The sequence below is a fragment of the Phragmites australis genome, chromosome 21 (assembly GCF_958298935.1).
Source record: "Phragmites australis chromosome 21, lpPhrAust1.1, whole genome shotgun sequence".
NCBI classification, from domain to species: domain Eukaryota; kingdom Viridiplantae; phylum Streptophyta; class Magnoliopsida; order Poales; family Poaceae; genus Phragmites; species Phragmites australis.
Genome location: NC_084941.1, coordinates 1,992,552 through 2,053,499, shown reverse-complemented (window position 1 = coordinate 2,053,499; position 60,948 = coordinate 1,992,552). Strand labels below are relative to the sequence as shown.

The window sequence follows — 60,948 nt, the reverse complement described above, 5'->3', positions numbered from 1 at the left end:
CACATAAAAATAAGCATACAATTATGGATATCAAAATAATACACAAAGAGTAAGGAAATACAGATACAAATGATTTATTACCGAAATTCGGATATCCACCGATATCCTACATCTCCGTTGAGTAAGCTCAAGCACACTTGAGCCGGGTCACTTTCAACTCTTGTTCTCCCGAGGTTGCACACATGCACTCCTCGCCTCCACTATGGCCAACTCTTTCTCCAGTCCAAAGATGGTAAGTTTCGCAACCACTTCCAGACCTCCTCGCAATCTTCACTTAGGAGATCATTGGTAATCCACCACCGAGCCGCCTAAGAGACGATGATCTCCAAGAGTAACAAACTCCCAATCTTGTGCACGATTAACACCAAGTGCTCAACACACGCATCTAATACGACAACCGTGGGCTATCAAAGCACCACACCCTTCACACCTCTCTCCCTCTATTCATAAGCCACAAAGGTTTGATTCTCATTTATTCTTGATAGAGAGCGAAGGAGAGCACTCAAAGGTGGAATACCAGGTTCAAACACCTCACACAAGCAAGACAAAGCTAGCCAAGCAACTAGCCACATGAAATAAGGCTAAAGGATCTAAATACCCCACTCTGAAAGCCTAGCCGTTAGACTCAAACTGAACATATCGGAACTTCCGATCCCACGATCGAAACTACCGATCCCATGAATCTCAACGGGCGAAACTAGCCGTTATAGCCTATTTCCAGCACACATTAGAACTTTCGATTAAAAGTTGACTCCAAACCTGAGAGCACCCGATTTCTAAAACATCAAAATTTCAAATTTACATATCGAAACTTCCGATTTCAGCATAGCTCGCACTCTAAAAATAACGATAACTTTTGATCCTAAAGTCCTATTTTGGTGATTTTGGACTCCACGAAAAGCTTAGTTAGAAGGCTACACATCCCTATTGAATTCATGATATTAAACACATTGGATCAAAGCTAGGAGAACTTTGAAGATAGATTCAGACATTTCCTCCAATTTTTCAAAGCTTAATCCTTCAAGATTAAAGTAGGAACCACATGGAACATGCCAAACACCACAAAGGCTTGGCCAAAACCACTTTTCGCCAATAAAATCGACAACACAAAGGGTTAGATTTAAAACACCTTTTAGATACCCTGGACTCCTAAAGTGAACTCTCAACACAACCGCATCCCGCACTAAGCACATGGTTTGAGCACTCGACACAATAATCGTGCAATGCTTTCGGAAGTCCCTATTGATAGTACGGCTATCGATCTTATAACCCGGTCTCTCACCAAATTTCTTTAGACTGGCAAAACTAGAAAATCTATTCTAGTTATACCTTTGCCTTGAGCAATCTCGTCGAACTTATCGTACACATCATCAAAGCCTCGATCCTTCTCATAGCTCTTCAAGGCTCGTCATCAACTTCTCTTCTCTTGATGACGATGATCATCCTTGCTTCCATTTTAATCTTTACTTGATCTTCTAAATGCTCGATGAAGTTCACTTGATTACTTCTCATGCATCAAGCATGGAAGACTTCTCATTTCATATCATCTTCATCTAGTTCTTACTTAGGCATGAACCACAAGCATCAAGTACACAAGTTGTCTACTAAACTTTTCTTGATCTTACTTCTTCCAACTTGATATATTGAATATCTCAATTTAACTCATGAGTTCTTATGGAACCTAACCCCAACTCATCTTCAAGCGCAAAGCACATGAGTTAGTACACAAAACTTAATTGACAATCACATACCTTTAGTTACTTGATTTTCATAAGTAACTTATCATTCATGCTTATTGTCAATTTTCTTGAGCTTCTCATTCATCTCATGAGCATCACTAAAAGCTCAATGATAATGATGTATTTATTTTGATCTCATGGCATTTTTCAATGAATCCATGCTTTATTTCTTATGCATCTCATATAGAATAATCATAATAATAATTCTCAATATAATTGTTAGTCCATAGATATTATCATCACTTACCCGATCATCACTTAGATCCCAGTCATCTTGATTCATATCTCTCCTCATGCATCACCTATAGAATAAACTACCAACAATTCTTGATAATATTGTTAGTTTATAAGTATTATCATTAATTGCCAAAATCACATTTAAGGGCTAGATGCACTTTCAGATTAGCATGACACAATTTAGCTACTCAAATGGTGCCATACCAACCCCCACCAGCGCCATATGGACGGTCAAATGATGCCATGCCAACCTCCACCAGCGCCATTTGAATAGCTAAATGATGTGCCAATCCCCACTGGCATCATTTGAATAGCTAAATGATGTCATGCCGACCCCCACCAGCGTCATTTAGCTGCCCAAATGGTACCATGGCAACTCTCATTAGTGCCATTTAGACGACTAAATGGTGCCATACCAATCCCCACTAGCACCATTTGAATAGCTTAATGATGTAATGTCAACCCCACCAACATCATTTGAATAGCTAAATGATCATACCAACCCTCATCAGTGCCATTTGAATAGCTAAATGGTGTCATGCCGATCCTCACCAACGTCATTTAGCTGCCTAAATGGTGCCATGACAACTCTCATTAGTGCCATTTAGACAGCTAAATAGTGCCATACTAGCCCCTACCATTGCTAAATTTTCACACTCAGGAATTTAACTTGCGCCAGATCGGTAACTTTTAAGAGAAGGAGTTCAAAAGCCACATAGGATCTATTAACTTGGCAAGTATTTATGATATTACGTAGTCAGCCACGCTAGCAAATAGTGCGAGCTAGCTGCAAGTATGATACGGGAGCTCATCCTATCAAATCTATTCACAGTAACAAAAGTGTAGTTTTGTGATAAAGTTATGCAAAGTAAGTAAGATTTTATGAAATAAGCGAAGAGAAGTGTAGTTTTGTGGTAGTTAAAAAAAATATAGTTTTGTGATAAAGTAACGTAAAATAAGTGTGTTTTCGAAATAGAAAGAGAAAGTGTAGTTTTTTTTATAGTTTTGACGGTAATAACGTATTTTTACCAAATTTACTGAAAAATCTCCCACTTCCACTCGGGTCCCACCTCATCCCCTTTCCCTCCTTCCGCTCCCGCCACCCAAATCCCCCACTTCCCGTCCGTCTCATGGTCCTCTCCCCTGCCCGGCCAATCCCGAATCCAACCCAAACCCTAGCCCCCGGCGGCTGGCCGGCGCGCGCGATGCCCACCACCGCCTTCTCCTTCGTCTCCGCGTCGCCCCCACCGTGGTGCCCGCGTCCGTCTCCTCGCCCCGCCCGCGTCCGCCTGCCCCCGCCGAGGAGCGGTGGTGGGGGCGGAGGGGACGAGCCCACGACCACCCCGTGGGTGAGCCCCGACTGGGTCACGTCGCTCTCGCGCGCGGCGGCCACGCGCCTCGGCCGGGGTGGCGACGATTCGGGGATCCCAGTCGCGTCCGCCAAGCTGGATGACGTGCGCGACCTCCTCGGCGGCGCGCTCTTCCTGCCGCTCTTCAAGTGGTTCCGCGAGGACGGGCCGGTGTATCGTCTCGCTGCGGGGCCGCGGGACTTCGTCGTTGTCAGCGACCCCGCCGTCGCCAAGCACGTCCTGCGTGGGTACGGGTCGCGCTACGAGAAGGGGCTCGTCGCCGAGGTCTCCGAGTTCCTCTTTGGGTCCGGGTTCGCCATCGCTGAGGGCGCGCTATGGACGGTGCGTGCTCTCTCTCTCTCAATTTGTAATTTGTCGCGAATGGAATGGTTCGTCGTAATTTTAGGCTTCTCTTTTATGTTTAATTATGATGTTGAATTTAGAGTTTTCTGAAGGGTCATGGGCACAAGAAAATTGTGTTGTAGGTCTTAGTTTGAAATTCCTCGGCGACGTTACTGTACGATTTTTGTGGTTTTGTTTTTTTTGGATGTGGTAAGCTGGTGGTGGTTTTTGTAGTGTATTTTTTTGGGTTTTGGAAACAGTTTAGTTACATCCCTATAAAATGGCTTCTTGATTTTGAAATGAGTAGAAATATAGATGTTAGTGCTCAGTTATAAACCTTAGTTAAGTTTACAATCATTTTCTATTTGTTAATTTGGTTGTTTGTTCTAAGCTTTTTGGAACTTTGGAGTAGCCATTAGTTTTTTTTTTTTGTGTGTGTGTGTGTGCGCGGTGAAGCAATTCCTCCGCTTTTTGAATTTGATAGGATTGCACAGCAGTGCCATCTTTTCAATAAGATCTGATCTAATCAAGTTATGGCAATACTTTAATATTTAGCAATGGAGTAGTCATCCTGTTGTATAGCAGCTTTAATCGGCTCTACATGATCAAGAACCCTAAAAGGTGGCATCTTTCATAAGTAGTATCAGTGTAGTACAGCAGTACCTCTTCTTTTTTCGCAGCTATTATAATTATTTATCTCACTTATTCTCTGCCTTGTTGTATTTGGCTAAATTCTATTAGACATTATAATGATTTAACTCACTTAAGTCTCTGCACTGTTGTATTTCTGAGCTAGATTCTACTGCTAGACATTATAATGATTTATCTCAATTAGCTTCTGCACTGTTGTATTTGTGGGGTAGAGTCTATTAGACAATAAATTAATTCTTCCTTCAACTTACTCTAAATTTGGAATCTATTTTAGGTGAGACGCAGAGCAGTTGTGCCATCTCTACACAAACGATTTCTGTCGATGATGGTTGAAAAAGTATTTTGTAAATGCGCCGAGAGATTAGTGGAGAAACTTGAGGCATATGCTTCGAGGGGTGAACCTGTCAATATGGAGGCGAGGTTTTCTCAGATGACTTTGGATGTGATTGGTTTGTCATTGTTCAACTACAATTTTGATTCCCTGACATCAGATAGTCCTGTCATTGACGCTGTTTATACTGCACTCAAAGAAGCAGAGCTTCGTTCTACAGATCTTCTGCCATACTGGAAGGTTAGTTCCTCCACCATTTTATTCTTCTAATTTTGGATTTCATTTATGTTTTCCTGGTTAAATGCCTGACTGATGTTTGATATGATCCTTGTTTATTTGACACAGATTGATTTGCTGTGCAAGATAATTCCTAGACAGATTAAAGCAGAAAATGCAGTTAACATCATAAGGAACACTGTTGAAGAACTGATTATGAAGTGTAAGGAAATTGTAGAAGCTGAAAATGAACAGATTGAGGGCGAGGAATATATAAATGAGGGAGATCCTAGCATCCTGCGTTTCCTACTTGCTAGCCGAGATGAGGTGCTTAACCTATTCCAAATTATGATGATATCTTGCTGCATGTACTTGTTCTTTTCTACCTGTACAAAGCTACTATCTCATTTCATGTAAATAGTTGACATAGTATTACGGCTGCTGATGTCTTCTCATACTCGCCTTACGATGACTTTTAGGTACATTTATATCCTTGCGCTAGTCCATAAAATTTGAAGGAACCAGACCCATGCATTTGACTGACCAGCTCATCAATGTTGCTGTCATCACTCATCAGTTTCACTGCCTGGCTCACAGGAGGGGGAAATGGATTTTGTTGTGCATGTGATCTGTGACATTCTGTCGTTCTTTGCTTTAGTCTTTAGCCCCTTAATTCAAGCGCTGTTAAATGTGCACTTAAAATCTATTTATGCTGTTTTTATTCTTGTATTCAAGTTAGGACAATAAGGTTTTACCTATTACAAGCGCCACATTATTCCTTTTGTGTAAATGTGAACGCTAGGATCATTTACTCCTTTTTTACTATTTATTTTGTGAAATGTTATGGCATAAAACTGAAAACTTATATGTGAAGTTACCCTTTTCTTCTTGTGGGTTATGCTTCATACTTAAAGTTTTAGCTGAACTTTGACAATAACAATTTACAAGAACTATTTATGCTTCCGCTGCTAAACTACTTCCACTTAACATGCATGCAATGTGTCATATAGGTACTCTAGCTCACCATTTTACATAACATGCATTTTGCTTATGGCTCGTTTGACTGCTTTACCTAACGTGCTTCCGTATGGTCCAGGTCTCCAGTGTACAGTTACGTGATGATCTCTTGTCAATGTTAGTTGCCGGTCATGAAACAACAGGTTCTGTACTGACATGGACTATTTATCTTCTCAGTAAGGTACTCCTATGTTGCTTGCAGTAATCAAATAGTGCATTACTTAAACTGTCTCTTTAGTATTTGTTGACTGCTCAGTATTACACTACTGAAGGATTCAGCAGCACTAAGGAGAGCTCAAGATGAGGTAGACCGTGTTCTTCAAGGTAGACTCCCCAGATATGAAGATGTTAAAGAGCTGAAGTACTTGATGCGCTGTATAAACGAGTCTATGCGGCTATATCCACACCCTCCTGTACATCCCTTATGCTGGACACAAGCAAATTCAGAATTCGCTTTGGTGACTCAAGGATTCCTTGGCAGGTGCTGTTAAGGCGTGCAATAGTTGATGATGTGCTTCCTGGAAACTATAAGATTAAGGCTGGTCAAGATGTTATGATTTCAGTGTACAATATACACAGGTCCCCTGAGGTACTTCACTACCTGAATATTAGATCATGTCATCATGCAACTCGTTGATTTGGTATTCCTTGAGCTCTTATAGCAACTATTTTGCATAGTGAAATATGGCATATCTATCTTCAGCATGGTGGACTATGTGGAGTTTTTATTCCAATAATATTGTAGGGTCACTTGGAGATTTACAAATAATCACTAGTTAAACTATTTTTTATGTGGGGCCTTGATGTAGCATACATTGATGTAAGAGTTTCCACAATAGAATGATAACATGATGCCAGGAGGCCCTAAAAACCTAAACCTTGAAGTATGCTAGTAGTAGTTTGCTGCCAATAGGCCCTAAAAACCTAAGCTTTGAAGTATTATATTACATTGTTGCCATCTTTGCTTAAATTTGAAATATGCTTTGCTATGCCTTGTGTCGTGGCTGCAGCGCCGTCCATATGATGTTGTTATCCTCTGGTAGCAATGCTAAACAAGCATTTAGCAATATTACATTGTTGTAATCAATTGTTTGTTCCTTCTACAATTACATTGTTGTAATCAATTGTTTGTTCCTTTTACAAGGTATGGGATAGGGCAGATGAATTTGTTCCAGAGAGATTTGATTTAGAGGGACCTGTTCCAAATGAGTCAAACACGGATTTCAGGTCACAATATAACCTTTCGATATATGATTTTTATCCTGTTATTTTGTATGGTTCATTTAACATCTGATTGATTTTATATCATCTTGCAAATATGATCAAACTGTTCCATGCTCCTGTCACTTCTATTTCCCAGGTTTATCCCATTCAGTGGAGGTCCTCGCAAATGTGTTGGAGATCAGTTTGCTCTTTTAGAAGCAATAGTGGCACTTGCAATCGTGTTGCAGAAAGTGGACATTCAGCTTGTGCCAGATCAAAAGATTAACATGACCACTGGGGCTACAATTCATACAACCAATGTAAGGAAACATGATTTTTTTTGTACTCCTGTTTTGTTCACGATCTAGTTAATATCATTTGGAGTTAAATATAGAACGATAACAAAAGGTTAAGAGGCAAGTGGACAGAAAGTGGTCAAATTCCCCATATTTTGCCTACCATCAACCAGATGTAGAAAAAAAAAATTAAACACATTTTTTAATAGATTTTTATGAAGGGCTTTAGTTATGAAAGCCAGAAAGCCTAGTCAAGTTATATTCCTGAGTTCCAATCACTTTTCCTAAACAATATAAAGGAATCAAATGATTTTACAAAAAATGAAGAAGGCTCTCATTTTATTTCTATTTGAAATCCAAGATTGTGCTTGAATGGTTTCTTAAGATGAGCTTCTCGCTGCAGGGACTGTATATGAATGTAGGACTGCGTAAAGTTCAGCCTGAACCTGATTTAGCACTGAGGTAAATTCATAATGCTGATTTGTTATTATTATATGATAACAGAGCCTCTAAAAAATCATTATGTATCATAAGATACAGAACTACAATTTACTGAGATTTTTTTTTCATATCCAGTTTTCTTTGGAAGCCTTTATAGTGTGACAGATAATTTATCATTCATCCATTGTTAATATTTGTGATAAGGGTGTAGCACTTTTGAAAGAGCAATCATCTGTTCCTTCTACATGACTATCTTCAGAAGCATATCCTGTTTTTCTTCCCCATTTTTACAACTAAGCTTATTGCAGTTACTGCCTACTTGAACTCTAAACTGCATCATAGCTACATCAATGGACGACATCACCATTTTGCATTCAGATTGTTTGGATTGATTACTCTTATTTTCAGTGAATCGAAATAGATGGAGAAGTGCAGCAGCGGCTACATGATTGCCAACATGTAAAATGCTTCTACAATTTTGACTTCCTTGTTTTCAAATCTTTCCTTCTTCGGGTATCTATATATGCTTTCCTTGAATGTTTGACAGGATTGTGGATGTCACAGCGTACAAATTCTGGGAACTTGAAAGAAGATACCATTCGCTTGCCGATTCTTTGGGCCATTGTAATCAGTGTTTTATATCTTTCTCATACGCTTAGATCCGGATGAACTCGAGCAATAACGTTTCAGGGAAAGCCCTCCATGCGTCATTCTAGGCTTAAGAGAGCAATACGGCCGAAACGGACACCTCTATGCGTCATGAACCCATCAACGATCTATAATATAAGGTCACGGACCTTTAGATGACAGGCGGCAAACAATCCTTTAAACCAACGAAGCATTTTTCGGCCCGCTACTGCCCGCTTAAGAATGCTTCGGCCCGTTACTGTCCAGAATGGGCCCATCACAAGCCAACTACAGCCCAAAGAAGCCCAGTTGATATTTCATGTCCTAGCTGTAGCCCCTAACAGCCCGTTTAATTATATGTCGGCACATCGGCCTGTTTGTTTTTTTTATCAGCAGCTCCTATTTTTAGAAAAACTGATAAGATGAAAGAAACTAAATTTATTGTTAGCTTCTGTTTTTTTAAGCTGTCTTTTAGTAAAATAAACTAAAAAGATAGTTTAGATCTGCTTTTCTGAAAAGTTAGCGTGCTGAAAGTCTAAAAATTAAGTTTATAATTTAATCGTTTTTCTTAGAAGTTACAAGTAATTTTTTATATAAGCAGTTTTTCTTAAAAAAATAAATTTCAGTTGTATTAAACAGGGGGCCATTAAGGGTCCAGAATAGGACCGCCACTAGCTACTTACGGCCTCTTAGGAGCCCACTTATAGTTTACGGCCCATTAGAGGCCTACAAACACAATTATTTCGGCCCATTGCAGATCCCTTAGGTAAAGTCCATTACAGGCCCATTAGATAATTCTTGCCCCTTTCGGGTTCATTTAGGACCCATGACGGCCCATTAGATTTGTCTTTTGCTGCAGCCCGTCGCAGGTCCAGTTAAACGTAACCCTATTTTCGTTGAAACAAGATAGTAATGGATAACTTTTCGTATAAGCCAGATATATTCAGACAGGATAAACTGAAACTGCATCAACATAGATAGGCCTATCGAGTAATTAATTACAGAATCTAATAATTTTATTTACTAATCCAATATCGGACAAAGTAGAGCCAGATTTAGTTTGGTGCGCACGGATTTGGCAGAACATTCACCGGGATCACAAGAAAGTTAATATTTGTGCACTTGTAAAATATGCAAGAACACCGTTCAAAAAAAAGCAAGAACAATCCAAGACTACAGAACAAAAACTCCAAACTTAAATAACAAGTCCAAGAACTCTCTCTTTCCTAACCTGTAGCCAGCTCCTCCAATCATCTCTCTCTTAACCTAAAGCCAACTCCTCTAATCATCATCTCTCTAGCCACTCCCAGTCCCCACTCTGTCTTCGGCATGATCAACGCTCCCTCTTCCATGACCCTGTCCCTAGATTCTACTTCCTCATAAGCTCCTACCCCATCTCTGCTGCTTTCAGTACCTACAAGGCCACAGCAATGATCAACAGCTGTTTATGGTTACCCAATGTCAAAATGAAATGCCCATGACCTTCATTTGATTGAAATTACAGTAACACGGCAAAGATCAACATAAATAACTTTCATCCACATATCAATACCCTACTCCCAGATTGCCAATATAGACTATAGAGCACATCAATGAATTCTAAGTAACAAGGTAAATCGTATCTCCCACCACCAAATTTAAGATGGCATCAGGCATCAAACTTTCAATCTTCTACTCTTCACCACCACTGTTCCCAAAATCATACTATGAATCCTCGTGAAAGTAAGCAAGAGTGAGTATTGAGTAGAGATGGTCAAATGGGCCATTCAGTCCCGCCCAACACGGGCCAGTCTAGGCACAGCTCGGCTACGGCTTGGTTCGAGCGGCCCAGGTACTGTTACGGATCATACCGTGCCGGTCCGCGTGCCGTCCCCTCGGTCCGCGGCACGGTCCGTCATCCACCGTGCCGTGCCGGGCCGGCACGGGCACGATTACGGCCCAACGGCATGGCTGGCCCAGCGGGCCCAGAGGCACGGTTGGGCACACCGGCCTGGCATCACTTCGAAAATAAGAAAAAAAATAAAAATAATAGTTACAAAATTATAAAAAATCAATAAATAAATAAAATAAGCTTTATTGATTGGTTGTCTCGTTAAAAAACTTTCTACTAGAAGAAAAAAAGATTACAACATTTATTGATCCATGAATGAAAAATTAAAAATATAGAAATAATAGAATTGATTTGTTGAAGTGGGCACGTGCAAGTTTGGATCAGTGGGAGTTTGGTATAGACAGATAATGGCTATTTATAGCTAAAGATGAGAGGTGGGTGATGGGTCCGAGGCCACTTTCGAAAAAATAAAAAAAAATCATAATTTTTTTAAAAAATAATAGGGAGACATAATTAATTTTAAAAATGAGCTTTATTGATATATTGCCTCATTAAAAACCTTTCTAGCAAAGGAAATAAGAGTACAACCTAGCTAAAAAATTAGAAATTACACGTTTTCAAGTGTCAACAACATCTAGATACAAATTTTTGAATGAATCTTCAAGCTCAGTGTTCTCTGCAGTGTGTTGCATTCGCGCTTCAGCTTGTTCCTAGTTTTTTACTATGGTGAATATTTCTACCATCTCACATGTGAGATTTGTTCTTCTCTCTTCGATTATCCTTCCAGTAAAAGTGAAGGCAGCATTAAAAGAAACTGTAGATACTTGAACCGTTAACAAATCTCGTGCTAACAGTGAAAGCATTGGATAATTCATCTTGTGCTCACGTCACCATTGCAGTATGTTGAAATTTTCTTGTTCATGGCTGATAACGTTATTGTCGATGAAGATAGTTAGCTCCTCTCCGGATATTGTAATTCCAGCACTCATAGTCATAGACGATCGTGACGAAGATTCTGAACTTCTTGATGAAGAACCTCTACCAAATATTTTTCCACACGTTATCATCTTCTTATTGGTTGTGGGTGCTAGTGGAGGTCGTTGCAAGCGCACTTCGGTATACTTTATTTTATATTTACTATAAACATGGAATAACTTAGAACGAATATTAGTATAATAAGTAGAATAATCATGATCAAGAGCATCACTTAGAATTGTGAGAACTCTAAAAAAACCTGTGATTTTAGCTCTAGGATCTAAAATAAAGGCAAATGTTTACAATAAAAGAATTTCTTTCTAATACTTTAAAATTTTAGATTTTATAGGAATTACACAATCTTTTAGAAGATTATCATTTTCATACATATTTAAATGAGTACAATTTCAACAATATTATGCACTACTAAATAAAATATTAGATAATAAACTTCTGATAAACTCACAATTGAATCATAAAAAATTCAATAAAATCTAGTATCCTTTCGACAACATACCAATGCGCTTCCGTAAGTAAAGTTTGACCTCCATGCTGATAATAGTGTGTATGAATAAACACACCAAATATGCTCTTATATGATACAATATTTTTGAGCATCATGAAAGTAGAGTTCCATCTTACTGACATATCCACAGCAAACTTACGTGGAGGCACACCCATTGCAACACAATATTACTTATATGTTGCAATTCGTTTGTTAGAGGAGTTTACAAAAGATATTGCAGTACGAAAATTATCTAGGTATTACGATAAACTCTTCAAACCGGATTTTATTATAAGATTGATAATATGACAAGCACATCGTTGATGTAACAAGAACGATTTAGCATATGTACTAAATAATGGAGTAAGAATATCCATAACTCTAGAGTTTGCATCGGCATTATCTAAAGTGATAGAAAATATTTTATTTCTAAGTCTAAAGTCTTCAACTACTTGAGGTATTTTTCAGCAATATTTTCACTGGTATGCGCGTTGTCAATCAACCCGAAACTTATTATTCTCTTTTTTAATTTTCAATCATTATTAACAAAATGAAAAACAACACTAAGATAATTCTTTCTAACCCTACCTACCCATATATCCGAAATCAAAGCAACTAAAAATATACATATTTATAATATTTTTTTTAAACTTACTACGATACGTATTATAGTATTTTACCATATCCGTTTAGGCTCAAGCCGGCAATGCTTGATCGTGTCTATAGTACTGTCCTTCGCACCAATACGATAGATATGACCTATTTAAATATCTTTAGTACTGAGGTTACTTATCACACGAAGCCGATGGGAATTACCAAGTCCAAGCTTGTGCGCGTGCGGCCGTGTAAAGTCGTTTTGTCTCGATCGTGAAGCTTTGGGATGGAAGCTGACAACTTTTTGAGAGTTGATGCTGACAATTTCATCAGCAGGTGGCGGAGTTCGGTTGCGGATGGGCCAGTCCGGGCCAAGGAGGCGCGGCACTCTGCAAAGCCGTACCTTTATGTATAAGTGGAATTGTAAAAAAACAAGCAGCATTGCGACTTAGACTTCTTTTACTTTTGCTAAATTCATTTTGCCACAGGAGAAAGCATCTTGATTGTGAATAATTTTTAATAAATCTTAAAGATCTGATAAGCAAAACAAGAATGCGATGTTAATTTTACATTACTAGTGGAGATGAATAGAGACTAACTTAAAAATAGTTGTATCCTCTATCATCTTAGCTCATGTAGATGAGAGAATTAGAACACCTAATGGAGAATAGTTTACCTCTGGTAGCACAACAGATGATATGTATATGTACATAAAGGAGAATTTTTGCTAGACAAATAAGTTGTGGTATGTACTGAATACTAAATCCAGTGGGAACCACTAATTTCAAGAAAAAGAAAGAAGAACACAGATGATAAACTTTGTTTCATATGCGACGAGGTTAGATATTAGGCTAAAATTGTTGACACCGTAAAAGAAAAAAGATTAATCAAGGACATAACTCAAAATATGTCAACTATCATTGATAACACCAGAGATGGAGCTATCAAATATGATAATTTACCTAATGTTCTTTTAGTGAATCAGTCTACTCTTTTTATCAGGTCACTCAGTATTATTCCGTCCTATTGAGGAATGTATTATATATTTCTGTTTATGATGTTGGTATGATAGATCTGAAGTTTATTTCGGAAAAGATCGTGCTGCTGATCAAAAAATAAGAATTTTGTTAGCGAAGGCTTGTTCCATGTTCTCTTTCCAATTTTTGCAATAAAGCCGTGAATTATATTTGTGACAATATTAATGGAGATGGGACCAGTATTTGACACTCACAATTATGTCATATAAATTTTAGTTATATGTCTCGGCTTTGAGATATGATGGGGTTATTAGAATACTTATGAGCTTGCGGAATACTTATTAATAATTATTCACAAACTAAAATGGGTCAAGCGAATGGAGGGTATGGTGTTTAGTTCCTACATTACTAGTAGAAGTAGATGGAGATAAACTTAAAATGAGTTGTGTCATCCATTCTCTTGGTACTTATAGACAAGAGGATTAAAAGAATATATATATGTGCTTACTTATCCCACCTTATCGAGCCAGTGGGTGCCGTCGATTCCTCACGATTTACTTTCTTTTTATCGTCACCTTCTTTATCGTCATCACATTTTTTTAACGAGTTATCTAAGAATTAAATTAAATTTAAAAGTATACTTTTATCCAACACATGTTTATAATATTTGCTTCACTCTATAATATCGGTTTTTTCCCTGCGAAACTAAGACCGGATGACATCATTCACCCCTTTGAACAGCACATTATTTATTTGTGTACCGGAAATACATCGTGCTTTTTTATGCAACAGTTTTTTCTTTGATTTGCAATTATACCATGAACAAAAACACCAGCACAGTGTGCCAGCATGAGCCAAATCTGCATTCATTTACCAACATGCCAGCCATAACTGGAGTAGTTCTCTTCCCAGTTCCCACGCTCGCATAGGCAGCCAGACGGTTGCAACGCGCCTCGCGCACGCAGAAGCCGGGGCATGGACACGGCGCGCGCGAGTAGGCGCCTGGCCGCCGGCGAAGGGCCGCGGGCCACGCCGGCTGTCGGCCCTCCGTCCGGACGGACGCCGTTCAACCTCTCGTCTGGCGCGGCCACCGCCGTGGTCTTCGTCTCCATCATGCTCTGCTTCATCCTGCTCTGCACCTACTGCCGCTGCGCCCGGCAGCGCGCCATCGCGGGCGCGCGCCGCCGCGTCATGCGCGAGCTCGTCCCGGGCGCCGCCCTCTTCCTGCGGCCCTCCGGCGCCGCGCTGCCGCCCGTGGTTCCCTACGGGAGCGCTAGCGCCAGCGCCGCCAAGAAGGGGCTGCCAGAGGACTGCCCCATCTGCCTCGAGCCCTTCGGCGACGACGACGGCGTCAGGGTCGTCCCCGCGTGCGGCCACCTCTTCCACGCGCCCTGCATCGACCGGTGGCTCGACGAGCGCAACTCCTGCCCCGTGTGTCGGTGCGCCGTTGTTTGCTACTGCGCCAACGACCGCGCGAGGGACGCGGCTGTGGCCGTTGGCGGCGACGGTGTCGCCGACGGCCAGGAGGCCGTCCTGGAGCGCGTGGTCGCCATGATCGAAGCGATAAGAGATGAACAGAGAGAAGAGGCGGCGGCGCGGCGCTCACCAGCGAGTGCCGGCGGAGACCGAGGGTGATGACGTCGTTATGATGCATACATGCGTGGAGCTTGCGGTGCAGGTTTTTAGACGAAGTAAGTATTACTTCCGGATCTCTGCACTAATTAAGGATGCATATAACCATTAAGTTCATAAACATTTAGATAGGTGCATATCAGGATTTGAATCCTATGAACAGAGTCATACACCTACGATTTTACCACCACCCTAATGGTGCTTTTGCTTTGCGGTGCAGGTGTAGGCGTGCAGCTAACTTAACCCGGTAAATTTGTTTGTAGTTTTGGTGTGACAATTGAGGGCTAGATGATGTGATTATTTACCACTTTCTGACAGCAAATTTGTCTTCAATTGTGTATGAATTAGAGTCAAAATTCCGGAATGGGGTTTTCTTTGGTTTCAAGAAATGATTAACATTTATCCCTTTGGTATCCTTATTCTTTAAAATCATCAAAAATATGTCTTGCTACATACTTACTTTTGTAGTTCATGTCACCATGGTAGATTCAGAAGATGCAAAATTGGATGCAAATAATTTAGTATTTGCTAATTGTGCAGTAGTTGATCATATTGGGGAATAACCAACAACCACCTTAGTTGGAGAAATCATAAGTCCAGCTAAGCTTTATTCCCAATTGTACCAAATCATACAAATTTCTCTATATAATCACAATATTCTGCAGTTAAGACAGCAGGCCAGAAATTGAGAAAGAAGTCTCCTCCCTGGTGGCAAAAGAGAGCTGGAGAATCATTGCCGCCTCCTCACCTGCCCCTCCAGATTAGAATAAAAAAAAAAAGCGTCGGGGGAGGCCAATGAGGCGACGTCCCGTACCAAGATTGTTAATGCAGGGGATTAGGTGGTTGCTTTGATTACATTTTCCATTTGACAAAAAAGCCAGTTATAGGATGTGCCAATTTGTCGCTTTCAACTTTCAAGGATGCAAGCTGATAGACACTGATAGGTGTAATAGAGTATCTTATTTGCATTTTCAAGTCTTGTAGACAAGCACCTAAAGTTCAGTTTTCTGACATTCCTGTGCCTATCAAACAAGAGCTCAGATCATGCTGTTTAAAGCCACCTCATGAAGTTACCGCAAATGAGCCTGGATTCTAGGTATCTGAAAAGATTGCAGGAACACGACGACATATCATATACTATGTATACGTGAAAGAACAGTCTCCTACATATATCATCTATCTAACTTTTTTCAGACAAAGTTCACAGAAGGAGCTATATTTATCAACAGTTACATTTGAGTTGCGAAAATGGCAGGTTGATCCGTATGTTCTTTTGCCACTCTATCCTGTAGAATTACATGCTAGTAACGGGGGCGGTAACGAGTTCTTTTTCACTTTTCAATATGTAGCCGGGGCCTCCAGTTGCTGGGAATTTTCTCTGTTCAATTTGTCTCTGAGACCTGACAGCCATGAGTATTTTGGTGCACACCATCCAGTTCTGCACTTTGCTCACATCATCCAGTTCTGCAATTCCTCGGTTTTCACGATGGTACTCTCGAAGATCAGGAAACCTCCGACGTTTTTGACATCGCACTTCCTGACAATCATAAGCATGTTGTTACATGGAGAAAATACTTCCTGACCAGGGTGTTGGTCCAGCCGCAGTTGTTTTTGTTTGAGTTTGTTTCCTGTGGCCAGTCCACTTCTAATTCTACAACAAAGCAGCTCTCCCGCTAATTTTCGAAGAAGAAAAAAGCAGAAAAGTTTGCAATGGTTCCCAGAGCAGAAAGAGGGTTTTCTGACGCAAAAATTTAATGATTTCATTCTGCTGGTTGACATCTAAAATGGTGGTCATGTATTTTGTAACAAAATGTCATGATCTCATGACCTCCCATTGAAGCCAAGAAACTAATAAAAATTGCTTCATAGAACCCAAGTTGTTTCTTCTTCTTCTTTTAAAAAAAGTAGCTTCTGTTGAAGTTGAACCCAAGTAGTTAAAGAATGGCGCTATATACTTATACATCAAGTAACCAAATGCTATTGGAATTCAAAGAAGCAGAGGAAGACATGGAGTAGGTACCTGTGCTGTGGCCTGTGGGCCTCATGACTATGGCACCCAGTAGCCTTTTAGCCCCGTCACTAATTGCTAGAACCATCGTCCCTTCTTTGCATTTACGTTCTTGAGCTCCATCACCAATTCCTCCCGCTGAGCCTCTACTTCCGCATACTGCATGGTTAGATCAAGTGTTTTCCTTCACGGTCTAAATTCCCGTCGTGAAGGGATTTTCGTTCCCTTTAACGCTCTAACAGTTTTCTTTTATGATTCCCGTCACAAAGGGATTCTCAAGATCATTCCCTTCAGGACGGGATTCTCTCTTCTTTTCTTTCGCGGTTCCCCTCAAAGTTAAACGGTTAGAGATGAGATAAAATAAAAGGAATAAGGATGGAGAAGTGAATGAAATGAAGGAAATATATTGAGTAACCGATTCTGCATATCTTTTAGCTCTGACTCCAGTTGTGCTATCTTGTCATCATTATTCTCCTTGCCATCCCTGCAGCCGCATTGCCCCTTTGGCATTGGACTGTACAGGGTAAAAAAGAAGAACATGATCCTCTGGAAGGTATGCTGCAGTCAGGTCATGAAGACATTTTTGTATGTTTTGTTCGAAAAAAAAAACATTTGTCATGTAGGTCCACAGAAATAACTATCTAACAGAGACTTGGATGATTTTGGATAATCAGCGGACAGAAATATAGCTACATCTTATCCTGTTTAATCACAGACCACATTGAGATTGTAAAATAGAAGTGTTGGCATATTGATTGGGCGCATACTTTGACTACACTAATGGGTTGATATGGGTTATAGATAAGAAGTGGTGGTTAGGTTGTTTTTGACTTGAAGTTTCTCTTTTAGTTACTGAATTTTCTAAAGCGGTCTCAGCTGAGGCATTGTTCTTGTAACCAAACATGATGTTGTGACCAACTCATCCTTAATGCAAAGACACACGTCACCTGCATGTTCTAGAAAAAAAAGGATCCGCGGATTAAATGTCAGTGTTTCAAAAGAATGATGCTTTAGTTTTTCATGGAACTGTTACTTTTCAGTAGTTGGCTATTCCTGTTTGACAATACGGTTTTGTTACATGGATGGATAACAGTGTTTGATGGTCTATACTGACTCAAGAAAAAAACTATTTGTTACACGCTAGAATTACACTTATGTTAATAATTATTATGACACCAGACTATTTAAGGAGAATGATGTTTAGCAGGGTGACCCAGATGGGGTGGTTTAACTCCCAGGACGTAGGAGCTATATCGAGACAATGATATACATACATAGAAAATTAAATATCCCGGGGAGTGTATTTTGCTGGTACAAAGTTGGGAGAGGGACAAGACATGTGATTAATTGTGTTACCTCTTCATCTGTGTCCTATACATTCTATTTTTATCCAGAGCCTCGGCAAGTCTACTTTCCAGTAATTGGATCTTTGTTTGCAGATCTGGGTTTTGGAGGAATTTGAGTCATATATTTTTTGGATCGGATAGTCTAAATTAATTAGAATACTACCTATTATTTAGAGGTAGTATGAGTAGTATATAAGAGGAGTATATATATAGTATAAATGTATTTTTGGGAAAAAGAAATAATATGGTAGTTATATCGTGCAAATTCATATGTTTAATGTTTAGACTGGACTGAATGCTGATTATTTGGTTGAACGATTATTTGGAGATTAGGTATAAAAAAGGATTGCAATGCACTTCAATGTTATGGTGGGTAAATATTAATATTACTGTCGCAATTGCAGAAATATCGAATCACGTAGACGATCGGATTAAATTTATACTACTTTCTACCTACAGATAGTATAAACTACCGTAAAAGAGCTTCCTCTAACTGGAGAACAACCTCCGTTGTCAGTAGCTAGATAATTGTTCCCCTAAAAAAAGTAAGGAAATAGTCAAGAGAAAGTAGTCGAGTTGGTTTTCACTTTTCACATTTAAATATAATTTACCATAACAAAAGTTCCATATGTTTCACTATGCACGCACACAAAAGTTCCATACTGAACAAAGTACCTGAAAGCATTAGAATTTATCACTGTTGAATAAGAATTTTAAATGGCTCACCTGTTTTACACTGTTCTCATCCTTTGCTTGCCTGGCTGTTTTACTTTGTTTCCCTTTATCGGTATCGTTCAACATATCATGAACACGTGAAGCTTTGTCCGTTAATGTGGCCTTTTGCTCCTTTAGTTCTTCACATTCTTCAGACAACAACCGAAGTAGCTCTTCTAATTTTCCCTTTTCAAACTTAGCCTCATCAAGGGAACGTTGCAGTTTCAAAAGTTCATCTTGGAGGCCAGCTATTTTCTGGACTTGAAAGGCCTGCTATTTTCTGGACTTGAATTTTTAGTCCGGAATTTTCTTCCATTATTTGCTGTTTCTCATAATCACTGCATTTAAACTTCAGTTCTAGTTCCCTTGAAGTTTTTCTCAAATATTCTTCGTTGCATTTAGCAGCTTCCATCAGCCTTCTCATATCCTCAACATCTGTTTTCAGCATTTCTTCATTCTGTTTTGATGCATTAAGTGAATCAACCAGGGATTTAATCTTATTTTTAGACTCCTTATGGATATCTTCCAACTGAGACTCGTAATGTCTCAACTGTTCATTGACGACATGAAGATTTGCCTCAAGTTTAGCCTTGTTTGCTCGTAGGATGGGGAGCTTACGATTTGGTTTGTCAAATTTTATATTGTTTGGACTTGGTTTGAGCATTTTTATTATAGATTAACTAGAGTTGGAGATGGAGAAATATGTTTACTTGTCTCATGGTGTGCAGGTGACGGATGTAACTTGGCGGTCGACGGTGGGTGATCGAGGCTAAGTGATTGTTTCGTGCCGAACGATCAAGGAGGTCAGACGGAGTCAAGGGTGACCTTAGTTGTACACGTGGAGCCCAAGCAAAATATGAAACGGAGGATGAAGACGGTGTATTGACAAAGTCAAGCGAAAGAGATACTGGTACAAGTGACAAGGTGGCCCGAGGGATCGGGAGCGGGAGAGACTTATCGGCAGTTAGGATTGCAAGACGGAGTACACATGCTGACATCAGAGCGCTTGCTTAAGGTGAAAGCAAGTGGCGAGTCACGCTTTGAGAAGCGTGCAAAGTATTTCACAGTTGTGCCTCAAAACCGTGGGAGGACTAGAGGAGTATGTGGCACCATCGCGAAGTTTGCGTCGAGACGAAGCTAAGTCGTGAAGGTGTCGCGGCCGTTCGATGGACAGAACAAGAAACGAACCAAAATTTTCTTAGTAGTAGGTAGGAGTGTATTACAAGAAAGGAGTATTTTGATAACAAACTAGAAAACTTAGGGGTCAAATTTCTTAGATCTATAAATAGAGGAGTAGGGCTTTGAGAGAGTTAAAATGAGCCACTTTAGCCCCTTGTGCCACCCATTTGAGAGTCTAGTGCTAGGGTTTTAGAGGAAAGGAAGATGAATACTTAGTCTATGTAATAGGTGAGAGTTTTTGAGAGAAAATGCTTACAATCCATCTAAAATAGGGCTGACCTCTTTGAATAATGAAGTCGTAGCGAAAATGATACTGTTAGGCTATGAGTGTAATTTTGGTGATTAATGATAACATAATCATTTAGACTAACATATTTGTTAAGAATATATGCTAGTAGGTCTCATAGATGCAATACATCAAAAAACCACTGCAGCCGGGACAAAGTTTGATTGAATTGAAAAAGTCTCAGGAAGATTTGTCTCACCGGATGGTCCGGTGCAAAGAAGTTTGCACTTACCAGAGCATTGTGTCCAGCGGATGATAGCCTCACCGGATAGTCCAGTGCATAGTACATGAGACCACCGAAGTGTTTCTGATAAAGAGGGAGAAGACTGGGGATCTCACCGAATAGTCCGGTGATGAAGAGTTTAAAGCACAGAGTATTACTTACAGAGGCGATTCCAAGTGCTGAAGAATGAAGATCAACTCACCGGATAGTCCGATAATCACAGAGATAGTTGCACCGAAGTATTTTTAGGGAAAAGAAGAGAATGTGTAACTCACCGGATGGTCTGATGTGAAGAGAATGAACATCGGATAAATACACCAAAGTATTTTACACAGAGAGACTACAAAGGCTCGAATGGCTCGAGATAACTCACCGAAAGGTCTAGTGATAGATTTGAAGGTGCACTAGAGTGTCCGATGTTTACAGAGGTATTGAGTGGAGTTTCAACGGCTAGTTTCTGAGGTTGTACTCACCATATGATCCGGTGTTAGTACTACTATTATCTCTGGATCATCCGGTGTTAACAGCTTTTCTGAGCCATTGGGAAAATAGCTAGTTGATGGGTTTAAGACTATAAATACACATCCACTCAGTCATTTAAAGGTGTGACATACTGTTGGAGTCTAACGGAAGCTTATACATACTTGAGAATACATTCATACCACCAAAATACTTAAAGTGATCATTCAAATCAATTAAGCACAAGATTAGTATGCTATTAGTACTTATAGGCTTAAAGATAGTGTTGCTAGTTGATGGCTGCTTAGAGAGTGGATCAAGGAGCGATCATAACTTGTACCGAGAGGTACGTTAGCACTTTAGAGTCTTGATAATTCGTCGGTATCTTGGGCCTTGGTGGCTCAAGCTTGTTGATCCTCCGACTTAGTGTGGAGCGATGGCAAGACAAGTGTATGGGGGACTCAAAGACTCTTGTCTTGATATCTTAAACTCCGAAGTGATCACAGCGGCAAGTGACCGGAAGAGAGGCTAGTTATGAGATTTTGCCTTGGTGGCTCATTCGGCTTGAGGCCTTCCCTTAGTGGTTTGGTGGCTCAAGAGTCATGATCGTGTGCCGACCGGGAGCATATTCTTAGTGAAGTTTCAACGTGAACTAGGGGTGACATTCATACTATCGATATCACCTGATAAAAATTCCTTGTTCCGAGTTTGTCTCACTACCTTATTTACGTTTTCGCATTTATATTCTTGCAATTTACTTTACTAGAGTAGGTTACAATCCTCTTGAGCGGTAGAGTAAACACACTAGATAAATCTAGAGTATATTTAGATAGAATTTGAGATAGGTTTATCTTGTAAAGTTTTCAGAGCCGATTAGATCTTTAAGTGTCCTAATTATTTCATTCTTAAGACGTCACCGTTCCTCACAGAAGTTTATGTTTTTGCATATGCTTAAATTCTCCTCCTTTTTGTCTCTCTATTGGTTCTCTTACAAGTTTGCAGATTTTTTTTGTTGTGATTTTCTTGTTAATTTTTGTTTTTTTCTTTTGAGCTACGTTTTTTCCACCTTGGAAGTTGTTTTTCTTATTCCTAAGGCATAAATATTCATATACTTATGTATTTGAGAGAGTCTTGAATCCTTTGTCTTTAGATCATCAACTTAGAAAGTTGTTTCTTTCGGTGACTATCTTTTTACCTTATTTTTTATTCAAGTTTAAAGCTTTTATGCTCAAAGACATATAAAATAGTTTTGAATACAACCTATAGTTTATGTTTCACCCGTGAAGTCATGTTATCTTATAACTTTCTTTTTCGCTTTGTCTCTCTAAAGTTTATACTTATGTTTATACGTTTTTTAAAAAACATTGAGTGGATTACGCACATACATTTCACCCACCCGAGCAATCCATGTTAAAAACACACTCCTCATTGGAAAACCGATCACTTACCAGATCCTAACCCAGATATTAGAAATGCTCTCTCGCATTGCCATCCCTGTCTCAAATTTCCCCATTACGGCCGCTCTAGCAACCGAACCACTGACCTCACACGAATTACTGAGAACACAGGGGCGCAGAGTGATCTACGTAAACAATGTTGCGTTTTTTAGTCTTGTTTGTTCATATTCTGGACTCTGGATTGTGCTCCACAATCGAATTATGCAAATAAATAGACGGATTCTGGAAGCAAATTACAACAATCTAGATTTGGATTATGACATAATTCACAATTCACCTCAGAGTAACTTCTACCGTCTATAATTCAGAGTACAGATTATCATAATCGGAGAAACAAATACACCCTTAGTTGTCCAGTGACTTTTGAAAGTTTCATTGGCTCTTCAATTTTCCGTTGACCTGTATATCCTGTCGTCAGCTGTTACACGGGAAATCCGATTGGGCCGCGCGCATCCGCATCGGCCCAACGCAGCTGCTGATCAGCACGCTCACGGCCGCCGTAGTAACCACGGAGCCCACCCCGCCCGGCGCCCTCAGCCGTTGCGGCGCCACATTTCTTCGCCTCATGGGCCGTCGCGTCACAACAAGAGGATGCGAACGAGGGTGGATAGGGTCCGTACCCGAACGCATTAGCAGGCTTTTTTTCTTTGAGCGAAGTTCATGTTTTTTTCTCAGAAATAAAGCGATGGGAGCAGAGTAAGTACTTTTAGCATGTAATGATAATGTAGTTTAAGAAGTAATACAGGTACCTATTTCCTTGCCATGCTCGAATCATGAGAAGAGATTTGCTGACGAGAAGCTATCACAACATTGCGCCCTGATCATCGCTTTCCAAGCCGTGCCATTCGCACGAAGATGAGACGGGATGATTAGCCATTGAGCACTGCAAATCCGAGCCGTAAGATCGCTCTTGGTCGCCATTAAGCAGGCAGCCGTTGGTGCCAAGTACCAGGTGTGCCGACGGCATACGACCGGAGTGATCGAATCCGTTCCGGGTCGGTCTATCGCAACTTTTTATCTACCCCATGCAGCCCCCAGTGGCATGGCACGCCAACCCCGACCGGCATTGCGCCTACAAAGAATTGACGATAAGCAGATCGGGCCGGATACTTTTCCCGAGGTCGAAGGCTTCCAGAGATGCTCATCAAGGCGATCGTCAACCAATATTATATCCTGCAGCAAGTCCCAAATCTGTTGGTACTCTTCCAGCGCTGGGAAGTATAGGTTGCTGCTGGTATCACTGATCTAAGCACTTTCTCCTAAGGCCACAAAGATTGAACGTTTGGTAATGACCCTCTTTAGTACAAATTTAAGTAAATTTGACACCAAATCCACTAGAGACATACCTTGTAGCCATCTATCCGACCAAAAGAGGGTTGACTTACCATCACCGATCACAAAAATCACAGACACTACAAACAAAGCACTAACGTTGGAATGGGGTGTGATGGCAAATGACTTCCATGGTCGATCTGGTTGTATTTTTGCAACCACATCCATCTCATCCGAAGAGACCATTCAAGCAACTCAGAGATTATGAATACCGAGACCCCCAAACTCCAAAGGTCCGCAAACCCGTGACCAGGCGACAGAACAATGCCCCAAAGGAATGCTCTTCGCCGTTTGTCGATAGCCTTGAGCACCCACTTCGGCACCTCCAATACCATGAGAGTATATATGGGGACGGCTGTGAGCACGGCGTGAACCAGGACAGCCCTATCCATTGTATTCATCAAACTTGTCTTCCAACCCGGAAACCAATCATCAATTTTATCAACCAGTGGTTGCAGATCCAATTTGCGGAGCTTGTGGATCGACAGTGGCAAACCTAAATATTTAGAGCTCTTTTACGGTGGTCCATACTACCTAGAGGTAAGAGGTAGTATAAATCTAATCCGACGATCTATATAATTAGATATTTTGGTAATTGTGACAATTTTGTTAAAATTAACTACCATGCTTTTGCTAATAGAAAAATTGACGACGCAAACATCGGATCGCTAACCCTAGCCGATGGGTAGCAAATGAACTCTCATGCCGAAGACAGATTAAAATGTTAAAATAACAATGAAATATTACTCTATTTAGAGACATATAACTGCAGTTAATTAGTTTTATGCAACGTATTTTTCTTCCTAAAATAACCCTAATACTACTATACTACTCACATATACTATCTATACTACTAGTAAAAAATGAGTAGTATTCTGACTAATCTGGATCGTTGGACTCTAAAAATAGATGGCTCATATTAATTTTGGACCACCGTAAAATTTCTCAATATTTACACGGGAAACAGGAGAACATGCAAGGCAGCTCCGATCGCACCAACTCTATATTGCTCTCCGTGCACTGAATCGGCAACACGGAACTCTTGCACATGTTGGTGTTCAGTTCAGACGCCGCACCAAAGTATTCCGGGATGGATTTGGTAATGGACAGGTCCTGTGTTGTCAAAACTTTTGAGCAGTGCCAATATATAATCTGTAACTGTGAACTTTTTATATTTCTCTCTATAGGTATTTATACAAGGCGTAATAAGCCTTCATCTAATATATGTGGCAAGCGAGTGTACCTCCTTGTGTACTAATATATGTGAGGTAGATAAAAGTGGAGGTGTGTATAGAAACATGCTTGCTTCCTTTAGCATGAGTGTTCAAGAAGTCTTGTAAATCTGAACTTCCGTTTGCAAAACTGCATATACTATTACAATTTTTCTTTTCAGTTTTATCTCTAACTACAAATAAAACAATAAATTGAAAAATGGTACAGACTACACAAGTGCTAACTAGAACATTTGGAGGAAGAGGAGTATCTCAAACAAATGATACTGCCACCGACTTTGTTCAAATCCGTCTTTCAAATGAAATTTATACAAAAAGCCATCAATGTGTGAATCAGAGGCAACATATGTAACCAAGTAAGAATCAGATGAGAATTCCAGGAAATGAAAGTGAATTATAATATATTGAGTGCAAGGGTGTAGTTCTCGATGCTCCTGGACATTGTACTAAGGCTACAGAACTTCAAGATGACCCTCAACATCAGTTGCATTATGTGTCAATGAAAGTTTCATCAAAAGCTAAAGGTGGCAGTATAGCACTAGCCTAAATTTATCTTGGGTTTCTAAAGTTTTCTAGAGTTTATTAGGAATAAACTTGTTCATGACTTATCTTGGTTTAAGAAAGATTATGACGCTTTTGCATTCTGGAGTACCTATTTATACGTAAAACATTTCTTGCCTTTGCATTCTGTGTACGTATCTTATACCTTGAACCTTTCATAAGGCTATGAAACTCATAGGCATGTAGTGACTTATGCTTAGGTTAGACACAAGTGCAAGGTAATTGCATTTCTGCCTAGTTACTCAACAAGTCATTGACTCGTGACAATTTCTCAACTCTTCTTCCACACAAATATCTAGTTTTTCCTAACAACATTGTAGTTTTTTTTTTTTGAAAGATAAAGACTTTGGAGGATGAAACAAATCTAGAATTTTGTACTAAGATAAAATTTGGAAACGATGATAAATCTATTTCACATATATATTTTACATCAAACAATGGTGAAACTAGCTACGTGATGGTATGAGTCTCACTGGATGCATATTTTATGGTCAATTTTATAAGAAGTTGCAAATTTGTTAGGTGTTAAAAGCTTCTATTTTCCTTAGTTACAAATTTTTACTGTCATAGGCTTCGATATATTTACATTATTTAGGAATCTTCTTGTTTATGCCGCAACAGTTAAGTGCTATTAAAAGAATATCAACAACTAGAAGTTAAGTGGTGTTAAGCGGATTGTCTAGATATTTTCTATGGCCTAGGGTGGTCGCCCTCGGCTGCCTTGCCCTTGGGCCAACCTTGCCTACTCATAGCCATCCCATCTTGGCCTAGTTTGATACTAGTCTGATTGGCGCGCGTACGCCGCGTCTATTTTTATTTTGTTGTGTAGAACATGACAAAAGAAGACTAAAAAATTAAGTTCACAAATTTTTTATATTTCAATATTTATTTATAAAATTATTAATGTTAAACACATTAAATTAATTATAAGAAAACAATAGTACTTTTATACATGCACATAGTTTTAACATGTAGGTGAAAGTAATACTAACCTAAAAAAAATTTCATATTTTTTTAGTTTTAGATATTTTTCTTTGGATTTTAGATTTTTTCAGCTGATTTATTAATGTAACTAATATTCATTTCGATATTTTTCTAGAATTTTTTGGAAAAGAAAATTACATATATATATGTATATATGTATGTATATATATATATATGTATACATGTATACCTATATGTATATACATACATATGTATAGATATACATATATATGTATATATACATGTATGCACATATACATACTTGGGCCCCACTGCTACAGTAGCAGGGCCCTGAGAGGGCGCTATTTCTTCCACCGTTAGGATATAGATATTGATTTCATATTTTTTTGAGTTTTAGATATTTTTTTTTGCATTTTAGATTTTTTCAGCTAATTTATTAATGTAACTAATATTCATTTCGATATTTTTCTAGAATTTTTTGGAAAAGAAAATTACATATGTATGTATATATACATATACATATATATGTATACATGTATACCTATACGTATATACATACATACGTATATACATGTATGTACATATATGTACACGTACATATATATACATATATGTACATACATATATATACGTACTTGGGGCCAACTGCTACAGTAGCAGGGCTCAGAGAGTGCGCTATTCCTTTCACCGTTAGGATATAGATATTGATGTGCCTGGTTAACATGTTCTTGGCCAAGCCCAATGGTGAGTATGTTGTTCTAGACGGCTTATCAGTTGCCAGTTTGCCACTACCTCCGAAAGGTGCATTAGCATAGACAGAATTAAAGATTAAAAACATTTTAGGGCATCTTCATGTCACAATAGATAGTACTACAGATAATCTCCTCAATAATCTAACCATATCAATTGGTTCAAAATTAATATAAACCCACATTGTAATAGGCACAAAGAACATTGTTGGATTGTGTGAGTGACTATCTACTTAGTGAGTAGACAGTCTTTTCTTTCTCATAGCTATCTCTCTCCTCTCCATAGGACTTTTGCTGGCGTGTGCAGCTTATAGCTAGTTGAGATGGCCTTGTTGGAGATGCCCTTATAACTCATATCATAGATATCTGACACATTATATTGTTCCTTTCGTTCTTAAAAAAAAGAAGGAAAACTGCATCCATGCAGATGAAACATTTGAGGACATACACTACTAAAAATCTCTGGTTCCAGTGTTTCACAATATTTTCTTTCACTGGCTTGCATCTGATGTGGCGTTCTTAGTGGTATCGTTCCCGATATTTGAATGCTTTGTAAAAAAAAAATAATTTTATAATCCGAAGAACTTTTGTGTTTCTGAAAAAAGTCCTTAACTAAAGTTTTCCCTAATGTGGAAGTCAAGTAGAAAGGAAGAAGAGGAAAAACGTAGGGAAAACACCTTTACACGTCATATAGGCATGTGCCATGTGAGCAACTTTCTCTGCTGCTCAAAAACGTAGGGAAAATTTTTCCCTATATTTTTCTCGCTTAAACACAATCTTTCGTCTGTAACACTATCTAGATATCCGTCACCTGTTTTTAACGTGGATCTTAAAACATTAGACGGGATCTACACAATGCTAATCATATATATCAAGTAACGAATATATATGCTAATTTTTTCATTTGGACAAGATCCACCACTTTAAGATTTACGTTGAAAATATGTGGAGAATATCCAGACGATATTGCAGAAGGAGACATATGTAGCACAGCTGCATAGAAATTTTCTCCATCTTTCTTCCCCATGTTTATGATGCTACATGTCTTTCCTTACGAAAAACGGTAGTTGCCGCACGCCCACACGCATGGCACTACTGTCGCAATATATGACATGCACTCCAACAAAGCTACCATCGATCAACATCGATCGCCCCAATTCTCAAATTCTCCAGGCTTTATTACCTGCTTTCTGAAAGTCCAGATCCTATACACGTATCCTGCTCATATTCACTGCATCATGAGCCTCCGCATCAGGACAAGTTGCCGGTCGATCGCCCTTTATTTTTACGTTCAATCCTGAGAAAACTTTCAAGCTGGAGGCATGATGGAAGCTAGAGAAATCAGAGAAATATTTGCGCGACGGCGATCCTGCACTCAAAAGAAGAGGAAACGCAGGGTTCATGCAAAGAGGAAACGCTAGTGCAGGCACACGCCTGAGCACGACGGAGCTAGCTTCCTAGTTTCGTTTTCTCTGAAGTGCTGCGTGCGTGATAACCCATTAGCGTCTGGCGAGTAACATCGAGGAGATCATGTTGTGGTTCACGCGAGAATTAGTAGTATAATTCGAAGACTCTTTAGGTTCCTAGCCCGGCCAGTTGCGGCACTGCAAATGTCAGAACTCAGTATCAAGATAATGTAATATTTCAGTACTGTGATGTTCGGCAGTAGCCGCACTGCAAATGCCAAATATACTAGTAGTAGTGACATGCAAAAACTGAAGGATATGATGCTTCTTCATGGCACAAAATACAGAGCAAAATCAATGTGATCATCGGCATGTAGGCCATGCATGTACATATAAAATTCGTCCGTCACATGAGACAAGTGCGGATGAACTTCACCAGGGATTATTTTGGTGTTCAATTAGTGCTTCAAGTCTAGTGATGCACTATGGATCTCTAGTAGTACGGCTACCGGGCATTCTGGATGAAGAGGCAGGCAACTAGTTTTTGCCCCCACTGAGTTAGCAAGTAGTGACCACTCTCTTTTCCGCTCCTTGACCATTGAAAATTCCAAAGAGACAAATCAATGAAGTTAAAGGAGTCTATTTTTCACTTTAGGAATTAAGACATGAAAGCAGCTACAAGGCCAGGGACGATGGCTAGAACAAAGTGACAAGCTTCAAGTTAATTTAATAATTCAGACGGCGAATAAATAAACAAAAAGTGTGTGAATTGTTCCGGATAAGACACTGAACAAAAGGAGCAATCAACTCTCCCAAATGGGGATGGCACTCACAGCAATCATGATAATATATCAAACATGGCAAAACCTCATCACACTAATTTGAAAAGAAAAAGGAAAGAAGGCAGCATTTAGAGCTTGATTTACTACAACACAACAGAAGTATACTAAATTACTAATATAGTCAAACATCTAAGCCTAACAAACCATTGATCCAGGCCAAGCTTTTTTGCGGGACACCACAATTAGCTAGTGATCCGAGCGCACGCGCCATGCATGTTGCCTCACGAGATGGCGACGTAGCACGGCACGCTCTTGAACGACCGTGCCGACGACGGCGACAGGCCGATGACTACAGACGAGCAGAAAGCCTGCAAGGAGTAGTGCCTAGACCTGACCCCGCCGACCTTGAACTGGACGCGCGCGCGCATCCGGACATCGACGGCCACCTCGCCGGCCGCTAGGTCATGCCCCAGCTCCCGCGCGGCCTGCTCCGCGACCGGCACCGACCGCGCCACGGCGCGCACGTTCAGCCGCGTCTCGTTGCGGTGGGGCTGGCCGAACGCCGGCGCGTCGGCGACCGCCAGCTGCGTCGCCTCACCGTACATCACCTGGAACTGGACCCAGTCGTAGAACATGGACACGCGCCGGTTCGGGTTGTCGGTGGTTAAGGTGAGGTAGAACGTCGCGTTGACCCTGGCGTCGGGCGGCGGCGTGACGTTGAAATGGCGCACCACGGCGCGCGTGACGGTGTAGTCGATGGGCTTCGGCCGGACGACGAGCCAGAAGACGAGCACGACGAGCCCTGCGAGGAGGATGGTGACGACCAGCGCCGCGACGAGGCACCGGAGAACGGCCACTCGGCGGGCGCGCCCGCTGTCCGCGGACACCCCCCGGTTCGCCATCGCCGGAATTGTGGCGTTCTTTGGTGCTGTTGCAGTTGCAGCGCATGCATCGCGGCTGAAGCGGCTTTGTATGGAGGCGGAGATCATCGGAGGAGCTCGATGTACTCCATGTGGCTTCCTTGGCGGGAAAAGAATCAAAGAAAAGAGATGGCCACAGCTGGCTGCTTTGAAAGTCGTGCTCCGATGCCCTGCTTTTGCTTTTGGTTTGTGCTTTGACTCTCGATGGAGGGATTCGATTCGAGTTCTCTCTGCGCACTACCAGAATTTCGTAGCAGCCAGCCCGGACGCTGCAGTGTCTGCTGCAAGTCTAGTAGACTGCTCCCATGCACACGTACTCAATTACTCATGATTTGCTCAACTCTCTAGCTCGAGGAAATTAATTAAGTTACTTAATTACTTGTGAGTTGCAATCTCACTTCTCTAGATGGTGAGTAAGGAAAAAAACGCAATCAATCTCTAATACACAATGGATTATAGGTCTAGCTACGCAAAGAAGATGTGCTACTGTATAGCATGTTAGGAGCTTCCTTTTAATTACCTGATAAGAAGTATGAGCCACACAAAAAAGGCATGAATACATTGCATAATCTTTTCATTTCGCTGATAATAATAAGTCATGCATACACTTTATCGTCTTTTCATTTTCGCTGCTAATAGTAAGGCATGCATACACTTTATCGTCTTTTCATTTTCGCTGCTTACAGTGGTACCGTAATAGTACGTAGAGATCAACAGAAGAAGGATTCAACCTCGCTGCCTAGCGCTCCCCTCCCCGCTGCTAGCAGTGGATCCGTGCCTCCTGGTCTTCGTGCTGCCTTGGATCCGTGCCATTGGAGTCCGCCGAGGATCTCTGCATCGCCAGCCTCCCGTGGACGCTGCCTTGGGGGCCTGCTTCTATGGTGTCCACAGTCCGATCGTGGTGCTCCAGCGACGTGGTCTTTGTACAGGCCTACTACCACGGTGCCCCTAGTCCATTGAAGCGGCCTCGATTGTGCTTGCCACGGCCCCGCCCCCCCTGGCATGGCCAAATCTGGCCTCGGTTGGCCGGATCTACGTCCTGATAGCTGGCTTGCCGTGGATCCGCGCTTCCTGCCCCCCGAGGTTGGCCGCCTGTCATCGTTGTGGGGTGGTCTTGGGCGCCAGTTCGGCAGTCTTGGTGGGTTCGACCGAGTCGGCAGCTCTCATCGACGGCGGCGGCGATGGCAATGGGCTGCCACGGGGCTGCATCGTGTCGTGCTACTGTGGTGCGACATCATGACGCTTGCCACCATGTGCTATTGTGGTCATGTGTCTCTCCGTCATGGGTTGTCGTGGTGCGGTGATGTGCCCGTGGACAGTTGCCTTTACTGAGAATGCCTGCGTGACGCCCGCCTGTTGCTTTTGGTAGGGGCCGCCGACGTGGAGCCTTCGGTCCTGGCTACGGCTGGCGTCCGTGGCGGGGGCATACTGCCGATCCCAGCTTCTGGCGTCTATGTTTGCTCCTTCTCTTGCCCAGACTCATCCCCTTCTGCAGGTTGGGCCCGTGGGGAGCTTCGTGATGTTGGGATGTCCGTGGGGCGGTACGACTGCGAGGTGGCGGCGTTTGCGTTTGGTGGCAGCGGCACGGTGCCGGTCCTGGCTCTTGGTATTTGTGTTGCTCTTCCCCTTACATGGCCTTCTTCTCTTATGCAGGTTGAGCCTGCGGGGAGCTTTGTGATGCTGGGATGGTCGTGGGACGACGTGTTTGTGTAGCGGCGGCGTTTGCTGTTGCTTTGGTCCTAGCCCTTGCGCGGGCTGATCGTGCGCGAGGGGAGGGAGGTGGGAGCCACTGGTGAAGGCCTTGGCTGTTTTTTAGCCAATATCGATGACGGCGACGCTCTTAGGCGTCGTTATTCTCCTTGGAGTCGTTGTCAAGGCGTCTTCCCACTCCCCTCCCCTGGAGCTTCCAGGTGAAAACCTTGTCCAGGCAATCAGACGGGCGACGGCGGTGACTCAACGTTGCGTCCTACTTGGAGGCGTCACTCTGGAGGTCCAATTTCTCACGCCTCGGTGGTCGTCGACTTTGTGGAGGCTTCATCGGGTTCGGTTTGAACCGCCAATTTCTTCTGTAGGTCTACCCCTACGTCCTCGTTTCTCAGCGGCTCTCCTTTTTGGATTGGCGCTTCGCGACAACGATTTCTTCCAATGCGTGCTCCTCCGAAACGACACACTGCCGACTTGTGAGGCAGAGAGATGCGATGTGGGAGCAGGGCTCCGCTGACCAAGTTGTGTTGTGGTGGTGTGGGAGCAAGGTTTCGCCGACCGAGTGACGGTGTTGTGAGAGCAGGGCTCCACCAACCGAGTTGTGGGAGAGATAGTCGTTGGGTTGGTTAGCGCGCGAGTTGAGTTGGATTAGAGTTGTCTATTGTCGTGTTTGCGCCGTTGATGTGGGCATCGTTCTATTTTGAGGTCATATTGTCATCTTGGGGTTATCTGTCGGTTCCGTTAAATTGTGCAGTTGTGAGGTTTTTGGATCTAATTTTCCTTATAAATTAGATCAATTCTCATCTCCTCTAAGAAAATCGGCAATGCTCTTGCCGTCTTTTAGAAAAAAATCGACTGAAGAACCAGAGGCACCATAACAACAACAAAAAAAGCTAGTGACACGCACGCACGCACATAGCTAACAAATTGGAGAGCACTTAACTCTTAGCTTCAGCTAGAGCTAGTACTAGAATAAGATTCTCTAACTAAAGTCACTGCAAACAATAAAATAAACAGTGATCCATGAATAAACAGTAGAATAAATAGTGAACAGTTATGTTCCTTTTACTGTGACAGTACTGTAGCATAGGTAAGTCACGACCATTGTTCACGGTACCTTACCTCTTCTAAATAGAGGATCTGGTTCCGCTAGTACTATGCCTAGTGGTGCACAAACTTCAAGTTCCCATACAAGGGGCAAAACACAATGGGGTAGACTTATTCAGGCAGCTACGGTGCGTTGTAAGCCTATATCCTGATTACATAGGCTGTCTATCCCGATATAAAGTTTACAACCAGGGATAGTGCCTCAGTCCATATCAGTTGTTTTATTTCACATCACTATTCGATCAGTCAATCTGCAGCTGTGCAACCTTACACTTAAAATTTTCTTTTTGGGTTAGAGGCTAAATGAACTAATTGATTAACCCAACTACCCATTGGGATCGTCCTAGACTTAGGCACGTGAACTAGCCAAACTCCAATGATGTGCCTAGGGGGAAATTGTCCCTGACGCGAGTGGGGGGTGTTGGTAAAAAAGAAGAAATATCTTTGAAGGTATCATTTTACCCCTGCTTTATGAATATATAGGGACATAAAAGGGATTTAGTCATCATCCCCTTCTATATAAAGAGCCACATTTAGGAAATGAGAGTACGACCCTCCCGCATTTTACATTACGGTTATGCTCTCTCTGTCTTTAGTTTTCCTTTCCACCTCCCTATAAATTGCATAAGAACATGACTCGCACGTGTCAGGTGCAGGATACTGATAAATATTAAAAATATTGAATTGTTTATGTCAATAGGAATATAGTGTCTACAGTGTACTGATTCACTAAAGAATGACGTCGTCGGAATATGGATGGGCTAGGTTGTCATGAGGAGAATGAGTGGCTTTGAGGTTTGTATGAGAGAATAGAGAGTATACATCTATACTATATCGTCAAAAGAGGAACGAGTTTTTCTGGTTCAAAATTAGATATCCACAAAGTGTTATCTTAATTTGTATAGATGACATAGTTTGTATAAAAAAAAAAGTTGACATTTTTAGCTATTTCTGACACAAATTAACATTTTAAGTTATTTTTCCCATGAAACCATCTCATGGTAACTATGCATCAGACGGAAATGAAAAGAAAAGGGGTAGGATCTGTGCCTGAAGTTAGGCATTGATCGAACCAAAAGAAATGACAAAAAAAAAAAAAACAAGAAAGAAACATGGATCAGCTTGGTCACTATTGATCTGTCAGTTAGCATCATCGCAAACATCTCAATTGGCCGGAAGTCTTTGAATGCCACAAGCATAGGTTCAGTTCATCAGAAGACTAAGATTAGATTAGCACTATGAACCTCACTGATGATTGTTTACTATTGTCTCAAGCGTTGTTCGACGGTTCTCCGGGCAATTCGATGTTGACTAAGCCAGGGACCCACATATTGAGCTCAGGGAGCGGCGGCGACGGCTAATAACAACATTAAAAATGTTGAATCATGTTTATGTCAATAGAAATATAGGATCTATAGTGTATTGATTCACTAAAGAATGACGTCATTGGAGTATGGGCTAGGTTGTGACAAGGAGAATGAGTGGCATTGAGGTTTTGTAGGGGAGAATAGAGAGTATTCATCTATATCTATATTCATTAAAAGAGGAAGGAGACTTTATAATTCAAAATTAGATATCTACAAACTACATATTCCGTGTTATCTTATTTTGTATAAATGACATAGTTTGTATAAAAACAAAAAAAGAACATTTGAAGCTATTTGTGACACAAAATAGATGAATTAGAACAAAAAAATGCATCAATTTGAATCTTAAGTTTTTATCTATGACCCACTCCACACTACTAGTCGAGACCACGCAAGAGGCAGCTCCCTCTCACTTAAACACACTCCTCGCTCCTCTGCTTAGACTCGGGAAGAAGTGAGAGTTGTGAGACAAGAGAGCGGAAAGAGAGAGGAGAGAGATTTTCATGTTTTCCCATGAAGGAAATAATTCATATTCAACTGTAATATATATTCCTACTTCGAATCACTACTACAGAAATAAATTTTCCAATGAATGGATTATAGTTGGATTTTTTGGAACCAACTGTAATAAAGCTATTACAGTCAATAGCTTATACCAATTGAAATTGGTCGTCGAGCCAATAGCGGACTGCAATAGTGGCATATTACAGTTATTTTATAGTAATAACCGATTTCAATATATTATAATTGGTCCATATTATAAACTGACTGTAATAATTATACTAATACAATCATTTCTAAATAAGAACTTGCAGAAATATGTTGATTTGAACTTTTTTTAGTGATATATTCATAATTTTATAAAATATTCATATATAGTCAGATGAAAAATAATTTATACAAAAATTATATGCCTTGATGAGATCTACAACTTTGTAGTTGATAATATTTTCATTTAAAGTAATTTTGGTGCCCAAATAATCGATAAAATTTTCAGACAACAAGTATCAAAAGGGAAAAATATCCTATTGATCTCATCGATCAGTGATAGGTAAGATAGTAAGAAAGCTTTGTGCAAGATGAGTGGTCTTGGGTTCAACTCCCCTAAATTGCACATGAGTATAATTTGTGCGAAAAATCACGTGACTTATAAAATCATATTTTTTTTGGATTTTTTCAACGTCGAAATTATAGGGATTAGTATTCAATCCAACTTATCCCAAAGAGGCCCATGTCCTCCAAACCCTAATATATATTCTAGATCAAGAGTTTGACTTAACTCCTGGCACCTCCACCTCCCCCGATTCCCCTTCTCCCCCTCTCGTCAAGCCTCACACTTACATGGAGGAGGGCGTGGCGGTTTCTCCTGGATTTGCGTTGAGGGCAACTTGTTGGAGTTATTCGAGAACAAAAGAGGTGAGTTTAGCTGCAGATGGCAATGCGATGACAAGGAGCAGATGGCCGTTGTGACTTCGGTCGCTCCTCCTCTGTGGTGTGCCCTGTGTGCGACACGCGCCCATTGCTCACCCTCCTAAAAGGTACATGTAAGTGCTCCTACCTCACCTAGATCTTGCAGTGTTGCCATTTCTTAGATTGTATTCAATTTTGGATACAAATATGTGGCATGCCCTGTATGCGACTACAATGTGCGCGCACCGCTCACCCTCCTCGAAGGTACGTGTAGGTGCCCCTCCCCTACCTATATCTCGTGGCGTGGTAATTTATTAGATCAGATTTATTTTTTGGATACATATTTGTGGCGTGCATTGTGTGCGACTGTGACGCACGCGTTGCTCACCCTCCCCCACCAAATCTCGCGGCATGGCCGGTTCTTAAATCATATTCATTTTTTTGATACAAATCTGAGTGAACAAGTAGAGCCATGCATGGGTGCAATAAAGGGAGCAACCAACATCATGCGTGCGGTGACTATGCGACATTCGAGAGGCAGATTTGCCATCAGGCGTGTGGCGAAGCGTTCGACATGGAGGCAAAAAGGGACTTTGATGTCTTTCATAGTGGCTCCACTCCATCCACCATCGAGAGCACCATGGGCACCACCATCGTCGCCGATAGCTTATTCCTAAATGACGAGTAGGTGAGGTATTCGACCGAATGCTTGAGTGATGGTACTTATATTTGATTAGTTTTTTTTTGCAATGATTATATATGCACTTGTGTACATATAACTCTTGTAAATGCATGCTTTGGTCTACATGTACGTGCATACAATTTTGTATATATAGCTCTGTTTAATTGATATGATCGTTCAATGGTAGTAATTGTTATAAAAATTACCTAGTTTTTTTTGGTAAATATGCATTATACGATAGATTTCTGTGCGAACGGACTGTAATAGTTGTTGATTTTTACAGTCCCTTTCTTGTAGTCAGTTCAATAACCGACTATGAAAACGGTTGCGAACGTACTGCAAAAATAATTTCTGTAATGGTGAATGCTCTAAATGTTAAGATTTATATGTTGTATTATGATAAAATATAGTGTTTTCATTTTAGTTATCAGTTTACATAAGGGGCGAAAAACCCTATAAAGAAGTTAACAAGACGATAAAAGAATCATACTAAAAGCATTCGTCTATGATGTACTTTTATCCAACTGAACCATCATCAGCGTCACAACTCACAAGGTTACCAGATTGACTTAATATCAATTTGGGAAGTTAACCAAAATTTTGTATTTTTAAGCATACTTCATCAACTAGTAGCATCAACATTTTTTTAGGAGGTAGCATTGGAGGGGGCGCATATCAGGTGCATCCTTTAAAATCAAAATTAATTAGCTTGTCTCAGCGTTTTTTTTGCAATAAATGATTACCTACAAAAGCTTACGGATCCAAACATGAAAGTTGGGAAGATCACAACCTTTTCTTTATTTGGGAATATATTTAGTGTGGCACTGGACAGTGCTGCAATAACACTCTTTCTGTAGTTACCTTTCTCGTGACGATTTAAAAACTTACCCTTTTCTTCCATTTATTCTAAAATCAAAATATATTTTCCATTGTTAATTACAAAGTTAGGGATTCTACTTCTTTATACAAGAAAAGAAACTACAGGGAAAAGGGCACATGGTCCCATATTTCTATTCAAAATGAAGCCACCACCATCGCAAAAAATGTTTCACAGTAAACAATTCTAGGGCTGACAATGAGTTGAATCGGATTCGAGTGGAGTAAAATCATGTCCAACCCAAAACTCAATAGCGCCAACCCAACCCATACCCGAAGTACTAAACGAGCGAAAACTTAAACTCGAACCTGAACTCATCGGGTGCACGTCAGGTTCAGGCTGTCAGGCGCTGGGTTACAGTAGAAAGATGGCGACGGTGGCTCAAGCGCGGTGGTGGAGCTGCCGGAGATTGCCGGCGTGCGGCGATCTATGGTTATGGGGCACTAAACCCTACGAGAAAGTGCACAAAACAAAGAGGACGCAGGGGTCTCACCTATGGCGTCTTAGAGGCTGGAGCAGGGTTGAGGACGGCAGGTGACGGTGAGCAGCAGCGGAGGTCTTCGGAGCTTGGTGGATAGGGGCCTGCTGCGGTTGAATGGCGACAAGGACATCTCTAGTGGGTTCCTCGGAAGCTTGCGGTACCAGGGTGGCCTCGTGAACATCGGGGAGGACTCAATTACTGCAGGCGATGACGATGATGCTCGGCTACCGGAGGGGAAGAAGAAAGGGGCGACGACAGCACTAGGGCGTGGGAGCGAGGTCGGAGAGCGACAGAGTAGATGCGGAAGTGAGGTCAGAGAGCCGCGCATGGATTCAGCCGAGATCCCTCGCAAAGGCGGTTTGGATTTGGGGAAAAACTCGGACGGCGACGGAGTATGCGACAGGCACGTTGGGGGGTTTGGGTCTTGGCAAGCGGAGACCGAGTGACCCAGGGCACCTACAGGCGAAATACAAAACCCGAGCCCGACCTTACCTGATTCGGTACCCGATCCGCTAGACCCATAGGTGAAAATTATGACCCAAATTTGGACCCATCAAAATCGGAACTTGCAGATACCCGAACCCACGGATCCAATTACCAGCCCTAAACCATTCAAGCCAAACTGGAAAACTAAAAAAAAAATGTGACAAGCAAGGCAACGCCATGCCTGAACTCTTGAAGTCTGAACCAACTTTTAATATGGAGAAACCTGAACTCTGAACCTCATGCATGCCCACTAGCAAGTTATAAAATGTTCGAACAACTAGCAAGGTCAATCAATCGCTGCACCCCAGTAGCATCGGCTACATATGCATCTTGATCACTGGTCGTGGTTGCTTCATCAACCAAGATGCACTACTCTGAAAACATCGATATGTGATCCTCTGTCACTACCGAGTTTTTTAAAAACCTACAGTGATAATATATCACTACCAGTTAATATTAAGAATCGACAGTAATAGTTTATCTCAAAAGAACCGATAATTAAAAATTAATACACTGTCAATTTTGATATGAACCGATATCAGTGCCAGTTTGCAACTCATCTTTGGAAATTTATAGCTTTTTCATATAAAGTCAGATAGAGACAATTTTTACATAAAAATTGTAGATCTGTGAGATCTACAACTTTGCAGTTAATAACTTTTCATTGAAAACTATTTAGATGCCAAATGATACACAATCATTTTGGCATTCGTAACTTATCGAGCTTGATCGACTCCTTTCGTCGTGGTTCACTCATGAGATTACCTAGCATTCCTAAACTTGATGAAAAATGATAAAATTAATAATAATATAGTAAAATGATAATATATATACAATGCTTAACCACTAAAAAATAATTAACAAATTGTATATGCAATGCTCTTCTTTGACTTTCATGTGGACCAATTTTCTAAGTTGGATGAAATATGGAATGGTACCAAAATATAATTTAGGAAAGTGATCATCTGCAATGGTAGTAATTACATGGTGAAATAATAATATATACAATATTTAAGTTGGTTAATGTTTAAGTAGAGGAAAACAAGTGTCGGTTTACATATTTTTTTTGATATAATTAGAAATTAATAAAATATTCATATAGAGTCGAATGAAAAATAATTTATTAAAAAATTAGCTCTCGACGAGATATACAACTTTTTATTTGAAGTCATTTTGATACCTAAATAATTGTCAAAAGTTTTGAACAACAAAGATTAAATAGAAAAAAAATATCATATTGTTGTATCACTCATAGTTGAGTTGGTAAGAAGCCTTCGTGTGAGGTGAGAGATTTCTAGTTGTGAATTTTGACAAACAGAAATAATATTTACTAAAAAAAACCAAGCTAAAAATAAACCTAGACATGCTTATATTAGAAGCATACTTCTCAAGAAATTATTTTTTATAGAAGACCAAACAAATAAAGCCTTAATCGTATCCTGAACTCCTGATGGTGATGCTTACCTAAAGCAATAAAGCACCACCACGACAAGTTGATAAGCGTACTAATGACAATATAATAACTAAGCCGTGGCCTGAAATTTGCACTCAGGGTTGGAGAATATTTTAACATGTCGACTGTGCCACACCGCCGGGCCCCACAGATCAGTCGCTCACATCAAATCGGTTCGTGGCTTAGTGCAGGAATCCACTAAGTTGATTAGCATACTAATGACAATATAACTAAGCCGTGACCTGAAATTAGCACTCAGGGTTGGAGAATATTTTAACATATCCCGACCGTACCACGCCGCCGGGCCCCACAAATCAGTCGCTCACGTCAAATCGGTTCGTGGCTTCTGTACACGTGGCCGCCTATGAGTGCAGGAATCCCCTAGCTGGATGGATGACATGGTTCGCATGCGTGCAGGTGGCCCTGCATGTTCATACGTACGTAGCAGTCGATACTCTTTACTAGCTCGTATTATATATTGTTTGACCATTTCTATCGGATAACTTTTCCAGTAGAAATATCGCGAGTGGCATGTGCGATTAGATAGCTTTGGTAGTGTGTGCGTACATGTATGCAGACCATTTGGTCTCGTTGAATTTGATATGGCAGTGCTGTAGCTACCTCGCTCCTAGTCCTAGATATTTGACGTCAGCTGGAAAGCATGCAGCTCTCCTCTGCTGCTACTTAAATGCTCAAGTGTGCCACCCTTCTGCTGCGTGACCGTCGAAGCAGAGTGCGAGCAGGACACCAAGAGTTGCCAGCTCAGAGAGAGAGAGAGAGAGAGAGAGAGAGAGATCAGCCATGGCTCAGCTGGCGCCTCTGCCCAAGGTGGTGTTTGGTTCGGCGGCGTTCGGGGTGTTCTGGATGCTGGCCGTGTTCCCATCGGTGCCGTTCCTGCCGATCGGGCGCACGGCGGGAGCGCTGCTGGGCGCGGTGCTCATGATCGTCTTCCACGTGATCAGCCCCGACGACGCGTACGCCTCCATCGATCTGCCCATCCTCGGCCTGCTCTTCGCCACCATGGTCGTCGGCGGCTACCTCAAGGGCGCCGGCATGTTCAAGCACCTGGGCGCGCTGCTGGCGTGGCGGAGCCAGGGGGGCCGCGACCTGCTCTGCCGCGTCTGCGTCGTCACCGCGCTCGCCAGTGCGCTCTTCACCAACGACACCTGCTGCGTCGTGCTCACCGAGTTCGTGCTCGAGCTAGCGGCCGAGCGCAAGCTCCCCGCCAAGCCGTTCCTGCTCGCGCTCGCCACCAGCGCCAACATCGGGTCCAGCGCCACGCCCATCGGCAACCCGCAGAACCTGGTCATCGCCTTCAACAGCAAGATCACCTTCCTCCAGTTCTTCTTTGGCATCCTGCCGGCCATGCTCGCCGGCATGGGCGTCAACATGGTTATGCTGCTCTGCATGTACTGGAAGGACCTGGAGGGCGCCAGCCCCGACGTGGTGGCCGCCGGGAAGGAGATGGAGGCCATCGAGGAGGGACGGTCGCCGTTGTCAGTACTATCTCTCAAAAGCCCCGCCGCCGGCAACGGAAACTACGGCCACAGCCACGACGCCGACTCGGTGATGTCGGAGAACAAATCGACCAAGCACCGGTGGTTCATGCAGTGCTCCGAGCACAGGCGGAAGCTGTTCCTCAAGAGCTTCGCGTACGTCGTCACCGTCGGTATGCTCATCGCCTACATGCTCGGGCTCAACATGTCGTGGACCGCCATCACCACCGCCATCGCGCTCGTTGTCGTCGACTTCCGCGACGCCGAGCCGTGCCTCGACAAGGTGCGTACGCACCCACGCAACTACTCGTTCGTTCGTCTCATCATGCTTGCTTCGATGGAGAAGAATGACACGTGGTGGACATGCACGTATGTAGGTGTCCTACTCGCTGCTGGTCTTTTTCTCGGGGATGTTCGTGACGGTGAGTGGGTTCAACAAGACGGGGCTCCCGGGGGCCATCTGGAAGTTCATGGCGCCATACTCAAAGATCGACCACGTCAGCGGCGTCACCGTCCTCTCTGTCATCGTCCTGCTCCTCTCCAACCTCGCGTCCAACGTGCCGACCGGTAAATACACAGACATGCATGCACACGCATATAAACGTATTACGTACTGATTAAGCACGAAGTTTAATCGGAACGGCTAAATGTCATGGGAATGAAATTTGGGGTGAAATCATTCCATTTTGTAGCTACATGATTTGTGAGGCGATTCGTGCTCACCGGTGGGTCTTCGTCTTCTCCGTCGATGTCATCATCTTCTCTGATGAGGTTTTCTTTCTCCGATGAGGTTAGGCTTCGGTGTCTGAATTTAGGTTTCGGGGATTGGATTTTAGAGGGATGTCTGGCGAGGTTAGTCAGATTAGCGGTGGGCAGGACAGTGAGACGGCGGGGATGCATGGTGGCAGATAACAGTTGGTGGGCGGTGATGGTAGTGAGGGCGTCAGGCTCGCAATGGTTAATTAGGGTAGCTCCAATGTTTAGAGCTAGCTGCTAGCTCTACTTATTAGAGCACACTTCTTAAAATTTATACGAGTCCTGTTATTTTTAATACTTCATACCTCACAGAGGAGTGAGGTGCAGCCTGCTTAATGTCTAGAGCTATCTCTTGATGAAGAAATAGGTGGAAGCTTCGGCGGCGATGGCACTTCTGTAGCCAATCGGGATGGCGATGAAGGCGGGGGCACAACAAACAGGTTCATCGAGGAAGATTAGGATTATGAGGTTTTATGTGAGGTGCAGACCGGTCTCGAGTGTCCGATTGAGATCGGAGAGACGTACCCCAAATTTAATTACAGTAGCTCGTGCATGGACGTACAGTGCATAAGGACCTAACCATATGACACAACGAAACTGAAAGCGTCGCCAAAATGGCAAAAGTTGCTAGAACTTTTATGTTTATATACTCAAAGATTTTTCTTTTAACCACACCAGCTAGATAGGAGACATGAAAATATCTAGTTTAATTTGTTTGGGTGTACATACATGTAAGGGTGAAAATGGGTCGGATTTTTTCCACCCATCCGATTGTCCGAAATATTTTAGATGTTAATCGGATCTCGGATATTCAAAAGAAATATCGGATATTGGATTAGATCTTAGCGGTTGTATATATATCGGATTTAGATATAGAGAGTCAGGTATCCATCGGATATCGGATATCTAAAAATAAAATCAGATATATTCAAATACTATCTGAGTCTATCTTTCGGAGCTTATAATTTTTTCATACGAAGTCAGATGAGGTAATCTTTATATAAAAATTATAGCTCTTGACGAGATACAAGTTTATAGTTGATACTTTTTTAATTTAAAGTTATTAATATGGTCAAATAATTAATAGAAGAGATTCAACCAGTATATTGAATACTCGTAACTTCTCCAATTTTATTCTAACATAACTTCTTTCATAAAAGTATATTACTGATTTGCTTATTGAATCTCTAATATAGTTGAGTTTTAGATATGTGGAATAGTCAAACAATCATAATATATATGACATATATATATATATATATATATATATATATATATATATATATATAGGAAAACTAGTATGTACTCCTGGGTGTATGTACTCCCACCTCTCATATACCACTTTTACACGTGTGTTATATTTCTTTATCACTTTAAATATACTTCATTAGTAATTACAAGATACTACAATACAAATCCCACGAAAATTTTTATGAAATTCCATGATTTTTATCTTAATTTGCGTATATACTTCTTTTATGTATAAAAAAGAGTATACAGCAAAAATGAAAGGCTAACATTGAATTTTTTTTCATACAACTCATATTGGAGTATCTTAGAATTAGTATTAGAGTATACTAAAAATGATAAAAGAGTATAAAGTGTTTGTTTAAGTGGTGTATTGCATGTGGGAGTACATACTCCTAGGAGTATAGAATAGGTGTCCTATATATATATATATATATATATATATATATATATATATATATATATATATATATATATATATATATATATATATATATATGGGTTGTTGCTTTTACTCAATATCTAAATAAATATTCATGACCAATATTATCTGCATCTGACTCGTCACATATTCGGATCAATCCGTGTTCATAATTGAGACTATACATATTTATATCTGTATTCGACACCATCTATATCTAACTTTGATTTTAATAAAAAAAAATATCTATCCGTATCCAATCCGATTACACTCAGATCTACGTATCGTGGCCAGCTCGTTAAGCATTAAATGTTTCCTCTGACACAATAATTAATGGTGTCGTTTTGACGTACGTGACAGTTTGATAATTAAGTTGTGTGGACACATGCATATGTAACTCAGTGCTGCTGATGGGGGACGAGGTGGCTGCGTCGGCGGCGACGATCTCGGCGTCGGCGGTGACGCGGTCGTGGCTGCTGCTGGCGTGGGTGAGCACGGTGGCGGGCAACCTGTCGCTGCTGGGGTCGGCGGCGAACCTCATCGTGTGCGAGCAGGCGCGCCGCGCGCCGCGAAACGCCCACGACCTCAGCTTCTGGAGCCACGTCGTGTTCGGCGCCCCCTCCACGCTCGTCGTCACCGCCATCGGCATACCACTCATCGGCAAGGTCAGCATCTAGCTTCGACCGGCAGCTGATCAACCATGGAGGCGCGGCCACAACGTCGGGCTGATCGAGCAGGCAATCAAGCCATGCAAGCTCATGCGTGTATTCATGCATTCATGCCTCAAGTGTACGATTGATTAGTGCATGTTTCCCAAGTCAATTATATTTGCCGTATATATAGCTTTGCTCAGCTCGGGGACAAGTGTTGTAAGTCATGACTAGAGCAGCGTGGCCAGATGTTAAGAAAGATGCAATGTGCCAATTAAGCAGCGCATGCAAGATCATCTGGCCTTGTCTGCAGCTTCGGATCAGTAGAATCCAGTTAAGGATATGTAGTGATCACTAGTGAGTGACCAAGTATGAATTATAGTATCTCATAGTTATTTCAAGTTTCTAGTCTTCACTTAAGTTGGTATCTATGCTCATTTTCTTTGCTCTTTGCTTCTCGCTAGCACATTGATGAATGTGATCAAATGCGTGGTATGAAAAGCTAAAATATGCTAATACCTACGGTTATGTATCCTCCTTGTTTTAAAGAGATAAGAAATGCATGATGTTCACAGATTGAAATCACGGTCACACCAACGTCGTAACAGCCCCACCTTGTGCAGGCCACTTGCATAAAAAGGGAGATTGGCGTGCTGGTCCCTTCGAATCTGCATCCCACTCGTTTCTTGATACACTTAGGGTTAACATATTGAGTATGGTATTGGAAAGCTAGAATGCAGAAGTACTTACTATTTTCTGGAGCACAAAAACACCTCATAAAATTAAAGAAGCTACAAACAAAAGAAGGAAAGAGGACATGCACATTTCTCGTAAAAGAATATCCAGTCATATAGTTTAGACTTAAAGTATACTTCAAGTTTTCTTCTATGTCTGATAGAAAAATGAAATACCCATATGTGGTCATGTTCAGTACGGTGTTCTATAAAGCGTGTAGTCAGAACATCTTTTTATTTTCGGTTAGCAAACTCCTACACAGCACTAGTATCTAGCTCAAATTTCCATTGCATTTGTAAAAGCCAGAACAAAAAATGTCCAAGTCGCCCGGCCACTAACGACAGAAAAACTTATCCTACTCGATGCAGCCGCAAGCCTGCTGTCAGGCTGTGTGGTTTCCTAGTCGGATGGATTAATCAGATGGTGGACTACTTTGACGGCCGTACCAACCATGCTTCCGTGTTACGGCCTTGCGTGTAATAATTAGCGTCACCGAGTTGAAACATCCAAGAAATAGATGATCTTTTCTTGTCAAGCTCAGCTACATGCAGGTGTACATATGTAGTGCCACTTAACTATCGTCAGTGTTGAATCAAATCGTCATCGTTGTACTTCGATGAATCGATGTACCTGTCGATCTATAGTTTAATAACGACTTAGATATTTTAGCAGCTAGATATGAGGGAGAAATGGAATGACAAACATTTGAATCGAACTTTGTGCTCTGAAGGATAAATTTATCTTCTTCGCTAAAAAAAAGGTAAATTTAGATGCAATAAGAAGGGGAAAAAAGTCTGGTTATTATTTCTATGGACAGGATGCGAGATCTTTACACAGTGTGCTATATAGCTAGCTAGTACAAAAGATTATTAAGAGAGAATGTGTGCTGCATGATTTATTTAGTTAAACCCTATTGTCAAGTCCCGTAATTATACATTTCCAACTTGTCAACTTTCTGTCAAAGTATATTTGATCTTTTCATTGGGGATCCCTTTCAGAAAAGGAGCAAGTATATGGAACTTATCACTAATCTCAACCAAGAAAATATCTTCCTTCGAAAATCAAAGAAAATATCTCAGAGCGCATGCCTCTCACAGGCAGTACTTAAAAAAAAAGGTAGAAAAGGCAAACATATGTAATATGTTTTGAGAGAAAATTAAATTATAGGTGTAGGAACAAGATTGATGACTAGAGGGTGGTGAATAAGCGTATCAATAATTTTCTTATGGAATCGACGCCCTTCTCCTATTTAGATCACCCAACGCACTTCAAACTCAAGTGGAAGTAAAAATAGAGAGAAATTTTAACAGGAGAAAATCGAGACAACACGACTTCACGGATGGTATATGAACCATATGTTGTATTTAAGATCAATCTATGTGTCTTAGCACTCGAACGATCACAACTTGCAAATAAACAAGAAAAGATAAACACTGAACAACGAAACTCTAAAAATTGGTTGTTTAGAGGCAAGGGGATTCAAGACTACATCACATAAGTGTGTATACGAATTGTATGCCTCTACTAACAAGAAGAATGACCTCACAAGGTGCTGAAATTTTAGCTAAAAACCAAAACGAAAATCAAAACCGAAAACCCAAAAACTTGTAAACTTGTAAGTGAATCAATAGAGGGAAACTAGAAGAGAGGAATTCAAGCATATGCAAACACATAAACTTCATTACTTAAAGAGGTAGTCCTATTTTAAACGGATTACAAAGATTTATCTCTCAAAACTCTCACCTATTATATAGGCTAAACACCCATCATTCTCTCATCTAAAACTATATTTCTAAGCTCTCAAATGGGTGTCACAAGGGGACTCAAGTAGCTGGTTCAAACTCTCTCATAACCTTACTTTTTTATTTATAGGTCTATAAAACTTGACGCCTAAGTTTTTTAACTTTTTTTTAAAAAAAATACTCATCTCTTGTAGTACATTTCTACCTACCACCGAGTGTATTTTAGTCTATTTTCTTCTCCATTCATCGGATGGCTGCGGCGCCTTCACGACTTAGCTTCATCTCAATGCAAGCTCCGAGATAGTGCCACATACTCCTCCGATCCTCCCACGGTTTAAAGACCAAACCGCGAAATCGCATGCACGATTCTCAAAGCATGACTCGTCGCCTTGCTTACACCTTAAGCAAACGCTTCGATGTTGACGCGTGTACTCTATCATGCTATCCTGACCGTCGGTAAGTCTCTCCCACTCCCGATCCATCGGACCGCCTTGTTATTTACACCGGCATCCCCTTCGCTTGACTTTATCAACACACCGTTTCCATCCGTCTTCTATGCTTTGATTGACGTCCACATGTTCAGCTAGGATCACCCTTGACTCCGTCCAGCCTCCTTAATCGTCTGGCATCAAGCACTCCGCTTGGCCCCGATCATCCCATCGTCGACCGCCAAGTTGCATCCAGCACCTACACACCATGAGACAAGCAAACACGTATCTACAACTCTAATTCTAGTTTGTTCATAACCAATATGCTCAAATAAAATCTCAAATCAATTCAAATCACATCAAAGCTCATGTAAAAACAAAGATCATCAAACCAAATAAATACCAATATCAATCACTCATCACAAATAAATCAAAACACATTTCAACTTGATTTCTCAGTAGGTTTTCTTTTTGTTTTTCTTTTTCTCACTCTCCTGCACTGTTATCCACAAACCACGATGCAGCGACGTTGGCTAGTCCAATGGCCTTTGGACAACACTTTTTTCACTTTCCATGATATTTAAGGGCGACGCCAACACACTGGTCGTGCAATGGTCGTGTGACAACATATTTTCGCGTTATATTTTAGTTGTTGGTGATGGCACCATCAGATAGGATAAACACAGTACTAGTAGTACTACACCACAAGATAACCTACACCGTCTGGGCAAGCCCAACCCGGCCACGCCCGTCTTCCCCGGCCCCTCGCACTTGGCATGTCTATAAATATTACCACACCACCACATGCCAATTGTGTCCATCCACCGCAAGTAGCAATCAACCACCAAAGTTCACATATGCATATAGTCCATTCACGAAGGTAAATAGCAGCTCAAACACGAAAGGCACGCAAGGCACGTCTAGCATATATCTATATAGGAACATACATGGCAATATTTCACACATGTGTAGCATGAAAAAGTTAACTTGAATGTGCTTTGCAAACATGCTAGTGTCATTTGTGCCTCCGCATTGAATGAGATGATGTTGATTCCCCAGTATTACAGAATTAACAAAAGCTCAATCCCAGAACAACATCTTCAGACATATAAGAAGACATCAAAAGTTCCCAACAACGAAATTAGAATAAAGCTAGTTGTGATTGGAACAGACCAAACACATAACTGAACAATTCATCGCTTTATGTTTGCAGCCACATTTGAAGTCATACAAGAACGTTGTAACATAGGCACTCATTATAAGAATATATCAAAATAAAACACAATGCATAGAAAGAAAGACAGAAATAATAGACATACGGTCCCTCCATCTTGCACTTATACATCGGGAACATGATCAACTTTGTTATATGCTTGTTGAAATCACGTGTCATGCACCATTAAACCGAATACAATAATGTCTTGAATGACTTCAACCTCATTCACCTTCAAATGAAAATAATTCAGAGTAAGATTTTTATGTAGAAAACTATATCTTGGTCAAACTGGAAGAGCATCATAATACCTTGGTATATTTATGTGCATGGTTCATGAAATTTCTTAGGAAACTGAGTAAATCGCAATAATTCCTAAGATATGTTTCATGATAATTTTCTTCATCTGAGTCATTGAAATACACCCTGTAAGACGTGGAGTATTTTAGCAATTTTTCTCCAATCTAATACGTAGTAAAGCATATGTGCCGCATGGTCAACACACTAAAGAGCTTGCAAAAAAGCTCAGATCTAGCTAAAGTTGGTATGGATGCCATATGGTCAGCAATGTACTTCTGGAATGAAGCAAATTTTTCTGAGTTAGGATTAGGAGCAGCTATGTCATCTGCATTAAATTCACGAAAGAATGTTGGGGAGCCTTCGACATTTTCATGGCGATAGTATGGGGGGGGGGGGGCAAGGCTTCACTAATTTTTCGAAGATCAACAATAATTCTATTTTTTAGTTGCATCTTCTACTTCCTTAGCAATGGCGAGTATTGAACTACCCTCTCGAACTTGGATGTCACAACATCCCATTTCTCGTTCCAACATCTACCACTCTTACAGACCCTGAGGATGAACCTAAACAACCGCCTTGCTATTTTCCATCCAATGCGAGTTAAAGCTATCGTTCCTTCACCAGAGAAAAGGGTGTAAATCCTCACAAAAGTATTTCTGCCAACAAAATTTGGAAAGTATTCTTTGTTGCATGCAAAAAAAGGTATTTGTATTTTTTTTTGTTACATATCAGATGGTAATAGCTTACATTGGGTTGGATAAGCTTCTATAACCTCCACTTCAATTAACGCATCACGCAACTTATGTTGGGAGTTATCTAGTTAGGATTTGTTTGGTAGAGCTTCAACTTCAAAAAAAATTTAGAGTTAGATATTTCTAGCTCTAAGAATCCATGAACCTGGAGCTAGAGGGACACAAGGGGTGTTTGGATGAGGCATCTGTTCACATTTCAGACTAAAAATAGAGACTTAAATCACTTTAATTTAATCTATAAACTCTAAATCTAAGGTAGAGTTGAGATCTAGAGCCCTACCAAATAGTGCCTTAAGAAGGTTTTGTTGAAGTTTCCAACGCAATGGGAACTGCATCCTTGCACTTGATGTTTTCTATTTCATTTTCAACAACGCCAAAGGTTTATTAAATAAGTTAGCAAATATAGTCCAATACTTAGCTCCAAGAAGAATTGACACAAAATGACTTTCACGTGGTTTCAGGATGGAGAATGGCATTCTCTAAAAAAAGAGAGTTTTGAGATGGGGCTATGTTTCCATGACACTCAACTGCAACAATGAAAATTCAGTTATTGCTTCTTGGATTAACACTTTCGATTGTACGTTAAGTGTTGGATCTACTAAAGTTTAATATAGTTGTTTTCTTTGTTTGTTCAGCAACTAGAGTTACTTCAGTTGTCTTGCAGTTTTGTAAATAAACTATTCAATCCCTTGCTTTTTTGATTCTAATAAAATTCAGACTTAAGGTTATGTAGCACAATAAAAGACATACAATGTACCTAAGAAATAAGACATAATAACTAGGACGGCATGTGGCTCTCAACGAACTGATGTCCAAAGGACCGTGGTGCAGCTAACTTCTCCAGGGGCTCAATCACGCACCATACATCACTCATACAATAATGTCGCCTTCTTCTGCTAAGCTCTGCACACTACAGAACAAGAAGCATCAGCTTCTTGGCCTGCACAAATGGCCACTCCCCAGCAGATTGGTCAACAAGAAGCTCCAACTCATTTTTTTCAAGTGCATCCTCCACTGTCCTTCCAATGCCTAAAGCTGGCTTCCCAGTCACCAGCTGGAGTATGACAATGCCCAAAGAGTATATGTCAGACCGTGCTGTTTACTCCCCAGTGGTAAGATATTCAGGGTCCATGTATGCAAAAGTCCCACTTGGATTCATTGTTCAGTAGAGCCTTGTGGACATTGTGCTAGAGTTAATCAGAAGGCAAGACATGCCAAAGTCACTGAGCTTGCTGACCAAATTGGCATCAAGGAGAATGTTTGCAGGCTTGAGACCACCGTAGATTACTGGGTGAGGCTTGTTAGAGTGAAGGAATACGAGCGCAGAACATATTTCGCTGATCATCCGTGTACGGATTTGCCATGTTAGTGGAGGCGTGTTGTTTTCACAGGCTAGATGGTCTTCTAGGCTTCCATTCGGTAAGAACTCATACAAGAGACCTGAAGCTTCCGAGCAAGAATCCATAAGCGTTACAAGGTTTGGATGCCTCACCCTACTAAGAACAATGACCTGTACAATAAAATATCTTAGTAAAACTAAAACAATAATATACATTCCATAATCCAAGTTTTTGGATGTTGTTACCTCTTGCTGAAATTGTGACTGCCCTTGTAAGTTATGAGAGCACAGAATCTTAATCTGCCACTATTGTGTTACGCAAGAAACCTCTGTACACATGCCCAAACCCACCTTCACCAACCTTCATAGCGTCACTGAAATTTTGCGTTGCCTGCTGCAGCTCTGACAAAGAGAATTCAGTGTTCCATGTCAAATTTGGGCATAGTACCACCTTCTCTTTCTCTTTGCGCAGCTCGTTTGCATCCTTGAGCGCATTGTCCCTTTCATGCTTCAATGTCTCATACTCTAACTGTTGTGAATCAATACGAGATCTACTTGCTGCCAACATATCCTCAAGATCCTTGACAGTGCCACAATATTTGTTGACTCGTTGCTCCAATGTTGCCCTCTGTTCGCTCATCTTAACAAGCTTATCAATGATGTCATCTCGGTCCTGTTTCAGTGCATCCATTTCTTGCTTCATTAGTTCTATGTCCCCATTTGCCTTTGCTAGAGCTTGCTCAGCCTCTTTCCTCTGCTTGGCTTTGTTTAAAGACATATCCTAAAAATTGTTTGCCTATAATCATTAGAACTTTGTGTCAAATTCTACATGGTTTTCATGCTAATGTGGTGAAGTCTTTACCTTTTGGCGATACAAAATCAATTCTTCCTCTGCTTTGTCTCCTCAAGGACTCGTCAAATGCTTGCTTCTTATATTTCTCAGCCTCAGAGAAAGCTTCTTGAAGTTTATCAAATATGCTAATATTTGAATCCATGGCACCCTGTCATGCATCACCATCTGATTAAATGAAGTCCCTACTCAACCCTCTACTGCCTAACTTGGGTCTAAAAAGGCAAACTTGTTCATGGTATGAAGCTGGGTTTGGAAGATCATGCCCTACATGTACTGAGGGTAGGATTTCAGAGGTATCATCCCTAGGCGTAAAAAATGAGCTGGAATCACTGAATCCCTCGTCAGTCACAGTTGAGGATGCTAGGTGTGAACTTGGAAAGCTTCCTCTTGGAACACTGTCCCAGGAATGGGCAGAGGTATCCTCTATGCTTAGCATGCTAAGAGTTGTCCATACAGATAATAGAGAAAGTGGTCGCAGTGATGTTCTAACAGCTGCAGGCACAACCTTTCGTGACATCGACCTCTGTATGTGGCCATCAACCGCATTGCTTGTGTATCAGTTTGCTTGTCCACCCCATTCAGACGAAGTGAATATTGAACTTCTACTAACTGGGGGTGTTTGTAATATTCTGGAACAATAGTATCTAGTTTAGTGTTACCTGGGCCTTTTGGGCTTCATTTGGGGGTAATCAAATCCTAATTAGAGTCTGTTTAGAGAAGAGAAAGGGAAGGAGTCAAAACCCTTAACCTCCCACGCCCTCACGTCGTTGCCTCGTTAGTTCGCACATCCAATCCATCGGCCAATGAGGAAAGAAAAGAAGGTGGCAACCTCGTTGTTCTCGTCTCCTGAGCACGGCGGGGGGCAGCTGAGCACGACCTCCTTGAAGGTCGATCGTCATCACTAATATGAAAAGGGGCTGCTGCTGGTGCTGATCCCCTGCCCTTCTCCTTGTTGGTTGTAGATCGCCACTGCAGCACAAGCTAAGAAGGCAGGGAGGCGGCAGCACACAACAAGGGCAGCAGCAGCTCACGGCAAGGGCAAGGCAATAAGGAAGGAGAAGGCTTTGCATTAGGTATGGGATCAGAACAAATTCCCTGTGCGTTTGGTCGTGTGAGGATCGATTAGGGCTAAATCTCCCGAGAATATGTTGTGATAAACGTTGGGGTTGGCTACTGTTCTTTTCAGAACCTGCGCAGTTTGAATCTAGTTAACTTTTGGAGCCTTTGCAGGTAGAATCTGATCGAGAGTTATACTAGGGAGTTTTTTTTTCACGGGATTTGGATGGACAGATCAGGAGACAGGAGCTATGTCAATCTGTTTGCAGAGTAGTAGGAAAACTGTGCGATTACTTTGTGTCTCAGTTTAACCATAGTAAACTCTATAATTAAATTTTAAGTGAATACAAAAGTTGTAGGAAATTTTACGTAGATAATTTTAGTATCCTTATTTGTCGTATTTCCTATTGTATAAAAATAGATATGAAAAATAACAAGGTGACTGGACTGGATGGATGTATTAGTGTCGTGGCTGTTTTGTAATACGAATTAGTTTAATATTCACAATACTTTCTAACTAAAAAATGTGGTATATTAAATATGGTTATGTATATAAGTTGTCACCTATGATTATGCATCTTGGGTGCAAGTTTTATATTTTTATTCCACGAGGATAGCAAGACATTAAACGTCACGAGGGGAAATAATACGTTTGAGCGCAGCAATGTATGTTATTCTTTTGCTATGAGATGCCCAATGTATTGAAAGGTTTCGGTATTTGCTTTTAACAGGAAGTACTACTCCCAACCATCCTTAAGCTTTGTCGTCAAGGTTCATCGGTAAAAGGCAAGTAATGTAGGGGTGTTGCGTATGTTATGGAGCTTTTAAGTCTTGCATCGCTTTACAATTAAAATATGTGATATTACAAACATCAACATTAACTTGATTGAGTATACTCGTGAACCAAGTGATGTTGTCTTTCAATCATTACTAAGCAAAGTTGTTATTATCATGGTGTGATTTGTCATAATGTCTTAACTCGATGAGTTTGATGGTATATCACGGCTTATGGTGTGGTTTATGATTAATAATGCATCATGTTTGCATCCATGTCACTGCATATGCATTCATATGGAGAAAAGGCCGGGTTGTCGCAATTAGCTGCAACCTCGTACCGGTACACTGGAGTTTGCATAAGAGCTTGGATGCTATCCATAATGCTATCCATTGCAACATTCTTGGTTCTTGGAGTTGGTGATAATGGAGTCAAATGCATCTTTTATTTGGCATTGTGTCACTTGGTTTATTTAAAATCTGATAATGAATCTGTATGTGAGATATGAAGGTTTCATAACATTTGCTTGCTGAGATTTTATATCTCATCCCTCTTTTATCACTTTCAGGTATGGTTCCGATGGAGTATAGACGTGCATGACGGGCTATGGGGATTAGATGACACTTTCCACACCAACACCATTATGATATTTAGATTTCCATCTATCCTAATAATTAAGAACTTAGACTATGAGTCTAGTGGCTTATGGTTAAATTTGTTAGTTCCTTTATGAAACAATTTACCTTGGTTTGTGAAATATTTAAATAATTATCACTTGTTGAAATGTTTGTTAATTCATAGCGAACCTCTTTAATTTTAATCGTGGTGTCTGTGGTTATATTTGAACTTTGGTTTATAGCGTAGTGTAGTGGTTGTAGTAGCGCCTCGGGTGCTTCTGGAGGGCTGGGGTGTTACAGTGTTGGTGCATTGCGGGACATATGAGCATCAACCCTCCCTATATAAAGTTGAAAGGGGAAATAATTAAGTGATTATTGGAAAATACTAACAGTAACAAAATGGTAGCATCTAGAAAATGATGTATGGACTGGAAATAAGAATAATCTTAAATGGATATTCAAATTTGATGTCCAAGTTAGGCTTTTTCTTTCGAGAACACACAAAAAGATTTGTGCGCATTTCATTAAGATAGAAAAGGAGTTTTAGAGTGACCTAACCTAGCCACCCAGAAAGGAGACTTGCTAAGAAAATTGAAATAATATTACAGAAAATTATGGGCTACCAAAAAAGGAAGAACTACAATTGATGCTACTGTAGCATGAACAACAAATACCGACAAGTTAGATTCAGGAAGTAGTATGGTTTCACTACTATAAAAACTATTTTTCAAGACACCCAGGGTTTAAAAGTCAACTATTTTATATTCCTGGTCAACACACTCTCCTCTTCCTTTTTTTAATACTTGGTATTACATTCTCCTCCCCTTAAAAAATTCACCCCCGAATTCTGCCACTTCCAAGACAACTACGGAAAGAAGGTAAAATATTTATTTCAAAACTTATGACTCACCAATCTCTAAAAGCTTGGGATACTTCTTACGCATATGTTCTTCAAGTTCCCAAGTCTCCTCTCATTCTGACTGATTCGTCCAGATGACTCTTACAAATTTGATAGTTCTCCTTCTCAGGACTCGCTCTGAGTAGTTCAAGATGTGTACTGGGCAACATTTCACAGTTAAGTCTTGCTCCACTGTGATTGGTTTAATGTCAATTTTATGCTCAGGGTCTCTCAGATATTTCCTTAACTCATCGAGTCCGATAATTCAAGACAGTAAACCAAACTGCCTACTTGAGTTGTGACCAGAAATGGGCCAATGTATCTCGCGCTAAGCTTTTCAGAGATAGGCCTTTGTAGTTTTAGTGTTATTCAGAATGGTGTATGCTCTCTAGAGACCCGGAGAGGAGCGTTATCTGCCGATGCTCTGACGGTAAGTCGGGGTTGCAAAGGGATCAGGATCCTCTGCAGCTGGTACAATGCATTAGCCCCGATCTAAGCCATTTCACGATGGATGTATCAGATCCAGCGTATTGAACTGCTACAGTAGTTTGCTACAGTGCCAGTGCACATGTGTAGTGTGCCAGACTACTGTTGCTGCATCAAATAGTGATTAGGCAATACATAGTACTGTAGTACCAGCTCATTTTACTGTGTAAACAGTGATCCTCTGCATTAATTCATCATTAGTGCAGAGGATCCTGATCCGTTGCAAAGGGTGCTTCCTAAACAGACATTGTAAAACGATTATCCTTGAACTGGAATGACATAATTGAGCTTCCGTAAGGCATGTTTTCAATCCTCTGCATGGGCTTTTTACAATGGTCGTCCTGTCAATTGTATTAACCGACGCCTCTCTTGTTTTTGTGGAGGTTATGTTATGGATGTGATGTTAGTTTGAAGAAGCCATGGTATGATTGCTAATGGTATGGCAGACTTGAGAGCATGAGCAAGATAAGAAGTTCCCTAGTATGTCAATCTAGCGTGTTCCTGGAGTATCGACCAACGCAGTCCAACCATTGGTCTGGCTCCCTCTGAATGGAAGTTTTCTGGCATTCAGGTTGGAAAGTGCAAGTCTAGGCTTGTGCCCTGAAGAATGAGCCATTAGGTGTTTGAAACATTTGAGTTGGGTAAGTAGTTGCAGTCTTTTGGTTGCCTTTTCTAAACCCGATGATGTACCAGGGTAATAATGACCAGCTGAAGGTTCATATTTTAAGGCTATAACCGTCTCTGGAGTAGGGCTACCCGCACTCATGTTTTGGAGTTAACGGTGTTGGTGGAAGGAGTGAAGTGTCAAAAAAAATTTAGTCCTAAACCGCAAAGATTTCAAGGTTATCTTTCCTCTGTAGTAGTTGAGGTTGAGGCAAAGAATGACGTTTGTTCTCAATCAGGGTTTTGACCCGAGTTTGTGGTTTCAGTTGAGCAAAGTTTTTTGGTGCAATTGCATCCACCGAAGAGGTGTTCTTAGGCAGCTAATGCCTTAGTTTCGGAGTTTTCTTGGATTCGCTGGCTGTTATCGGCACTTCGTAGAGGGTTTCTCTATTATTGCAAAGCCTATGACTAAACTTACCCAGAAGGGCAGTCCATTTGAGTGGACTGATAATTATGAGGTTAGATTCCAAACCTTGAAGAATAAGTTAGTGAACGCTCATATTCTTGCTTTGCCTGAGAGTGACAAGAGTTTCACAGTCTACACCGATGCTTCCCGAATTTAAAAGTGCATCTAGACCCCCTAGCGAGTTTTAGTGGTTGAATGACAAAACAATTAAAAAATTAATAATTTTGTTGAGCTTGAATAGGTTTGAATTGCAAGAAAACACCTACTCACCCCCCTCTCGGCAACATCTCGATCTTTTCAGAATTGGACTTGGTTGTGTGTTTATGCAAGAAGGCTAGTTAATTGTCTATGCTTCTACATAATTGAGGACTCATGAACAGAATTATCCCACTCACGACTTAGAGTTGGTTGCAGTGGTTTTTGCCTTGAAGAGTTAGAGGTATTACCTCTATGGTGAGTCGTATGATATTTTTACTGATCATAAGAGTCTTAAGTACATTTTCACTCACAGAGATCTAAATTTGAGATAGCAAAGATGGTTAAAGTTAATTAAATATTATGACCTGACGATCTAGTATCATCCGGGAAAGACAAATGTGGTAGCAGATGCTCTTAGCATAACAGGTGTTTCTAAAATAGTAATGTCCCTGTGTCGGTGTATTAGGAACTAGGGGTCCCTGAGTCCCGAGAACAGGCCGGCCGTCCGCCATGTGTCACCATCCCGCGAGGTCCCCCCTGAAGGATGAGGAAAATCTAAGTTCCGGAAGAAGGTGCTCGGGGCCACAGCCTCTGGTTTCCGAGCACCCCAATTCCCCGATGACCCGCAGAGTCCAAGTACCGGGAAGAAAGTGCTCGGGGAGGTGCCCGCTCGCCCCCGAGTACCATAGTCCCCCGATGGGCCGAACAGCCAAGTGCTCGGGAGAGAGTGCTCGGGGCTGCACGTGGCAGCCCCCGAGCACTCGGTTCCCCGAAGGTTCTACAGAAGAGCTCGGGAGAGAGTGCTCGGGGCTGCACGTGGCAGCCCCCGAGCACTCGGTTCCCCGAAGGTTCTACAGAAGGGCTCGGGAGAGAGTGCTCGGGGCTGCACGTGGCAGCCCCCGAGCACTCGGTTCCCCAAAGGTTCTGTAGAGGTGCTCGGGGCTGCACGTGGCAGCCCCCGAGCACCCGGTTCCCCGAAGGTTCGCGCAAGATCACCCGACGCCCCGACGACCCGGAAGGATCCGTCGGCGAGGTGTCAACCAGTCAAAGGTCCGAAGCCGCATTTAATGGGCATACGCGGCCTGACATCCTGACATTCCTAACTGCCCACGCTGCAGTGTCAGTCCTTGCCATGCTTTGGCAGAGGAGCGTGGGTCCATTAATTGCGCGGGTCCCATCCCGTATCATCCGGGGTATCTCGGGATAACGTTGCCAGGATCAAAACGTTCCGCCCGCCACCCTGCCCTGGCAGAAGAACAAGACAGGGTGGGCGCGCCGGGTGCCTCTGTGGCCGTCCGGTGGGCCCTCTCAACGGCGCCAGGACGTCCACAGTGACGAGTGATCGGATGCGCGCTACGTTTTTCCACTGCCCCTATCGCTTCGCCCGGAGGGAATGATGACGCCTTTCTCCGTGGCGTCTTGGAACTTGCGCCCCCTCTTTCCCATTTGGGGTAAGTCGTGGTCGGCGAGTGTATAAAAGGAAAGGATCAAGCTATCTCTCCAAAAAGGAAGCGATCTCTCCAAAAAAAAAAAGAAGCTATCGCCCCTGAAGCTCCCCTGAAGCATCCGAAGAACACCACAAGCAAGCTCGAGTAGAGCTAGAGCAAGGGAGCCTCAAGCTCTCTTAGACAATACACCCTTGTAACCAGATACATCCTTGAAGGATTCCCTTCGAGGAAGGATATTGCATCCACACAGGAGTAGGGTATTACGCCCCCGTGCGGCCCGAACCTGTCTAAACTCCGGTGCATTTATTTCTCTTTGCACTAGATCGATCATCCCCCACCACCGGCCGTTGCATTTATTTCCACTTCCATTTATTTCTCCGACGAACTCGTTCAGGATCATCCCCCTGGCCGAATCTTTAAAAAGGGGTCTCTCAGGATCCCTGCGACAGGAGTTCATCCTCCGACACCCTGCTTTTGGACTTGGATCGGATGCGGATTTCTTTTTGCTTTGCTAGCACTATACCGAAGGAGACTCAAATGCTCAGTCAATCCGCTATACCTGAATGTGTACGTGAAGCTCAGCAACATGATAGTCTTCTTTTAGAAGTTCGAAAGAGGATTTCGGTGGGAAAATCAAAAGAGTTTAACATTGATGAGCACGGGGCAATACGCTTCAGAGGGCGTCTTTGTGTACCACAGAAGACAGATGTTGCATTTATATGTTTATATACATAGTAGGTACTTGCTGAGCTTGTCTCACCCCTGTTAAATCTCTTATAGGTACGCTTAGGTTGTTGGCGTGTATTTTGGGTATGGAACTTGGTAGCTACACGCACTACTTCAACATAATGTTAATAACCCAACTCGTGTTTTGAAACTCTGTTTTTGGTAATACGTTGTCCGTGCTGTAATAAGTTTTGCGCTTGAAGAAGAAGTAATCTTATATATGTTGTAGAGAGACATTTGTTATGGTTGCCAAGTAGGGACCGTGTGCATGTGGTACCGCGAAGACTTGACAGGAGCCCAAGTCAATTGGCCAATATAGTAGGGTCCTTGGGGAGGTGTTGACTGGCTTGGCATCTACGTTCTTCGGGCTTTTAGCCACATGTTCCAGTGATATTTTGGATGCGGTCCCGTTAGCATGTTCAAAGTTAGATCATCAATAACCTGCTCTCTTTTTTTTTTCTAAATACGCAGGAGAGCTACGCATTTTATATTAAGAGGTAGAATCTAAGATTACACAGTGACCTTTAGAAGGTCGTAGTCTGAAGTGGGGGAACCGAATAGGATATTACACGGTATAAGCAACAAAAACTAAAGAAACGGTAATGCTAATGATCATATTACAGAGTTGAACACGCACAACCAGTCTTTGAGTATGGAGAGGTGCTTAGCACCGGCGCCGCACCATCGATCAATGTCCTCCCAGATCATCACAACTAAGGAGTCTGAGGAGACTCAACGGTTGTTGAAGATCACATCGTTACGAGAGATCCAAATCCTCCAGCTGATCAAGAGGGTTAGGGAGTCCAGTCCTTTCTAAAACTCTTCGGCCACCCGCCTCCGAGTTTGCGTCCACCAATCAAGGACTGAAATGTCTGCATAAGGAGTATGCACTCGCAGCACATGCCACCAAGTCTCCCTAGCAAAGTAGCAGTGTAGCAGTAGGTGGTTAGTGGTCTCAGCCATTTGGGAACAATGTGCACAGGCATCATCGGTTTGGAGACCATGTCGTCGCCTCTGTTCCGTTGTCCAAAGCCTATCATGAAGAAGTAGCCAACCGAAGAATTTGACCTTCGTGGGTGCCTAAGACCTCCATAACATCTTGGCATCCCCAAAACGGATGCAACCGTTGAACATGAGGCGATAAGCTGAGCTCGTAGAGTATTGACCAGATGGAGACCACTTCCAAACCACACGGTCCTCCTCGTTGCTCGGGATGATGGAATCAAGCTGGGCTCAAAGATGCAGGTATTGGGTTAAGGCAGGTATCGATAATGGCCCAGCAATATCCCTGATCCACCACCGGTGTAATAGAGCTTCAGCGACCGTTCTGCTCCTGGAGACTTTCAGAGGAACATATCCGAAGAGATCTGGAGCCAAGAACCGAATAGAGCAGCCATGAAGCCAAGCATCAGTCCAGAACAATGTGGATTTACCGTTCCCAACCTCAAACCTGGTGGATGCATCGAATAGCGCCACGACGTGGCCCTCATGGTGCAGTGGCAGTGCAACCCACAGCTTGGATGAGTTACATCGCTGTCACCAGATCCATCTTAGGCGCAGAGCTAGGCCTGCCAACCGGAGATCAGGAATGCCAAGTCCACCAAATTCCAACG

General features: G+C 41.6%; 4 protein-coding genes and 1 pseudogene across 5 annotated transcripts; 3 read left to right on the top strand and 2 right to left on the bottom strand.

The window, feature by feature from the left end:
* The first annotated feature begins 3,067 nt into the window (after nucleotides 1-3,067).
* Nucleotides 3,068-8,569, top strand: LOC133903387 (carotene epsilon-monooxygenase, chloroplastic). The gene is made up of 11 exons (XM_062344744.1): nucleotides 3,068-3,667; nucleotides 4,593-4,889; nucleotides 4,995-5,192; nucleotides 5,962-6,063; nucleotides 6,155-6,295; nucleotides 6,364-6,471; nucleotides 7,027-7,109; nucleotides 7,243-7,405; nucleotides 7,785-7,843; nucleotides 8,231-8,281; nucleotides 8,370-8,569. The coding sequence occupies exons 1-10, from the start codon at nucleotides 3,107-3,109 to the stop codon at nucleotides 8,241-8,243; spliced, it is 1,725 nt and encodes a 574-aa protein (XP_062200728.1). The 5' UTR covers nucleotides 3,068-3,106; the 3' UTR covers nucleotides 8,244-8,281; nucleotides 8,370-8,569.
* A 5,625-nt stretch (nucleotides 8,570-14,194) lies between these two features.
* On the top strand, nucleotides 14,195-16,036 carry LOC133904145 (probable E3 ubiquitin-protein ligase ATL45). Of its 2 annotated transcripts, none has more exons than XM_062345654.1 (2): nucleotides 14,195-15,022; nucleotides 15,629-16,036. In XM_062345654.1, exon 1 carries the CDS (start codon nucleotides 14,307-14,309, stop codon nucleotides 14,964-14,966), a length of 660 nt encoding a protein of 219 aa, XP_062201638.1. In that variant the 5' UTR covers nucleotides 14,195-14,306; the 3' UTR covers nucleotides 14,967-15,022; nucleotides 15,629-16,036. The 2 variants fall into 2 exon arrangements, with proteins under 2 accessions (XP_062201638.1, XP_062201637.1); XM_062345653.1 differs by having other exon boundaries at nucleotides 14,198-15,022; nucleotides 15,184-16,036.
* Nucleotides 16,037-29,556: 13,520 nt separating this feature from the next.
* LOC133903775 (NDR1/HIN1-like protein 10) lies at nucleotides 29,557-30,694 on the bottom strand. Its single transcript, XM_062345235.1, has one exon. It carries the CDS (start codon nucleotides 30,629-30,631, stop codon nucleotides 29,924-29,926), a length of 708 nt encoding a protein of 235 aa, XP_062201219.1. The 5' UTR covers nucleotides 30,632-30,694; the 3' UTR covers nucleotides 29,557-29,923.
* Nucleotides 30,695-40,835: 10,141 nt separating this feature from the next.
* LOC133903513 (silicon efflux transporter LSI3-like) lies at nucleotides 40,836-45,101 on the top strand. Its single transcript, XM_062344926.1, has 3 exons — nucleotides 40,836-41,908; nucleotides 42,003-42,192; nucleotides 44,453-45,101. The coding sequence occupies exons 1-3, from the start codon at nucleotides 40,931-40,933 to the stop codon at nucleotides 44,725-44,727; spliced, it is 1,443 nt and encodes a 480-aa protein (XP_062200910.1). The 5' UTR covers nucleotides 40,836-40,930; the 3' UTR covers nucleotides 44,728-45,101.
* A 5,547-nt stretch (nucleotides 45,102-50,648) lies between these two features.
* LOC133904009 (U-box domain-containing protein 70-like) lies at nucleotides 50,649-52,741 on the bottom strand (annotated as a pseudogene).
* Between the last annotated feature and the right edge of the window lie 8,207 nt (nucleotides 52,742-60,948).

What these genes read in the sequence shown, in the direction of transcription:
- LOC133903775 (XM_062345235.1), bottom strand. Translation starts at nt 30,631, where the DNA reads ATGATCTCCGCCTCCATACAAAGCCGCTTCAGCCGCGATGCATGCGCT.
- LOC133903387 (XM_062344744.1), top strand. Translation starts at nt 3,107, where the DNA reads ATGGTCCTCTCCCCTGCCCGGCCAATCCCGAATCCAACCCAAACCCTA. An exon ending in TACTTGCTAGCCGAGATGAG is followed by an intron (nt 5,193 to 5,961) that starts GTGCTTAACCTA and finishes CGTATGGTCCAG; the next exon opens with GTCTCCAGTGTACAGTTACG. An exon ending in ATATACACAGGTCCCCTGAG is followed by an intron (nt 6,472 to 7,026) that starts GTACTTCACTAC and finishes TCCTTTTACAAG; the next exon opens with GTATGGGATAGGGCAGATGA.
- LOC133904145 (XM_062345654.1), top strand. Translation starts at nt 14,307, where the DNA reads ATGGACACGGCGCGCGCGAGTAGGCGCCTGGCCGCCGGCGAAGGGCCG.
- LOC133903513 (XM_062344926.1), top strand. Translation starts at nt 40,931, where the DNA reads ATGGCTCAGCTGGCGCCTCTGCCCAAGGTGGTGTTTGGTTCGGCGGCG. An exon ending in CCGAGCCGTGCCTCGACAAG is followed by an intron (nt 41,909 to 42,002) that starts GTGCGTACGCAC and finishes GCACGTATGTAG; the next exon opens with GTGTCCTACTCGCTGCTGGT. An exon ending in CGCGTCCAACGTGCCGACCG is followed by an intron (nt 42,193 to 44,452) that starts GTAAATACACAG and finishes TATGTAACTCAG; the next exon opens with TGCTGCTGATGGGGGACGAG.